This window comes from Gossypium hirsutum, chromosome D07 (assembly GCF_007990345.1).
Source record: "Gossypium hirsutum isolate 1008001.06 chromosome D07, Gossypium_hirsutum_v2.1, whole genome shotgun sequence".
Lineage (NCBI taxonomy): Eukaryota > Viridiplantae > Streptophyta > Magnoliopsida > Malvales > Malvaceae > Gossypium > Gossypium hirsutum.
In genome coordinates this window covers 49,279,176-49,351,264 of record NC_053443.1, presented here as the reverse complement: position 1 = coordinate 49,351,264, position 72,089 = coordinate 49,279,176, and the positions used below count along the sequence as shown (strand labels likewise).

The following is a 72,089-nucleotide window of genomic DNA, read 5'->3' as shown; positions in this document are numbered from 1 at the left end:
GGGTACGAGGCAATACCAGAACACATACCCTTGTAAACATATTTAACCGAGTTAAAATTTTTTATCTAAATTAAAACTCTCAAAATTATTAACATGCTTTTATAACTTTTCACAATATATCCTCAAAATATTATAATCTTAATAAATAGAGTCTACGAGACCCGATACATACTTATGCAATTCAATGCTTTATTTCCATTTCATTCAATTCGTAATTTCTCATGCTCACAATTTAAATCATATCACTAGCAATTTCCATTTAATTCACGTACAATTCAATGTCACTAAGTTTAACACTAATACGTATTTACCATTTAACTCAATGTTTAACGATTATACCATTCATTAACACATTTATGAAATTCTCAATTTTGCAATGAAGATATCACTTTAGCTTAAATAACAACATCATCTTGGTATAAATACACTACCACTTATCCATTTGCTTTAATTCTTTTGGGCCCATTTGTCACTTACCATCTTAATCAAATTAGGGAACGATTACAGAAAATCGAGTAATTCACTTCCACTTTGCCATAGTATAACTATGGTCTTACTTGTGATCACTTATCACTTGTCCCTGATCAGATAAGTGTAGCTAATGCTACCACTTATCACTTTATCACTTGATCAGATAAGTGTAGCTAATGCTACCACTTATCACTTTGTCACTTGATCAGATAAGTGTAGCTAATGCTACCACTTATCACTTTATCACTTGATCAGATAAGTGTAGCTAATGCTACCACTTATCACTTTACCACTTGATCAGATAAGTGTAGCTAATGCTACCACTTATCACTTTACCACTTGATAAGATAAGTGTAGCTAATGCTATCACTTATCACTTTATCACTTGATCAGATAAGTGTAGCTAATGCTACCACTTATCACTTTATCACTTGATCAGATAAGTGTAGCTAAAGCTACCACTTATCACTTTATCACCACTTATCACTTGTTCTTGATCAGATAAGTGTAGCTAAAGCTACCACTTATCACTTTATCACTGATCAGAAGTACTCAAATCCGGCGTTCCGCTCAATTTGATCATTTATTCATATATCAGGCTTACCAACATGTGTTAATTCATAAACCATTCATGACATTATTTCATGCCAAATCATATATTGAATATACTATACACACATACTATGAAACTTTATTTTCACACATGAGTTTAAACCATGACCAATAATGCACAAATATAAGTATAATTCATATTTCATCGTTTATCAGTTTTCGCATTTTTATTTTATTCTCATTCCATCAATAAATATATATATTTCACCATACATTATATAATTCATGAAATTAACATTTAATCATTAAATTTCATGCCATATGAACTTACCAGGCTAATTTGCAGAATTACCAACATACAAGGGCATTTTGGTAATTTTCCATTTTCTCGATTTTCTACCCGATCTTAATCTAAATTAATTTTTCATTTAATAAAACAACTCATTTCATGCAATTCGGTCATTTTGACATTTTTCCAAAATTGCCCCTAAAGTTTTACTTTTATTCAATTTAGTCCTGAAGCCCAAATCATGCAAATTAACCATTTGAAATGCAAATCCATGCTAGCATAATATTCATAAATTTCTTTTCCTCCTCCTCCTCTCCATTCCACATCCTTAATTTACATAACATGCTTATAAGTAACATTATCTATAATTTCACTATTTTCTTGTCAATTTATTCAAAGTTGTCCATTTGAGTTATAGTCACTAAATCATTTATATCTTGAGATACAGAAATCCAAATTAAGATCCGTTAATTTTCCCTGAAACTAGACTCACATATCTTCTTTCCATAAAATTTTCAGAATTTTTGGTTTAGCCAATTAATACAGTTTATTCTTTAAAATTTCCCCTGTTTTTCTGTCTGACAGTTCCGACCACTCTCTACTAAAAATGAATTTTCTAATTGTACAGAATTCGGATGATGTTTCCGTTTATTTCCTTTGTAAATAGACTCATCAAGGATTCTAAAAATATAAATTATAACTCATAATTATTTTTCTTCAATTTTTTATTATTTTCTAAAGTCAGAACAGGGAAACCCGAAATCATTCTGACATTGTCTCACAAAACTTATTATATCTCATGATTTACAATTCCATTGCTCACACCATTACTTCTACGAGAAACTAGACTCAATAAGATTTAATTTCATATTTTATTCATCTTCTAACTCAATTCCCACAATTTTTGGTGATTTTTCAAAGTTAATCTACTGCTGCTGTCTAAACTGTTTTAGTGCAAAATATTGATTACTAAGTTTATAACACTCTTATTTTCTTCCTCTACACTATTTCTCATCACTTTCTCTTATTTTCTCTTCACTAACATACCAAGAACATAAAACCTTATATAATAAAACTCTACATTAACATCAATTTCATACCTTTTCAATAATACCAAACTCAAAAATATATTGAAATCTTGATGTTCTTACCTTGCTCAATTGATTTCAATCTTTAACTTGATTTTTCTCTCTCCTCCAGCTTCTATTTCTTGAATCTAACTTGATATTCTAGCTCCCCATAGTCTCCTTGTCAATTTTCTCTCTTGGTGGCTATGGAAATTTCTTTGATTTCTAATTGAAAATGGTGGATTTTTTGTGAAAGGACTAAATTGTAAAGAAAACAAAGCTTTCTTTCTTCTCCTCTTCTTCTCACGTTAATGCATGCAAAATGGTGGGGAAGGATGCTTTTCATCCTTCTTTCCACATATATATACTAAATAAATTAATAATAATAAAATAATATCATTTAAGAAAAATCAAATTAAAATATTAATAAACTAATATTTATTTATTTATTAATCTAAAATATCTCCAACATCATCATTATCTTATAGATTTGTCTCTCTTCTAATTGACCATTTTGCCCCTCATGATCTTTTAAAATTCTATCATTGAGTCATCACTTAATTTGGTAAAATTGTGATTTAGTCCCTCAAACTTCTTCACCTTTTTCAAATTGGTCCCAATCCATCCATTTTTCTTAGTTTCTAGATTATTCTACCCTTAAAATATTTACACCTTTGGTCCTTCAACTTTTCATATTTACACTTTAACCCCTCAAATTTTAAGTATTTGCTCTTGGGCAACAATACTTTTCTCACTTTTACGATTTAATCCTTCCTTGCATTAATATGTCATAATATACTTCTCAATGTTGACATAACTCAAAAGTTTCCTTTTTGTTACTTTATTTCCTTATTTTACTATACCAAGGATAATATCTTACTGTAGAAATTTTCAAAATATTACATTTGTGGTCCCGAAACCACTGTTTCAACTAGGCCCAAATTCGGGCTATTACAGTGACATAATTATCACTAATTTACATACTAAGAGCATGACATAATTATCACTAAGAATATAGTTTACAATTATGTTGATATACTATTAATATCTATCAATTTCCACAAGGTTAATATTTGCAAATAAATAACTTAAGAAATTTGTTTATTTAAATTTTCAAAAATATTCACTAATTAATTTCTATAATCGATGTTTTAATTCTTTGGTAATAGTATTTTATTTTAATAATTTTACCCAATAAAAACTCAAGTATTATAAACAAATAAATACTTAACAATAAAATGTGGCATGCCCTTATTTGTCATTTACACATATCAGCTTTAAGCTAAGTTTTAACAAATACTTTTAAAATAAACAGTTAATAGAATCAGTTGGTCAAATTAGCCACTGCAATCAGCTATTAGCCAATTGCCAAACAGGGCCAATAATAATATTAACTCGTGCAAATTGTTGAACTGGTAATAAGTTATGACCCTGAAATAAGCTATAAGTAAAATATGGTAGCAAACAAGTTATGACCCCGAAAGTAAAATATGAGAGCAAACAAGGAAATTGACGTGAATTCGGTTACAAGTTGATTCACGATTTTATGTGCCTGATCATCCAAATAGGTACTTGCTTGGATATTGGTATAATTATGAAGAAAATAGTGCTAAAGTAAATTTGGATATAAATCTCGAATGTAAACGAACCAGAAAAGAATTGATGTTATAAAACAACACGACTCGAATTCTATAGGGTTGTTTAAAGTCGAAAAGTTTAGGGATGAAAAGAACCTTGACTCGCTATCTATAATGAGATAGGAACCAAATGTATAAGGTTGATTGCCACACTTTAAGATGGTGAACAAAATAATAAGATCGGTTTGGTGAATGCCACAAGAAAGGAATTCTTGATAAGTTCGGTAAGTTCTTAAAGAACAAAGAGATCAACTCAAATGTAGTTTATAACCAGAGAAGTCTATATTGTCTAATCTTTACATGTTTACAAGCCAACTATTTATATTAAAACTAGGACATGAATAGCCAATTTTGGCCATTAATAAGTAACATGAATCAGCCCATGAACCGATTTTAATGATATATGTTTATCCATTGAATGACATTTAAGTCACATTCTTCCCCTTTGCCATCCATACGTGCATCCTTAGTCATGAAACAAATGTTTGTTCATCTTGGGTAATAAATTCGACTTCTAGAATCTGCCCATTCATCCCTTCAATTTGGACAGTGCATTTAAGGCTCCTTTGTGTTGATCGAATGATCGCTTTCTAGCCCACATGAACAACCATCTTTACAAGTGAACATAATTGATGCTTTTGCAAAACTGAATAGCCACATGGTGTGAAAACTCTTGATTCCTTTTGACAAAAACTAGCAGCCCTTTGAAACTTTAAATAGGTCGTCCATTAGACTCTCCTAAGAACATTAACAGCATGTTTAGTTGGGTGTATTGGCTATCGGTGGGCCCCACTTAATCCCCCTTTAATCCTTTGTTTGGTTCAAGATATTGCTATTACGGGTCTAATCCATCACTGACCTAATCCCCAAAATCCACCGGTTCCTAATCCCTTTCTTTTGCTCAGTTTAGATGCTGCTTCAAGTTTTATACCCTGTTTACCCTCCCGATTGGCGCTTCCCCTTTCCGTCTTCTGTTCCTTCCTTGTTTCTGCCGATTTGCTCCCTCTGTCCCTCTGCCCCTCTGCCCATAATACTCTCCAGCAATATACACACCGACGCACAAGGAAAGCACTGTTGGTAAGCCTTTGTTTCTCCTACCCTGAACTTTTCTCCAGAAACAAGCCATGACAGCACAATAATTAGCCATATCATTCATTCACCCAAGTTTCTTCTTCCTTCCTCTTTCTCCTTCTCCTTTTCTGGGAAGTTGAAGCTTTTGACAATGGCCGTACAATCAAGAAAATGGATGATATTAGTAGCAACCATATGGATACAAGCTTTTACAGGGACCAACTTCGATTTCTCATCATATTCTTCCACATTGAAATCAGTTCTTGGGATATCTCAACTGCAGCTTAACTATTTGTTCGTTGCTTCAGATATGGGGAAAGCATTTGGCTAGTGTTCTGGGGTGTTTTTACTGTATTTCCCGTTGTGGGTTGTGATGTTCATGGCTGCTTTCTTTGGGTTTTTTAGCTATTCTCTTCAATGGCTTGTTATCAAACAAATCATTTCCCTGCCTTATTTCCTGGTTAGTTCTCCATCTTTATAGACTCTTTCATGGTATTAGTAATTTTTCCTTGTTTAGATTGCCTGGTTTCTCTTCTTCCTGGGATTTCTAATCTGTTCTATTTTTTTTACTGAATTTTGCAGTTTTTTTTCCTTCCATTTTCTTTAAATTATTTATTCTATTTTCAGAATTTGCTACTTTTGTAAGTTTATTTTTTTTATCTTCGTTTCCATGGGTAGGTTGGGGGTTAGTGGAATAATTATATACTGAACCTCAATCCATACAAAATCAAACATTAGCACAATGTAACATAGTTTACCGAATGAAATGTAAAGCTAACAAGCTTTTAATCCAATTATGCAATTAAAATTAGCATCTAACAGGGCTCTGTTTGTAAAATAATAATAATAATGAAATTTGGTGGCTGGTTGTTGAAGTAGTAATGAATACTTCTCTAACCATTTCAGGACCTTTTCTCACCAAACTTTTTACCATAAATCCTTCATTATTTGCTACTTTCAACTAATTTCTGAATATTTTTTTTTGTTTATAATAAAGGCTATGTTTTCTGAACTTAGGAGTGATTTCGAATGTGTTTGATACGAATTTATTCAATGTTTTCTTTTATGTTTTTCCATAACTTTGTAGGATTATATTATAAGAAAAATGAAGAGTCAGTAAGGGGAATATGGGATTTTCTGTTGAACCACTCTGCTTGTTATCAGATCAACTAATGTTTGGTATCTAAAGATTAGTTAATCCTGATCTGATGTGATTGAAAACCACCTATGACTTTTGTTTGGATTATTTCTTGGCAGAGAAGTAGGCAAACCTTCCATTCCAACTTACTTTTCTTGCATTGGCAGCAAGGGCTCATCTCCTGAACTCCAGGAGTCGCCCTCGACTTGATACAATTTATTCAAACATTCGATAATAGCCCTTTGCTTTTCTGCATCAAATAATATTTTCTGTGCCTTTGTATAGATAGCCATTTGGATCAGTTGCATGCTAGCTTTGCTTTTTGCTGTTTTTATATTCTTTCTCCCTATATGACTATGTTGAGTCATTTGATTATAGTTATTGGAGATTTGAATCTCGGTCGTAAGTCACCATCTATTGAAACAACTATAAACTTGCATCTTACCGAGATCTGACTATCCCTCACCCCTCCCCTCTCTTCTGTAGCATATAGCAACATTTATTCTAGTTTTCCTGTCCATTAAAAAACGTTGAAAGATCAAACAGATTTGTGGTATTGGTCTGATCAATTCTGCTTCTACATCAGTTGCTCTTAACGTAATGTATTTCATGCATCATCTATTTACAATTGTAACATCCATGTTTTGTTATTTAAAGATGTTCTGTGTGGGAATGTGGGGGCTACTTGTTGTTCAGGAATAGGTACCAATTTGATCAAGTTACTGAGGATGCCATGGTTGATAGACTGAGCAGTTTCTCCCTTGACGATAACAACTTTGAAGCGGTGAAGCAGCTTTGTTGCAGCATTGCCAGTAAATTTGATGTTTGATCTAAAAGTTTTTAAATGCATGTTTATATATTTTGGAATTATGTTGCCAATGGAATCTTGTTTTTCTCCTATTGCCTATTGGGAACTGAGGCTTGTAATAAGGGGTTGACTTGTTTGTTTATGAGGATGACTAGATCAAATGCTATATTTGGAAGTTGTTTTGCTGATCAAGATGGCTTTTATTTTGCTCATAAATGGAGAAATCAGTTGAAGTATTTGAAGGATATAAGAAAAGAGCTTTACATTACTACTTGTTCAATATCATTAATATAGCATTTGGAAAAGCTTGCACGAAAACTAATTCGCAACCTTGATTTTAAAGTAATGTTGTATTTTATCACACTAAATTTATCTTTATTCCTTCTAAATATATGAATTATTTATATGTTAATTTATCTTATATATCATTTAATATTATTTTATTTATAATATTTTAATTGTATACTATAAATTATTAGCATTTTAATCGTATACTATAAATTCTTCATTACTATATTTATCTCTATGCTATTAATTAGTCACGAAATATTAATTATACATCATATATTATTAGGTTATAGTTACACGAGAGTTCGTTGATTTTTGTTAGGTAAATACAAATTAAAACTTTAGATTAAATTATATATTTTTATTAAATTATATTTAATAAAAATTATTTTAAATTATATTTTATAGTATTATATATTATGATTTTAGTAAATTCATATAAGAATATATTTAATATTAAGAATTTTATTAAATTATATATTTTTATTAAAGTATATTTAATAATAATTATGTTAAATTATATTTTATAGTATTATATATTATGATTTTAGTAATTTAATATTAAGAATATCTAATATTAAGAATTTTATTAAATTATATATTTTTATTAAATTATATTTAATAATAATTATGTTAAGATATGATTACATTATTTATTATTTATATTAATAATCTTATTTTAAAATTTAATAACAATAACAATAATTATCAACCTAAAAAAAATTCTGCTAAGGGTATTCTAGTCATTTTAACTTTTTTCCTTATGCTATTACATCTCCATTTCATTCAACCAAACACAAGAATATTATTACGTCTCTATTCCATTACATTTAACCAAACAATTGATTTGCTATTACGCCTCTATTCCAATACAGCGAACCAAACGTGCCCTAAATCACACATTAAACATGATATTAGGACACCTTAAAATGCAACAATAAAGTTGTAATGAAATGGACATATTAGATAGCTAGTTTTGAGACACATTTAAAATGCAATAAAACTAACTAATTAAACTATCAACCAATTTAACTAAAAACTACCATATTTAAAAAACATGCTTTTAAGACACATTAAAAACGTACCAACACAAATTTAAACTAAGATTAAAAAGGTTGTGTAATAAAAATAATGTGGACAAAATTTTAGGCCTTAATAGCCCACCTGCACACGTTGCATGGATTTGAACGTTCTCGTCTTACATTTGGCCCTTCAAACTTGGCCCAATCTCGGGTCCGTTTAATCGAATCACATGATATGATCGATATCACGTCAAAAATAAGAGAAAATAATGAACAAATTACCTGGAATAGAAAATAATGAACAAATTACCTGGAATAGGTGATGCAAACTTCTCAACATCCACAACCAACATATTTTGCTGCAAAACTAACAAATATTTAGAGCTAAAGTTTGACATAGAAGCAAATTGCTGGTAACTTAAAACCTGTAAATGAATCTTAAAACTACAATATGCATTTGTAGAATATAAGATGGGGTTTTTGCCATAGTAGAGCAACAGAGTTGGTGTCTACTCAAATGCCACCGGGAGAAGCTTGTCCTACCCAAGCAAAACAGGATGCATGACAAGATTAAGAAGCTAGAGAAGATAAATAGAAGTTGAAGATTTATTCCGAAAAAAAGAGAGTTAGTTCAAATAGTTAATATCATTAATTTTTTTAATTAAAATATTATATGGTTATATATAATTTGATGTCATAAGAATCTTAGAAACAGATACCTAGTTTTTTTATTTCATTTAGGTTTCCCTTGCTTCTTTTTTATATATATATATTATAAGCAATGATCAAACATTTACTTTTTTATATCTATCACTACACCAAAACAGGTTTTTAGCGGCGTTTTTTAGGCCTTTAGTGGCGCTTTTTAGCGCCACTAAGGGCCGCAAAAAATGCCGCTATCGACAGTGTTGCTAATTGTTGCAGCGTTTATAGAAATAAATGCCGCTAAAGGTCATGTTCTTTAGCGGCGCTTAAAAAAACACCGCTAAAGATCATGTTCTTTAGCGGCGCATAAAAAAAACACCGTTAAAGGTCATGTTCTTTAGCAGCGCTTTCTTGGAAACGCCGTTAAAGGTCATGTTCTTTAGCGGCGCTTTTATAAAAACGCCACTAATTTTGGGATTTTTGTAAAATAAAATTTTCCATTTTTTCAGCCCTCCTGTAGCAACAAATCAAAAGCAACCAAATCTAAACCAGCCGAAAGTAATAAATTTATATAATATTTCAAATTAAACGAATAAAATAATATTAATATCAATAAATAAAATATAATTCATATTATTTTCACAAAAATGTTAAAGTTAAAATGATAAAAATATTTATGCAATACACTATGATGGCGGAAGTTGCGACTACTGAAACATCTTCATCATACTCTGAAGCTGCTGTTGGAGTTCGTCATACTTTCTGCTCTGCTCTACTTCTCTCGATGCTGCATCTGCTTTAAGTTGTAGTTAGAGTTCTTCATATTTCTTTTGAACCTCTGCTTCTCTCGCTGCAGCCTCTGCTTCCCTCGTTGCTGCCTCTGCTTTAAGTTGTAGCTAGAGTTCTTCATATTTCCTTTGAACTTCAACTGTGGTCGCTTGCATCTGAGCCATCTGGTCTTTTAACCTCTGAACTTCCGCTTGAGTCTGACTCCCCGAAGGCATGTATTGCTGCGAGCTGGATCCAAAATATTGGGTTGGGCTAACAAAAGATCCTTGAAATCGACCCGACCATACCTTTCAGGACCCAAAACTTCAGTAATAATTCGGTTATCAATGTCTTCAAGATGAACAGAACTATCACTAGAAGCAATCGATTCGTACTCCGCCTTTTTATCCTTTAGTTTTTCCTAATAAATAAATCACGTAGTTAGGAACGCAATGTATATTAAAAAAATAAATGCAACATAACAATAGTCGCATTACAAGCAATGAATTAAACCATTAGAAAATAAACACTATAAATAACTAAAACAAGTCAAATCGTATTAAGTAAACGTACCATAATTTCACCAGCTTCAAGAGTCATAAGAGATCCATCTTTCTTCCTATGTGTAATTTCAAAAAGTTGAAGGCATCCAACTTTTTGACCGGACGACAGTTCCTACAATATAGTAGTAAAAATATTATTTAATGGAAAGTTATACATATTTGACAGTATTAAAAAATTAAAAATACCTCCGCCTCAGCTACACATGCAAAACTTTTCGACCCGGCTGTGTGAGTGAATTTTTGTTTCTGTCTGCTTTTTTTCCAACTCGTTCACGATCCTACGTTATGAAATTTTTAGTACGTAAATAGTAAATACTATAAACCAAAATAATTACAAGAGTTTGTATGCCATACCTCGCCTTTCTTCGAATGCCAAAATCTAACTGCATCTTCCCATTGGTACCTCAGCATACCCGGCGGGACATTTTGCAATTTCTCATCGAGGGTTGTTTTTGTCTTATAATAATATTTCTTCAAAGTACTTTTATGGTCTCTCCATCTTTTTTCCAATGCCTTCTTTACATAAGTATCCGAGACCTCTAAAGCAAACCTCGACTAAAAAAAACACAAGTTAAGAAAGTAAATATAAATGAAACTAATTCCCAAGTATTACAGATGACATTAACATTTGTTACCTTAATATTATCGCGGGCTTGGTTTTTGTTACTATCGGGCATTTGATGCCATGACTCGTAGTTGATAGGCAACATATTCGCATTTCGTGCTAAAATGCCCATGTATCCTGCTAAAAGTCGAGCTTCTGATCCAACAGGCTGACCAAAACTGTTTCTACATACCTTGACATGCTCAACTAGATCTAACTCGTATAAATCTCTAAGTAGCGTACGTCCTCGACCTCTGCGCATCCCACCATTTTCAACTGAAAAATGGTATATTATAATATAAGAATTTGAAAAATAAATCAATTATAAGTCAACATGCATGTAATTAAATGTAAAATTACTTTGAACTTCTGTAGGATCCTCAGGTGTAATCGGAACATTCGAAGATCCAATTACTATCTATTGTTCACTATTTGTTTCTGCCGAGTTTGGAGCATCTTGAACAATGCTTAGAACTCGCATTTTTCTTCTAGGCGTTTTATCTGCAATACACATAAAATAGTTAAAAACTTAATAACTAATTACAACAATAACAGCACATATAAAATAGTTGAAATATATAATAAGACCAAGATTTAAATTATGATATTACATATAATTAAACAATCGTAAAATCTTACTACATCATTAATCGTAAATATCTTCATCCGTATCCTGACGAACCCATTGAAATTGTGTACTAGTACTAGGGATATTATCGTCTAAGTTTTGTTCTGGAAAGGGCAAAGTTTCTGATATGTCGTCCATGTTATCTCTACTTCCACTGCCCATGTCAAACAAGTCTCTAGGGATGTTACGGAGTACAACGTACCAACCCTCATCAGTTGGATCTTTTGAGTAAAAAACTTGTTTAACTTGAGACAAAAATACATAAGGCTCGTCTATCAGTTGTTGTCTTGTGTGAATCAATCGAGCGAAGTTCACCATTGTAAAACCAAACTGATCTTGCTTAATTCCACGAGCAGTATTAACATCGGCCCAATCACCTCGAAATAAGACAACTTTCCATTTGTCGTAGTAATCCAACTCAATTATGTCAGTAAGAAGTCTGAAATATTCCACATTTCCCTCGACAAGATTATTGTCCCTAGCACTAGCATAACTTGTAATTGATGAATTAACAAAAATTCCACAATTTTGTGTTCTCCTCAACCTCTCGCGATATTTTGTATGAAATCTGAATCCATTGATGAGGAACACATTATATCTTTTAACCACTCGATTTAGACCTTGGGAGAGCCATTTAACTTCGTCGCTTACATTCTTCCCACTCCAAACCTATTGAATGGAAAGTAAACCGAGTAATTAAAAATGTTATGAGAAAACATTATTATTTGTCGATGAAAGCTCCAACTGCATACCGTTTGGTTTAACCATTCATGAAAAGATTCTGTGAACAACTTATTGATATCTCGATGTTGTGTTCTTCGTAGCGCGAACGAGATCTCAATATTTGTTTGTACTCACTATGTTAAAAAAATGTTCACTTTGTTAGAAGATAAACAATTTTTAATTTGATAAATATTTATCAAATTTGTAGAACTTACTTCTGTAAAGGTTCCATTGATTCGTGGTGAAACAGAACATATCGATGTGCTTGTACCCACGATAAATGATCTAATTCTGCAATTTCAACTTTGCCGATTGGTTCTCCAAAACTTTGGAACAAATAAGTATCGGCGAAGTTATGGTTCGTGAGTCCAGCATTTCTATTTGGTTTGTTCAACCTTGTTTCAACATCTTCCAAATATCTTGAACAGAAGGTCATACATTCCTCTGCCAAGTAGCATTCAGCAATCGATCATTCTGGATAACGCTTGTTGCAGCAGTAAGACTTTAATTTGGATAGGAACCTAAACACGATATACAACATTATCAAAAGTTGTAACTAAAGGCATAGAGGTGAATGAAGGAAAATTTTAAAAATTTTAATTAACACCTTTCTATGGGATACATCCATCGATAGAAAACGGGTCCTCCAAGAATTGCTTCATGCGGGAGATGGATTATCAAGTGAACCGTAATGGTGAAGAAGGAAGATGGGAAGATTTTCTCCATGTTGTATAAAGTCAAAGCGGCTCAATCCTGTACCTTCTGAAGTTCTTGAACATCCAAAACTTTGCCACAAATGGCTTTCATTATATTGGATAGTTCAATTATACAAGATGTCACCTTCTTGGACATACAACATCGTAGAGCAATTGGCAGTAAATCTTGCATCAAGATGTGATAGTCATGTGATTTTAGCGAATATAATCTTCGATCTTTAACACTAACACATCGAGATATATTTGATGCATACGCATCTGGAACCTTTATGTCCTTCAACATCGTGCAGAACACTTCTTTCTCTGTCTTTGACATTGAAAAAATAGAAGGCGGCAACCGATATTTCTCATTCAGAAGTAGATTGGGATGAAGATCAGGCCTAATTCCCATGTGGACTAAATCAAGTCGACTCTGAAGACTGTCTTTTGATTTTCCGTCGACATTCAAAATTGTACCGACAATGTTCTCACAAACATTTTTCTCAATGTGCATAACATCAAGATTGTGTCGTAAAAGGTGATGCTCCCAATAAGGTGATTTAATCGCCCATAATTTATTCAATTACTCAAATATAAAAGGTGATTTAAGAATTATAATCCGATTTTTAATAATAAAAAGTGTTGTCATTGCATGTGCGTCCAACATAGAGCAAACTTATATATTGCAACGTATACTAGACAAAAGCAGCTTTGATTTAAATGCATTTTGAACAATTGGCTATGAAGTCAAAAGTTTAAAGCAAAGTCAATTTTAAACCCCCAAATCAGTAACTTACCCTTGCAGAAGATCAACAACTCCCCAAGCCTTAATCCTCCAATAGATTAGTTGCTCTCTGACATCCACCAAAATAATTCATAAGATTAATGCCAAAAATAAACATTGCAGGGTTCATTCAGCAGAACTGCTAAATAAACTTCATTCAGAAAATTCATTCGAAAATTCATTCAGAAAATTCATTCAGCAATTTGTATGTTCAAGTATTCACTGTATATTACAAAAATCCCTCATACAGTATGTCGTTTAACATTACAGGGTTAGGACAATACAACTGCTAAATAAACTTAAAATCTCAAAGCTAGCACATAAACTGAAGTTATGTAAAATGCATTGTAGTCATGCTAATTACTGTGTTTAAGTCCTGTCAGTATATTAACTTGTAATCCGGTCAGTTTCATTTTTTCATTATTTGCCCTTAGTAATCGGCAGAGGCAACGTAATCGACAGAGGCAAACCCTAGAAATTATAAAAATTCCCAAATTCCCCAAATTCCTAAACAAAGTGGTTCAAGCTTGGTGATTGAACCCAAATCGTAAACCCCAAAATCCCAAATTTGGTTTTTAAACCCCAAATTCCCAAATTACACTGAAGACAAAAAACCCTAAATTAAGATATAGTGTTTCAAACAAAACATTAAACGTTTACCTTTTAACCACAAATTCCGCAGCTTTGATAGAATCCTGTCAAGATTGACGCAACCCTTGCTTCCTCTGTGATGATTTCTGAGTTCTCCTCTCCCTTTTTTTGTTTGATTTTTTTTTGCATTTTTTCCCTTCTGATTCACGGTACACAAGTTAAATTGGTTCTGTTTCTGTTTTTGACTTTAGATATAGAGTAAATGATAACTTAAAAATTGTCTGGAAAAACGGTGTCGTTCAGCCAAAATTTTAAGACACGTTTGCGGCGTTTTCCGACAAAATGCCACTAAAATTTAAAGTTCTAATGAAAAACGGCGTCGTTTTATTAAGCAAAATTTGCATAGTTCTGGCGTTTTTGTAAAAACGCCATTAAAATTTAATTTACTTAAGCCAAACGGTGACGTTTTAAATAAATTTTGTCTTAAAATTTTTATAAGTTAAAAATCATGTAGATAAACGGCGTCGGTTAGCCATTATTTTAATACCCTTTTGCGGCGTTTGTTCTAAAAACGCCGCTAATGTTTATAATTTCTTTTAAATTAGAGAGAAAATATTAACTAATAAAAACGGAGAGTGATGCATTTTTAAAAGTAATTACACATTTTAAAAAATAAATACATCAATATATTTTTATATTGAGTAAATTTAAATATTAATGTATGCAATATAAATAAAAAATTATTTTAATTATATCGATAATTATGTTACTATTTTACAATATCTGGATCAAACTAATTAAAAGCTAATGTATACAATTGAACAATAAAACATTGTTCATGTGTGATTTTGGGATTTAACCCATTTTGATATATTTTTTTAAATATTAATTTATATTTATATTATTTACATTTATATTCTTTTAAATATCCAAGACTAAACACAAAGCCCCAAACCCCAAAGTGAAAACCCTAAAATCGTCAATCATATAAAATACCAAACCATCAAACCCCAAAATCCAATCCCCACTACATTATAAGCCTTAACCGTAAATCATAAACCCTAAACTATAAACCCTAAACCACAAACCCCAAACCGTAAACCTTAACCCCTGAACCTAAACAATTAACCATAAAACACCAAACCACCAAACCCTAAAATCCAATCCACGCTATATCATAAAAATTAACCGTAAATCTTAAACCCTAAACCATAAACATTAAACCCGTAAACCACAAACAACAACCACCAAATCATAAACTCTAAACTTTAAAACTAGCCAAACCCTAAAGTCTAAACCGTAAATCATAAACCATAATACTAAACCATATCTTTGGGAATTCGGGTGGCCAATGTTAGTTTAGTACAAAACATATATTTTATATTCTTAATTATATTAAATAATATAAGTGTGCTACAAAGTGGCATGAATCCCAATAAAATTTAAATGTTATTCTTTAATTAGTTTTCAAATAGTATCTTTAAACCTTGAACATCAAACCTTCAATCTCTAGCACAAAATAAAAAAAAGTATACCATAAACCCTAAAACTCTATACCATTAACATTAATTCTTAAATTCTAAAGCCTAAAATGGAAAAATAAATTAATTTTATTGCGGCGTTTTTACCTAAAACGCCACTGAAGTACCAAAAACTGCGTCGTTTTGGTTAACAATTTTACGGCGCTTTCTCTAAAGCGCCACTAAAAGTTGCTATATAGCGGCATTTTCAAATAAGCGCCGCTAATGCATCTATAGGTCAAGCCGGAACGATGCGTTTTGGTCAAAATTTTTGCGGCGCTTCAGTAGAAGCGTCTCTAAAAGCTTATATATAGCGGCATTTTCTGGTAAGCGCTGGTAATGGCGCTACAGCTCAAAATGAAAACGTTGCGTTTCGATTTAAAATTTTCTGGCGTTTTTTAGTTAAGCGCCGCTAATTGCGGGAAATAGCGGTGTTTTCTAAAACCGCCGCTATTGGCTCTATACCTAAAGACCAAACGCTGCGTTTCGGTTAAGATATTTTGCGGCGCTTTTTTTATTACGCCGCTAATACTGTGCTTTAGCGGCGATTTTCATAAGTGCCACTAATTTTAATATGCCTGAAGACCAAACACTGCGTTTTAGTTAAGAAATTTTGCGGTGCTTTTTACATAGCGCCGCTAATACTATGCTTTAGCGGCGTTTTCTATAAGCGCCACTAATTCTGATATACCTCAATACCAAAACGCTACGTTTTTTGTTAAGATATTTGGCGGCGCTTCTTATATTGCACCGCAAATACTGTGTCTAGCGGTGTTTTTTCATAAGCGCCACTAATTCTAATACACCTCACGCTGCGTTTTGGTTAAGATAGTTTGCGGCAGTATGTATGATGCGCCGCTAATACTGTGCTTTAGCGGCGTTTTTGCATAAGCGCCACTAATCTTAATATACCTCAAAGCTCGTACGTTGCGTTTTGTTTAACATTTTCTGCGGCGCTTACGGATAAACGCCGCTAATTGTACTCTTTAACGGCGTTTTATGCTAAGCGCCGCTAATGCTGGATTTGTAGCGGCGTTTGTTGTCCAAACGCCACAAATGATGCCGCTAAAAACCTGTTTTGGTGTAGTGTATATATCTAATTTTTGACATACTTTGATTATTTTACTTTTATAATGTCATTACTTAGCCTAAATATTAATATTGTTAACTATTTTAATCAAAATGTTAACGTCATTTTTTCTTAGAAACATTATTTCAACCAAAAAAAAATATTTTATCATGACATATTCAAATGAATGTTTTTTTAAAAAAATCTATATAAACATTTTCAATGTTATTTTTATTTTTAGATGACTACCAAGTGATTTTTTTTTAAATTTTCAGCACAAGTGAATTTAATATAAGAATTTTAATTGTGATAACAATAAAATCTAAATTTTTAAATGTAAAGGATTTGAATTTCTAAAAATAAAAATATAATTAAAATATATTTTAACCTTCAAATTTGTACTTTATAATTTAACATAAATTAATAATTTAATACAAATAAATAATTAATCCGTTTATTAAAAAAATTGCAAAACTAATGATGACTTGGTATAGTGAAGTAGAACGGTGAACAACTAATTACCATTGGAAATATATAACAATTAAGTGCAGAAATGGGAGGGAATAACAGAGTGAAGACAGGGAGGGAAAAACTAATCTGCTAAAGCACAAAAGATACTAATGGATTAAAGTTCCTAGTAAGTGCATGAATTATAGGGATCATATTAAATAAATTAAAATTGTAATAGAGTTAATATTTATTCTATAAAGAATATTTTAAAATATTTTTTTAATTGTAGTTCAATTATAAATAAAAAATTTATTTATAAAATTATAAAAATTTAAATATATTAACCCTATTAAACAGTAAATAATAAATATATTAACCCAATAAATTTACTTAAAAGCTAAATATCAAAATATAATTAAATATGATACCAGTTTAATTAAATATGTATTTTATTTTCACAAAATAAAGTATTATTAATAGTAAAAAATTAAAATCTATATTATTTTGACATAAATAATTTAACAAAATAATATTTGATAAATTCAAATAACCAACGATTAATCTTATTCAAATCTTCAAATAATCGAATAAAAAAAATACTGATTCTGAAAACAGAGATAGTTGAGAAAATAGGAGAAAGAAAAGCAAATCGCTGCCTTCCCCACCCCGATCTCACATCATGCTCTCATAATTCTCCAAACCTCTTAATTTCTCCTCAATTTCACTCTCAAACCATAAAATGGCCAATGTTTCAGTAGCTGCAGAATGGCAGCTCCTCTATAACCGCTACTACCGTAAGCCCGAGCTCTACCCTTTGAGATGGAAAAACATTGACTTATCCCGCAACAAGGTCGCCTGTGCTCCCTTCGGTGGCCCGATCGCCGTCATCCGCGACGATTCCAAGATCGTCCAGCTCTATTCCGAATCAGCTCTCCGGAAGCTTCGCATCTTCACTTCCTCCGGCGTCCTGATCTCCGATACCGTATGGAAAACCCCGGCGGTCGTCTCATCGGCATGTCCTGGACCGAAGACCAAACCCTAATCTGCATCGTCCAAGACGGCACCGTTTACCGCTACAACATCCACGCCGAGCTGATCGAACCCAACGTAACGCTCGGAAAAGAGTGTTTCGAGCAAAACGTCGTGGAATGCATCTTTTGGGGAAACGGCGTTGTGTGCTTGACCGAAGGAGGGTTGTTGTTTTGCATCCCCGATTTTAAGGTGATGCGTCCCTGCCAGCTGGCGGAGACGGGGGCGGAGGATTTGCCCAATTGCATGGCGGTTATCGAGCCAAAATACACGGTTTCGGGGAATGTGGAAGTGTTGGTCGGCGTTGGTGATGGTATTTTGATTGTGGATGAAGATGGAGTACAGAGAGTGGATGGGGAAGCGGTTCAGGGTCCGGTTCAGAAAATGGTTGTTTCTTGGGATGGCAAATATTTGGCCATTTTTACGCATGATGGGCGGATTTTGGTGACGGATATTAATTTCAAGGGAGTTTTGTTGGAGTATAATTGTGAGGTTAGTTCGATATGTTTCTTTCCTCGCTTTTTTGTTTTTTAATTGGGTCATGTAATTACTTATGGTTATATCTTGATTGTAGAGAACAACTTATAAAAACACAATTTTCTAGAAGTTTTTTTGATTTGTTGAAATGATGAAAGTAGAAATGTTCAAGATGGTAGTATTAATGTTGCTTAAAACTTCAATAACATTCATAAAAATGTTTGTGAAATCATTAAAATAAATTCTATAGGGACAATAAATCTGATTGCGTTTGATCAGTTTTATTTGGTTTGGTGCCACTTGCTGTGGCTTTTGCTGATTGCCTTCATACATAGAACAAAATATATGAATAGTTTTGAATTCTTTCAGAGAACAAAATATATGATTATAGTTTTATGTAGAACAATTTTGTTAGAATTTGAAGTTATACTATTCATTTGATCATTTTTAATTAATTGCTAGCTGCTTTTGCTTTAAATGAAGTTTTTAAGAGATAAAAACAAGAACAGAAGTAAGAGATAAATGGAGCTCTAGAAATTCATATTTTAATGCGTGGAAAATGAGTGATGCTATAGATATTATAGATGTTTCATAACTTTGTGAACTTTAGTGCTTTGATGGAAATGTTGTGAATCCATTTCATTTCTGTGGAGGAATCTGAATGCTACTAATTGTTTCCTTCATTCAGAATTTTAACTCTGTTTTTCAGTTTTTACTTTTGCTTGTTATTGATTAATTGTGCATATACAGTCAGCTCTTCCTCCAGAGCAGCTAGCTTGGTGTGGACTGGATAGTGTACTTCTATATTGGGATGATACACCATTGTTGATGGTGGGCCCTCGGGGAGATCCAGTGCATTACTTTTATGATGAGCCACTGCTTTTGATCCCAGAGTGCGATGGAGTGAGGATTTTATCGAACACAAGTTTGGAGTTTCTGCAACGGGTTCCAGATTCTACTGTATCTATATTCAAAATTGGTAGCACATCACCAGCTGCATTGCTTTATGATGCCTTGGATCATTTTGACAGGAGAAGTGCCAAGGTACCAATGCCTTCTTTTACTGAGAGAAATATTTGATTTCGAGTTTAGTTTGGTAAATGTTGTCAAGTTTGCTGATTTCTTTGCTGCAAGATAAAGCTAGCTGTATTGCTACTTGATATATGTTTAAATTTTGCTGATGTATGTTGGTGTATATGCACAGAATATGTTAAGTGCTATTGGCGGGCTTCTTATCCTTACTATCCTAATAATCATGATTTTTTCCCCTTCTCATTCTCCTCTAAAATAACCACAGTTCAGGGAAGAAACGATAAAGAAATGAGTTTGCTGTTGAGACGGAATGATTTTTTTCTTGGTATAATTTCTTAAAGATATTTTTGTTGCCTATTTATTATCAGGCAGATGAAAATTTGAGATTGATTCAGTCATCCTTGCCTGAGGCTGTTGAAGCCTGCATTGATGCTGCTGGTCATGAATTTGATGTTTCACGTCAAAGAACTCTATTACGAGCTGCAAGCTATGGACAAGCCTTCTGCAGGTTAGTTGGAATTCCTGTTTGATTGATATGATGCTAGAACAAGCTGCTTGTTTTGAAAATGAAAGCATCTTGAAATTTGATTTGAGTTGCTTTGATTGCATGTTTAGCACTAAACTAGACACTTGTCATTGTTCTGTGGCTGATAATCTCCAGATGTAAAACCATGGATTCAGTGCATTTAAATAGAATTGTTATGCTTTTGTTGAAGTATTGGGATGCATATAGAACATAAAGTTTTAGGAATCTAACATTTTATGCTGGTGGTGTTACTAAAAAAAAAATGAGAATGGAGGTTAAGATAAGATGATGCTGGAAACTTATTTAGATGTAATTCATATGCATACCTTTTGTAGTTGTATGGAGTTCTGATGAATATCATCAAACTGATTGCAACTTCCGAGTTCAGTTTTCTTTGCTTATATAGATTTAAATATCATAAGCAGACAATGCATTGCAGGTATCCGTTAATTCCTTAACTGAAACCTATGAAAATGCAAAAATTTAATCGTAAGACATCAAATATGTTTCGTGGTTATATGCTGTGTTATAAAAGTGAACTTTTTGTATTTGAAATCAAAATTTGAATTATTACTGTTAGTTTTAAATGCTTTTAAGATTGAAGTCACACAAATGAATCTACATCTTATGTATTTAAAAGTGAAGAACTGAACTTGGTTAATTTGTTTGGGAACTGCAAATATTGAATTTTGGAAACCCATTTATCCAACGCTATCCTTAATAACTTTCAATTTGCACATAAAAAATTGTATAGTGCAGTGACAGGTAATAAAGTAACACGGTAGGGAACATTGGACAGTATCAAGCGCTGTATGGTGTATGAGAAACAAACTTTGAAACATGTTTGGGGTGATGTGTTCTACGTTCAGCAATAATTAGGTTTTCTTTGCTGACTGTTTTAGTTGTTTATATGGTTGTCAAACAAGATTGAAATTTGCTTGGTTTAAGTCTGTAATTTTACCAATTTATGTTGTTATTGAGCAATACCTATCTGAAAATGAGCCTTACTGTTCTTATTTTGATTTGGAATCTTTAGTTGAAAGATCATCAAGCTGTTGCCCACACATTTATTATTCTTTGTCCAGTTTTCATAGTTCTAAAGTTTTCCATGTGCCTCTTTACATTCCCTGCATTTTGGAAGGCATGTGGTAAGCCAACTACGCCTTGTAGGCTGTATTTACAAGAAGTGTAAATGGCTTTAGGAAGCCAGCATAGTTTTCTTCACTTTTAGGTTTTCTTTGGCTACTGCAATCTCCACTTTTCCTATACTAGCTATGGTGCATTTTTTTTATTATCGTGATGATAATTTACTAATTCTGTAGCTACCTTCTACTGTGGATATTTTGTTTCCCTTATGATTTATGCCCCTGATAATGATATCCAGTTGGCTTTGGCAGCACTTTTCAACGTGATCGCATTCAGGAGATGTGTAAAACCTTGCGGGTCTTAAATGCTGTGCGTGATCCTGAGATTGGCATCCCTCTCAGTATTAATCAATATAAGGTCTTAAAGATTTAATGATTTGCATTTTAAATTTGATTCTGAATTTTTATTTTTATTTTTTAACTTTCCCTACTGAATAATGTGCTTCTCTTAGTTGCTTACACCATCTGTGCTGATTGCTCGTTTGATTAATGCCCATCGCCACCTTCTTGCACTACGGATATCAGAGTATGTTGGAATGAATCAAGTAAGTTTGAATCATTGATTTTGCCTATATTAAATTTCCACAAATTTTGCCTTATACATAGAAGTAGAGTTAAACCATAAGACTGCACCCAAACTTCATTTGTTTGACGGGAATTAGGTTAGACCTTCATTAATTATTATGTTTTCATAACTTGAACTAATTGCTGCATTTTATTGGGCAAGTAGAAAGTATAAAATGATATACATAAGATTTCATTTTCCACTGATTGGTTTCATTCAGGAGGTGGTGATAATGCATTGGGCATGCTCGAAGATAACAGCTTCATTAGCAATTCCAGATGCCACTCTCTTAGAAATTCTCCTTGATAAGGTAGCCAAAGAATGTTGGTTTATTTTTTAATTTGATTTCGTGCAAATTCATTACCTGAATTAATGTCCCTTTTGAGTTTCAGCTAAAATTATGCAGAGGCATATCATATGCAGCAGTTGCTGCTCATGCAGATAAGAATGGCCGGCGAAAGTTAGCTGCTATGCTTGTTGAGCATGAACCTCGCTCCTCTAAACAGGTTAAATTACTTATATGATTACATTTTGTTTAGAAGGTACTGTTTGGGACCTTACCATATTATGCATGTTGATTATGATCATTTCACTTCAGGTGCCACTTCTGTTAAGCATAGGAGAAGAAGATACTGCTTTGATGAAGGCAACAGAAAGCGGTGACAGTGACCTTGTCTATCTTGTTCTCTTCCATATCTGGCAAAAGGTACTGCTTTGATAGAACAAGGAACTTTGTTACACAAGCCATAAAATTAAGTTAATATATGTTGAGGTTAGAGACGGTTTCACTTTCCTTGTTGAATGTCTTTTGCTAATTACCTGTCATGAGTAGCCTGGTGATACTTGAAATTTGAAGGGTTTCCACCATCTATGTAAAAGGACTTGGTTTGACTTTCCTCACTGAATACTTTCTAATTAGTCATGAGCCTGGGGATACTAGACATGGAGTTGCCAATAATTTTTTTTTGAACTGGTTACATTTCTGTTCATGCAGAGGCCACCTTTGGAGTTCTTTGGAATGATTCAGGCTAGACCCCTACCACGTGATTTGTTTATATCTTATGCAAGGTAGGTACTCAAGGAATACTATTATTACTATTATTCCTAAATATTTTATTTTTAATAGCACTTGAGTTTGCAAATAAATGTCCAAATTAAAATTATGAAAGGCTACATGTAATCATGATCTAGTTAGTCGTGATACGTTATCGGAGAGGCTGAAGAGATCATACAAGGGGCAAGACATGGTGCATCACTTAGATGTTTGTTATACTTTTATAGTATTAAGTAGTGGAAGTTATTGAATAATGATAAAATTGTATTTATATCATTTTAGGAGGTATGCTTTTATCGTCAATTTTGGATTGTTTCCTTGAGTAGGTGGTTGCTCTGGTTCTGGTGGCCATTGAGCTATTAGTGGTCATTTATTTGATAATGGTGGTCAAAATGAAGCTTTTATCAAGTATTTTGTAATTTTCAGATTTTTTGATTGTATGGGTCAATGTTTATTGTTGATTATTTTTGTGTTTCAGGTGCTATAAGCATGAATTTTTGAAAGATTTCTTTCTTTCGACTGGACAACTTCAAGTAAGTTTTAGCTTTGGGTGCTTTTGTTGCTATACTACTTATCATTCTTAGAATTATTGTTGATGTTATTGGTGTTATTATCATTATTGTTATTTCTATTCTTGCTGATTCTTATTATGGTTTATAAGAAATAGATTCAACTGCCAAAAGGGATATTGTCTGTTGTTGAATGATATCTGGCATTGCAAAGGTATCCAGCTTTGAAGTCATTAGATTGCTTGGGTTTCTGATAATAAGAGTATCGAGTATGCTAATTTTTCAGATGATATAATATACAAGGTTTACTGATTATCAAAGACTTGTGGATTATTTCAATCAGTTATCAGTTTTATGAGTTCTTAATTTTCAGCTATGGCTGAACTTGTTGACCTCTATTACTCTGTCAACTACCCATTTCATGGATCAAAGAAGTTTACTGGTGTAGGCTCTCCTTATGGATCAAAGATTTTAATTCGTATTTGTTATCAAATGCTGCTTGACGTGACCACTAACAACCCTGCAATATTTTAATTTGCCAATCTAATTGATCTATGAGGCACCTTCAGGGAATTTTTCAAGGAGATAAGTAGGTAACTATGCATAAAATTTAGGCATGAAACCAGGTGCCTCCTGTCCTGTGTAAATGATCAAGCGCTATGATAAATCAATGAATAGTTAAATATCTAATATTAAGCAATGAAGATGTCCTAGGTATTGCTTGCCATCAGAACAGTAGATAAGAAATGGGGAAGTTAAAGGTTGAGGGTAAATTCATAAATGGCTAGGAAAACAAAAGGATGAATTTCTTTCTCTTCCTTGCTCATTCAGTCTATCATTCTGTTGTAAGTTGAAATTTTGTTGATCTTTAAGCTTTCGACTGGTCAAAGCTTAAATATGCATCAAAGACCTACCAAGTTACAATTCTATAGTCGGTTGGATATGTGATAAATGATTGTCCATTTTGTTTTGATGTAAAGTTTGTTTGTATTTTAGGAAGTTGCATTTCTTTTGTGGAAGGAGTCATGGGAACTTGGAAAAAATCCAATGGCAAGCAAAGGATCCCCGCTTCATGGTCCCCGCATAAAACTAATCGACAAGGCCCAGCATCTTTTTGCAGAAACCAAGGAACATACCTTTGAGTCCAAGGCTGCTGAGGAGCATGCAAAGTTGTTGAGGTGAGGGATATCAATTTATTGTTTTTTGTTTTTCAAGGCATCAAACTCCAAACTAAATTGCAATTGGAGTGGCCTAAACTAATTAGCAAATAACTAAAAATGCCTAACATAGTTGATGAGATGCATAAACTACATGATAATGTCTATGTAAAAGCCAAAACTTGGGGTAGTGGCAAAGTATTTTTGAAGTTTCCCATCTGTGCTTGATGCTAATTTGGTTTTATGTTGGATGCTTAATATTGTATTATTAAAGAAAAGCTACAAGACTGTCACCTCATTTTTGTAGTCCAGTTGGTGGTTTGTTCTCAGCTCTTCTAAAGATAAGCCCGTGGTCTATGCTTCCCACTTTCAGAGTCGACATTAAAGGTTCATACGTTTCTGTTGGTCTATTATGCTTAATATGTGGGAAGAATGAAGTGATGGTGTATCTATATATCAGTTTAAGTTTGACCTCCAACAAAAAAAAAAAAAAACCTCCAATATGGAAAAAGTGGGATTATAAAGCCAAGGATGGATTCTCCATGCTCATAAGCAAGATGTAGACTATATTAGAAAAAGGAAATGTTATGTCATAATTGAAGATTATAGTTTGTCAATTGTCCGTCCTAGTTTCCAACCATTATAAGCAAATCGATGTACGTTTTTTTTCTTTCAATATTCTTTTTATTTTTATTCTAAAATGAGTTGCCTACTAATATGGTTACCTATTTGTGTACTTTTTCAAATACTTCCAAATGTTACAGAATACAACATGAGTTAGAAGTAAGTACAAAGCAGGCCATATTTGTTGATTCAAGTATCAGTGATACTATACGTACATGTATTGTTCTGGGGAATCATCGTGCTGCAATGAAAGTGAAGACCGAGTTCAAGGTTCATAAAGTGCCCCTACTTTCCATTTAGCCACACATAAAAATCTTCCCCTATATTCTATCTTGCTGAAAGAATTTCCCTTGGTGGCACACAACATATAACATTTATTCTTCAGCATCTTTGACAATTTAGGCATCATCCTTTTAGATTGCTCAAATTACTTATTGAATCATAACTGTTGCTTTATTGCTTTCTTGTCTCAGGTTTCTGAGAAGAGGTGGTATTGGCTTAAAGTTTTTGCTTTGGCTACAATTAGAGATTGGGAGGCTCTTGAGAAGTTCTCAAAAGAGAAGAGACCACCAATTGGTAAGCTATCAACATTCTTGTTCAATTACAGGGTGCAAGATAGGTGACATAAGCAAGCATTATCTGCAAGTGATCTAGGCTACCTGCTATTATGAAAAATATTATAATTGCATTGTCTGCAAGTGATCTTTGTTACTTGATATTACCTGATCTTGGATTCTAAATTAACATCACAAGATGAAGTGATACAGGCTGGATTTTCTTAAGGTTTACGTTCTTCCCAATTTTTGTATCCTTATTGTTGATTTGGCTGGGATAAAAGAATTATACAAAAGGAAGAAACAAAGTAAAATGGGAAAAGTAAAGAAATTTGTTTACATTAAAATTTAACTTGATGATTTATTAGAAAGAAGAGTTCAGTTAGTTGTTTCTTAAGTAGGTTTAGCCTAAATTATTTTTGTGAAGTAAACATATGGTACTTTTGTGTATTAGCTAATTCATATGCGAAATGCTTGTCTCCCTTTGACTTCTTTATTGTTTCAGAAGAGTATGTATGCAGAAATAGTTCATGCTGTAAAATATGTTGAGTTTGTTTGAATACATGAATTAAATTAGCTTTTTCACAACAATGAGTGTTACTTCTCCTATTTTTCTGCAAGGCCTGTTAGTTTTTTACAGTATCTCTTTTTTTTTTTTTTGTACGTGTCTGCATCAAACAGGTTATAGGCCATTTGTTGAGGCATGCGTTGATGCTGATGAGAAAGGTGAAGCTCTAAAATATATACCCAAGCTTGCTGATCTCCGTGAAAGGGCAGAGGTAACAATACATGTCTAATTTGATCTTTTAGTTCTCTCACTTTCATGGGAATTATCATTGGTTTTGACTTTTCTATTTAATCGATCTGCAAGTGATACTGTTTCTGATTAGAGTAGATGTAATAAAATTTTATCATTATATCCTTGCTCAAGATCTGTCTATGGTTATGACTGACAGGCATATGCTCGGATTGGCATGGCCAAAGAAGCTGCTGATGCAGCTTCTCAAGCAAAAGATGGTGAATTGCTGGGTAGATTGAAATTAACATTTGCACAAAATGCAGCAGCTTCCTCACTTTTTGACACTCTTCGGGATCGATTGTCATTCCAAGGTGTTTCATAGTTTATATATATATAGATGATCACATTTACGTTCTCATCATTATAAATGCAAATGATTTTGCAGTTTCAGGTATTGTTGTGTGTATATTCTTTTGCTTATTTTATGGGAGAAAAGCTAGTGTTGTGGGAACATTTATGAAGAGAAATAGAGATTGCAGATCGAGTGTAACAGACAATAAATTTGTGAGTGTTGCATTGGTGCAAGTAGTCTAAAATCTTTTCCAGTGAGATTGCTTCAATGTTATAGAAATATTGGATGGGATGCTATGATGCGAGGCTCGCTGGTCTTGAGTTTATCTTTTGCCTATAGGTGATATTGTGTTGCAGTTAATCGTCTAGGGAAAATATCATGTCACCCTCGACAACGGAGTAGCGGTCAGTTGTGGCACCGTTCATAGTTTGCTGTCAAAAAGGACCTCATTTCAGCTCCAATGACACCTCAGGTACCAGTCTTTCCTTGGACTACAACCCCTGTCCAAGCTCATAAAAGAACTTGTGAATTTGGTCATCTTCTAAACCCGAATCAGTGATTGAACTGATGGTTTACAAGGTGTGAATTAGGATTCAGCCCTACTCTTATGGTTTAAGGTGTTGAAAGGCTCGGTCTATCATGAGAAAATTGAAATATTAAAATTGATTCTTTTAATTTGTTTATTATATTTAGCAGAACACTCTCGATATATGGAGAAGATAAATTTATTTGGAAACTCGATTTCAACGTCGCTTCTCCGTTAAAAATGTTTATGCCCTCCTTTTATTAATTAGTTCAACCACTCACGTCGTTATGCTTATCATTTTTATTTGGAAAAACTCGCACAATTTGTCTCCCAACTAAGGATCTGCTCTCCAATGCTGATAATCTCTGCCCTTTTTGCAAGCTTAATAGAGAATCTACGAAACACCTGTTCCTTGAATGATGTTTTGCTTGGTCTCCTTTTGTCCTCTGATCTGATGCCCTCCAAATTCCTCCTTTTATATTCATAGTTTGGTCAATGGCTTGACTCAAACAACATTGACTCCGATTCTCTTTAACTCGAGGCAACTTTACACTTAGGGTGCGTTTGGTTCGCTGTATTGGATTAGAGGTGTAATAGCTAATCCACTGTTTGGTTGAATGTAATGGAATAGAGGCGTAATAGTAATCTTGTGTTTGGTTTAATAGAATAGAGGTGTAATAGCATAATGGAAAAAACTAAAATGACTAGAATACCTTTAGCATAAATTTGTTTTGGTAAATGATTATTGTTATTGTTATTTAAATTTTAATAAGATTATTATTATCAGTAATAAATATTTTAATCATATTTAAACATAATTATTATTAAATATATTTTAATTAAAATATATGATACTGTAAAATTCTTAATAATTAATATTCTTATATTAAATTACTGAAATCATAATATATGATACTGTAAAATATAAATTAACATAATTATTATTAAATATATTTTAATTAAAATATTTGATTTAATAAAATTATTAATAATTAATATTCTTATATTAATTTACTCAAATCATAATATATGATACTGTAAAATATAAATTAACATAATTATTATTAAATATATTTTAATTAAACTATATAATTTAATAAAATTCTTAATAATTAATATTCTTATATTAATTTACTCAAATCATAATATATGATACTGTAAAATATAAATTAACATAATTATTATTAAAAATATTTTAATTAAACTATATAATTTAATAAAATTCTTAATAATTAATATTCTTATATTAATTTACTCAAATCATAATACATGATACTGCAAAATATAAATTAACATAATTATTATTAAATATATAACTTGAAAATTATATTCTGCATAAACATAATTAACTTATACTAAGAAAAAGTTAGATGAAAATGAAATTGTACATCATAATCCATATGTTCAAAAGCTTTACAATATCAAAAAGTTTGAACATTGATATTTAATGGTGAGAAAGAAATCTTCTGACCCATTCCAATCGGGCAACAAAAGGTAAACTGAAGAAAACGATCATTTGAGTTGGATGATCGGGAATTTTACTCAAAGCATCATACCGCTGATCGTCGCTTAAACCTTCAATTGACCATAAGGCTGAATATAAATTTGAAGCTTTCTCTTCCATCTTTTCTTCAGACTTCTGCTGAACTACCACCTCGGAGGCAATACTCATACTGATTCTATCGCCAACGGCCTGGATTTTTTCCCCCAACAAGGTGGCAGCCTCCTCAAATGAAGCATACACATTATCACGAGCATCAGATTTCTTCTTTCTCTTGTTTGAAGATGAGGAACCCCCTTGGTCTCTATCTCCTCGCAGATCTGTACCAGAGACATCCATGTCGTCTAAAGAGACGTCAGCTTCGCAGTCATAGAATGTGTTTCTCTCTTCATTCATTTCTGTAGTACGTTCATCCTCAACGTGTATTTCTTCAAGAACATCAGCAGCTGTTTGAGCGTCTTTCCCAGTCGCCCGATCTCTTGCGTATATCGCAATAAGCTGGTTGTAGTAAGGGAAAGAACGATGTCTGAACTGAGAGGCTTCTTTGTGACTCTAAAAAAAATGAGGAAATCATAGTAGTTATAAGTTTTGTAAAAAAATAAATTAATACTTGAAATACATTTTACCTTTACATATGAATCCCAAACTGCATCTTCAGTAACAACGAGCTGCCTATGCTCGTCCCAACCAAAATCGCTGTTGTTTTGGCCATTAAGCATGTCGTAGATGACTGACCATTCCCTTTTTAGGCACCTAATCTGAGATTCAATATTTGGTTTCGCCTTCAACATTGCTCTTGGTAAAGCCTTTTCTAGCATTTTCTCTAGCTCATTCAAATAACTGGCTTTGAACCCGGTATCAGCATTAAATGTTCCTACATTGTGCAAATCCACCATGCAAGAAACCAATGCTGCATCCTCCTCTGGAACCCATTTTCTTTTGCTTCCTCGAGAAGCTTGAGAAGAAGCACCTGTTGGTGGAACAGCTGACATATTGTTCTTAAGAAAAAAAAACAAATTAAGAAATCAATACTAAATTATAATTTAATTGTTGGGTGAACAGTTTATAATATTATATCGGTAGTTCAATACTAAATTTAAATTTATAACACATGCTGAATGAAAAGATAGTTAAATTATAATTCAACAAAGTTCAGTACAAAACAGAATTTTAATCAAAGACCACCAAAGTTTCATAAACTAGATACATAAAATAACATCAACAAGCTCATTCAAACTGAATTTGTCCCTAAACCTAACTAATCTTTAGATGCTTGCCATTCATCGAACATTTGGTTGGCTAGTTCCATCCTCCAAGTTGCCAAAGCATCCGATGGATGAATATTTGTGATATTCGGTTCACCGTCATCCACCACATTAGTAGGTAATCCTTCTCCCACCTCCGCTTCAATGGGATCAATACTCATATGGGTTCGAATAAAATTATGGAGCAAACAACATGCAATAATAATTCTATTGTGCACCCGTACAGGATAAAACGATGGACTCCTAAGTATTCCCCATCTAAGTTTTAATAAGCCAAAGCATCTTTCAATGACATTACGTGCTGATGCATGTTTCATATTAAAAAACTCTTGCGGAGAACTTGGCTGATAACCCTGACGCCACTCGTTCAGATGATATCGCTGTCCTCTAAATGGTGCAAGAAATCCCTCACAATTTGTGTATCCAGCATCAACTAGATAATAACAACCTATAAAATAAATTGGCTAAAAAATGATTAATTCAGCAAACAAAGTTCGATCTTAATGAATAATTCAAATTCCTCTAAGTATACACTATACCATGAGGAACTTTTAGTCCATGTCTTCTAGTAATGGCATCTCGGAGCACCCGTCCATCGGCAACTGAACCTTCCCAACCAGGAAGAACATAAACAAATTGCATCTCAGGTGTACAAACACCTAGCATATTTGTTGCTATGTCACCTTTTCGGGTTCGATATCTAGGTTTATCAACTGTTGGCACCCTAATCTTTATGTGGGTTCCATCAAGAGCACCTAAGCAATTCTATATCACATGATATAAAACCTTGTGTTAGAATACTAATTTAAATCTAAGTCAACTAAATGTTGTACAAGCTATATATAAAACTCAGTCTACTACCTTAAACCATTTCCACCTTGTGTCAGAAGAATCGGCTGTAATTGGCTCCGGCTTTTTAAATAAGACATCTTGTAAGCGTATGACAGCATTTAAAACACTATGAAATGCTCTGCTTACAGTTTCCCCGGACCTTCTAAAGTGATGCTTGATAACTCGATTTTTCAGGTGATGGGAGATGATATGTAAAAACATTGCTACTTGCTCATCAACAAGCATGAACCTGGACGACTTCAATCCCCCTATCGATTCTAACATCTCACATAGTTTAAAAAAGGCAGTTCTATTCATCCTAACTTGTTCAATACAAGTCTCGTCACTAGCATATACAAGCCTCTTCACATAATCCCGTTTTGCATAAAAATCTAAGGTATATGACCTAATCCTTGGTCTATAAGTCTGTAGGCTAAGGCTGGCACCCATTCTAAACAAGAACCAAATCGCAATTCTACAGATTTCCAACCATAATGTCAATGCAAGACCAATTCTTTTACGCCTCACACTTTGTGCAATTAAAGGCAGACGAGCCATTACTGCAATATATTAAAATTAGAACACACTATCAATGAATTGAAGTTGCAATTACACATTATCAAATAAAAATAAACAATACAAATTTAGAACACACGAAGCATGTATAATTGACCTAAAATTAATTATTGGTGTATGTATAATTGACCTAAAATTTATGTTATTTACCCTAAAAAACATTGTTGGTGTATGTATAATTGTTGGTTTAATGTTATTTGCCCTAAAAAACATTGTTGGTGTATGTATAATCTTTTAATTTTACGTATATTTTAGATATATATGATAATTTTTATTAATTAATATAAAAATATAATTCTCTCCACATAAAATTATATCAACATTAATACTTAACAAACAAGTTTCATGTTTATTATTAATTTCAAATTATTAATATTAAAGATAAAAATTATAATAATTACAATTATATTTATGTTATTAATAATGTTCTCATTATTAGTATCATAATATTTATAATTTAATTAAACATCGAATTTATAATAAATTACCTGTACTATTTTAAATAATAACAACCTTTGCCGCATGAAGAATTTTTTTTTGATAGATTAGGTCACAAGCCCCATTTTTGGTTTAATTATTCTTTCGTCTCTGTATTTTTTACACATTTAAAATTTAATTTATTTATTTATAATTTTAAAAATTTAATCCTTTTACTTTGTTAAATTGGATTAAGTGACAATTTTAACTTAAAATTGCTCTCATGACAAATATTATACAAGTAATAAACTAGATAAGCAAATAAGATTGTTAAATATGAATAAAAATAATAATCGGATGGAGTATTTTTTTTTTAACTCGTTAAATTATTTGACTAAAAATAGTAATCAATAAATAATTTAAATACCAATGTAAAAAAATTAGAGACAAAAGTAAACGAAATTAATATGGTTTGAGAGATAGTGACGTAAACCATAATAAAAAAAGATCAATTAATCACATTAAATTAGCTTACTTTGGTCGGTGAAATGTCATATAAAGAAAGATATAATTATAATTTAGCTTTGGTAAATAGATTACAAACTTTCACCCTAAAACATCATGAAGGGCATGAAAAGTGATGCTTGAAAGGTAAGGTATTTTAATGAAATTAATTACTTGCTTTTACAAGTTTTTTCAAGAACATCAGCATTTTTTTGAAAGCAAATGAGGAAAGCTTATTTTGAATGCTATCTGAAACTGAAAGGAATTACTTGCTTATTTTAATGGCTGACTTTTTCCTTTGTATTATCATGGCCTATGTTCAAAACGCATGCTCTTCAAATCCTATACTCGTCCCAATCAAGAACAAATCAAAATTTTCCAGCAGACAAGGTCCAAAAGAACTAAAATAACAAATTCTATTGACTAACAAATCAAGAACAAGGTCCAGCAGACTAAAATAACATTTCATCTTCCACAACAGTTTCATCTTATACTCACTAACAAACTAAAATAACATTTTCCAGCAGACTATCAAAACAATGTCCAGAACAAACCAACAAAATCTTGTGATATTACTAGCAGAAAATACATAATTATGTTTAATAAATGATCCAAACACAATGTACTTTGATAAGTTCAAAAACCAACAATAGAACTTAATGACTGTAACAAGTTGATAAAAGGTAGTTGTAGGGAATTTTGCAAAAATATTATTGCTTTTTAAAAAGTTCCGATGAAACATTAGAAGTTTGACTATAGAATTCAGAACTTTGGACCTACAATTAAACATAAACATATAGATAGCTTGGTTAGAAGAAAAAAATCATATTACACTGATTGGAAAATCCAACTCATCATTGCTTTTCTGTTTATCAAAGGCTGAAAATATCAAATTTTATTCTTAATTTACAACAAAGTAGTTATATACATATGACTCAAATTCATATCTTGCCCAAATTCATAGATTAAAACACAAAAAGAAAATAGAAATTCTTACTCATATCAAACATCCTATTCAATCAATAACAAGCTGTCAAATTCCAAAATGTTTAATATCTTAAAAAAATCATATTTCTGTTCATCCTAATTAACTATTTAGAAAAAATGGAATACATGAAAGACCTCTAAGTACCAGTATCAGTATCTTCACCCCTAAACCCCAAAGCCAGACTACACAAATTGCATCTAACAGCTTCTAGTTTCACTAATCTGCACTCAGCATGAAATTCAATATTCTTAACATTATAAATTGTTTTGAACATTCGTTATCATCTAACATTTTCATCTTACCTATTTTTGCTACTTTCAGAGGACCAAATTACAACAGAACAAACAAACAAAAGAACTCGAACTGCAGAAATATTACCTATTTTTGCTACTTTCAGAGGACCAAAAGAACTCAATGATCTTACCTATTTTTGCTACTCAATTCAGGCACTTAAACAAACAAACATTGGAAGAAATCTCATTCGCGGTTTTGGAGATCAGAAAAGGACTCGAAAATTACAACAGAACAAACAGAAATCGAAGATTAGCAGAGAAGAGAGAACAACTTCGAACGGCATGCATTTCTTAAGCCTAACCAACAACTGAAAACACATTTCAATTCAACATGCAATACAAACAGAATAAAATTGGCTAAAACTAACCTATTAGCAAATCGGGGCACAATGAAGAAGAACCTGAAAAAAGCAAATGGGGAAACCGATTAGATAAAAACAATAGATCATATTTACCTCGAACGTATTGGTTTTCATCTACAATAGCAAAGGATATTAATCTATCGGGAAACATAGACTAACCGATGACGCAAATCGGCAGAAACTGTGAGCAAATCGGCCGAAATAGAAAAGAAAATAATCGGGGGAGCAAATCGGCAGAAAAGGGAAGAAAATAATACTGGGAAAAAGCAATGAAACAAGGAAGCAATTCGGATGAAGGTGGGAAACGGAAGAGAAACAGAGGGGATCGATTAGGGGTAAAAGAGGGAAGGTTTAGGGTAGGGTCATCTAATCTGGGAAGAAGGGGGGAATAGAAATCAGTGCTTTTCACCAATTAGGGAAGTAAGGGGATACACGCGTATTAGCAATACGCTCAACCAAACGGTGTCTTAGATTGGTATTAGGTGGGCCCCACCGATTAGGGGTGTATTGGCTTAGCCAATACACCAAACCAAACAAGCTCTTAGTGTTTTGTACCCTTTGGATAATTTGGAATCAAGGAATGAATTCATCTTTTGGATGGCTGAACCCTCACCAATAGGGCAATTCCCAAGATTCAAAGCCTGCACGATTCTCTCGACATTTTGCAAAATCATCGGTCAAGGAATCAAGCTCGTGAGACGGGTGCAAATTCCCTCTCCACATTGCAATATCAATTGCAGGCGAAATAACATGACTGGTGGAGCTACTATCGTTCAGGATTACAGAGGTTTTCAGATTTTGTCCATTGGAAGCTTCAATTTTGTCAACAAAATTCAGGCCAAGCTTCTCACTCTCCATTCTATTCTTACTCTAAAAATCATAATATTTCTTCACGTAAGTTTCTGGAAGTGACAAAAATGGTTGAATATCATTCGTGAACGCACTAAAGTAGGATGAAATCTCCAACCAACACTTGATAATATCAAGCACCTCCTCCACTCTATCCACATTCATAACGAGCTAATGGGTAATAGGTGTCTATGCTAGGAAACGATGAGCTACATATGCTTCCAAAGCATATATTAGTTTTTCGTGGTGTTAACCAGATTTGTACCCAAAAAAAAAATTTGTTTATTATATTAAAAAAAAGAAAAAAAAAACTGAAGCCTAGAACATCCTCGTTTACGTTCATTGGTTCTTTTTTCTCGTCCAATACAACCACAATTTTCGAGTATCTATCATTCTCCATTTTTGTTCACCCTTCACTGGTTCTCGTGAGGTCAAGAAGCACTACCGGTTGCAGATCCACCATACGTAGAGATGAACCAACTGGATGCTTTTTGGCCGAACTGAGCCAAAAGTTTAAACACATCAGTTTTTTCAAGCTTTTCCGCATAAACCAGTTCTCGATTTTAGACTAATTATTGGTTCTCTCAAATTCCCACATTTTCTGGTTTTGATGCAATAGTTCTCTTAAATCCTTCAAATGCTAGGATCCACACTAATGCAGATATTTAAAGAAAATAAAAAATTGGAAGAAAATAAAAAAGATAAATATCAAAATTATACATTAATTTTAATTTAATATGTAACTACATACAGAAATTTTAACTCGTACAATTTTATACATTAATTAAATTTGATACAGTTATTAGTATTGCATCATTTTATATTTGTATATTGCACACAAAAATATTTGTATTTATTCCATTTAAAAATAAATTGATGTATTTCTTTGTTTAAATGTACTTGATTAAATCAAAATTAAAATTTTATGTACATATTTAAATTACAATCAAAATTTTATATAAGTTCATCAAATTAAAATTCATATATTAAATTGCACATTGAATCAAAGTTTAATGTATAATTGTGATATTTATCCCAAAATAAAATGTAACCGCACCATGCATTGCAGATGCATCATACAGATCATTCACCAACTAGAAATTAGCAAATTCACCATGTTCATTAAATTAAAAAGTAAAGTCATCAAAACACAATCTTCGAAACATAAAAGAACTATAAAAGTAAACATAGAGTGTTCAAAATTTGATAACCCCTCTCAATCTAACAAGTGAAGTAATCAAACTATTAGGCATTAGACCTACCACCACCAGCCATGAAAAATAACTACATAAACAAGTTGGGTTTGGTTGCCTTGTATGTCGTCTTGAGCTTCCTAGTTGGTGGCCTGACCTTCTTGAATACCAGTGGGAATTTGATTTTGGAGTTGTGGAACTGCTTGGTGCTGTCCCTCTTGCAAAGTTTTGCTGGGATGGTAGCTGTCTTGATGATTTGAATACAAGGAAACCTCACCCTATGACGAGACGCCATCTCGGTGTACATCTGTTCTACAGCACCATTGAGGGTTGTGTCTCGGTATTCCTTGTACATATTGTGATAACCAGTTCGACTTTGATATCGCAGCCAAATGCCATAGTTCTTGATCTTGGTAGGGCTTTTCTCAAAGATCTGCAATCAAAAACATTTATTGCGAGAAAAATATTGGTTTCATGGTAATTTAGGAACAATGCATCATTCTCTTTAAAATAACAAAGGAACACAAGTGAGCCAGCATCAAAGCACAAATGCATTGCTACAAGGTTTGACACTAATGTAAGGTATAAAGCACAGGTAAATATGTAAGCATGTTGTCTACTCTACTCAACTGCCCTGTTATCCGGACTCGGCAGTAAGGGGTGTTGTACCAGTGTCGACACGATCCAACATGGATTCCAACACTGGAAACAGATCAGATCCAGCAAAAATCAACGGACACAATGCAGGGAGAACTGAGGAAAAAAAAACAGGAAGAAAGGAAAAGAAAGGTGTATACACAGCATAGGCGATGAGGCTATGACGTCGACCATCGACGACTTCTGACAAAGAAATTGCCGGTGGAGGAAAAGGAAAAAAAAATCTGCTAATTAAAGCCCCAACAGCAGGCGGCATAGAGAAGAAGTGTAATGTTGTGACTTTTCACTTTTAGTTTCTAGGGGTTTTTTATAAAATTTTTAACGCTGGTCCAGACTCCAGACCAGCCCATTATTTTATAATTCACAATGGGCCAAAAGTTAAAGCTTAAAAAAAACACCTTTCAAAAGAAGAGCAAAGGCTGGAAATAAATTAGGTTATGAGAGGCAGAAAAAAAAATTATATTTTTTAAATGGGAGACTCCGTGTCCAACTGTTGGATAGCGTCCCCGAGTCCCCTGTCTGAGATTTCAAGAATTACCATGTCCGAAACTTGGATCCTTACCCGTGTCCCTAGTCTCATTCACATAGCTCAACTGTCCCAACTCCGAAACATCCAAACTCCCAATACAAAAGAGTTTAAGAAAGTATTTTCTTTTCTCACAATCTAAGGTTTTATCTTCACTCACAGTGGTACTTCATTCTGGTGCATCAAATGACCAGATATACCAGGCTCAGAAGAATAACTAAATACCATCCAGATTAGATCTAAGGCTAATCATTTAGCATGATGCTTCTTTTAAATCCAATCAAACCGATTGATCAAAACATGTTTCTAGATGAAGACCATTTCAAGCTCAGTATGAGAAGATCATTTTTCAAAAAAAAAATAGAACATTTCTTATCCAATATGCAACACTTAAACACACAAAAATTAACTCGGGTGGCTTAAAATGTCTAATTCCATATACATGGAAATGGTGAAACATCATTCCCTCTTGAGAAACGAGATCTGGCTAAACTAAACAGTAAGGATAGAACATAAGCCTACCATGTTTAGCAGTGACAACTCTACATCTAGTATATGGTAAACAAAGCAATCAAATTAAGAAAGATATTAATGCTTAAAAGACTTTCTCTTCTAAAATAAACAATGAACACAAAACCAATGTGTTTTATTTACAACACCTTTTCTCTTAAAATATAGGCATAAGAGAACCTCCAAGTTAAAATTATGTGATTAGGCCAACTTTTTTTGTTTTTCCCCCTCTTTTCTTAAACACCTTATATGTCACTCATAATGCAGTAACTCCCAATTATGAATGAACAGAGTAACTGTAATCTTTCATCATAAATCGACACAACTAAATAGTAGAAGTTAATGAACAATATAATATAAGGTTCCTATATGATAAAATGCAATGCTATTAGCTTGCTTAAGCCATACACTAATGGGGGGTTCAAAATTGAAGAACAAGTAAGGTTGAATACCTCATTGATAGCCAAAACTTGTCCATTGCTTTTCTTCACCTTCTTCAGCTTCCTCAAAAAATACCTAAACATGGAAAACAAAACACATCCAGAAAACCAAAATTAAAAATCCCAATCCCCTATCTCATCAAGGAAATCAAAACAAACGAAATCAGGAATTATCAGCAAATTGCAAATTTACAGACCAAAACTTGGATTTGGCACGGACTTCGTTAGTGGCCCAAAGCTTCATACGGTAAATCTTGGGATGCTCATCTGCTTCTGTAGGAAGGCCTCTGCCCACCACTTGGTATTGATGAAACTGTTTTTTTTTTTTTCAAAGAAAAATCAAAACCCAAAATCCCATCACCATTGTCTCAACAACAAAAAAATGGAAAAAGAAAAGAAAATAGAAATCTGAACTTACCCTAAAAGCAACCATTTTGGGATACAGAAGAAGAGAAGCAGCGGCTCACTAGTTTGGTTTGGTTTCCTTTCTCCCTTTGCTTCTCTCTCTGAAAAAAAAACCCTAATAAAACTTTCATTTTAAGTTGTTGGGGCTTAACTGGGCCTTAGTACCTCAGATCCACCCAAATTCTAACTTTTTATAGAAAGCCCATCTTCCAATATTTTTCCTGTGCTCCGGATCGGCTCCCGCCTTCTTTAAAATACTGAACCAATGGTTATTACCGAACCATACTAAATTGGTATAGATTTCAAGTTTTCGTATTGTTTTTGGACTTTATTTAAATAAGATTATCTTTATTTTATGTTTCTTAAACACTATTTAACAATTTTTTTAATTATACATAAAATCTTAATTAATATATTTATCTGAAAAATAAATTGTAAAATTTATAATTATAAATGTTTGTTAAAAATCTAATTAAACCTTGATTTAATTATTCTCAATCTTCATTGAACATAATCAAATATTAAATCATTTATATTTTAGAACTCTCAACGCGTAATGATAGCAAAAAAGCACTCAACTTGGAAATGTTAATAACGATGACCAAAATTTTAAAAGTTTTAACAATAATAATAATTGAAAAAAGAATACAGTACACATAATAAGTATAAATGAGATAAACACTTGAATTCTTATAAGTTTTAATAAAAATAATAAATAAACAATGAAGTTGTGAGAGATTGACCCTCAAATTAGATTTAGGGTTTATTTTTTTATTTAATTATAGGATATGTGAAAGCATAATAAAAGTTATATTTAATGTATTTTTTTTTAGGTTCTAAATGGGTTGTTTATTGGGCTTATGTGTTCAAAAAATATTGGCTCTTTTTTTTAAAATTTTTAAAATTTTTTCTTTTGGACTTTTCAGTGTCCAATAAAATAAACTGAAACAGAATCAAATTGATGTGGTTCAATGGCATTATCTAACCGAAACCGAACTATAAAAAAATTTGAATTGTCAATTCAACTCGATTTGGTTGATTTTTTGCTCAACCCTCCTAGGTAGTGGAAAATTTTAACTTGAGATTTTGTAATGTGTCATTAAGTTGTATTTTAAAAAAATTTAAAAAAATATGTGACAAAATCTCAACCTCGCTTGTGGAATAAGAATTTTTCATTGCCTGTATACCACATAGTTACCCTTATTTTTATATAAAATAATAACGATAATTTTATTTGAAAAATGTTACTATTACAAATATAATACGATGTATAAATAAATATTTGAACAATTAGTATGTAAAATCAAATTAGTACAAAGTCAACAGACGAGAAATTGAGAAGAAATGTACAAAATTTATCCATGGCATATGGACGTGTTTGGTGCAATTATAAAAACAAATATATTGTATTAATTTTAAAAATACATATTACATTAAAGTTCATACTAATTTACCAATAAGTGTTGTGTACAATGATAAGACATATTGTTATCTTAGTGAGAGGACTCGAGTTCAAACACTAAAGATAACATTGTTGGAAAACCAATCACAAATCCCCAAAAGATTAGTTTTCATAAACCATAAAACAAACATGAATGATACTTTGATCAAATCCAAAAAAAAAAATCAAACTAACTAAAATTTAGTTCATGTTTTGGCTTAAATACTTGTTTGGTATTTGAACTTGACACTAATTTTAACTTGATACTTATTGTTTTTTTTTCTTTTATTCCAACTTAGTATTTGAATTTTTTTAGCCAATGATTATAATGTGATAACAAAAAATGACGTGATAGTTTAAGATTATTACATGTGACAAGGTCACATCATTTACCTTGAAAAAATAAAAAACTTAAAAATTATTAATTTATAAATAATTGTAATAATTGTAATAGACCCAATTTGTCCGGGCCCAAAAGCATAAATAAATAAGCCAAATCAAAAATTAAAAGTCCAAATGTCCAGATTACAAACCAAAATAAACACAGCCCAGTAAACTAAACCCTATTAGCTTAAGCCCAATACCCCTAGCCCAACCATAATGCAGCCCAAAATAAAAAATCAAAAACAGAAAACCCTAGGCATGCGGTTCTAGCACGAGCGCCGTAACAGCAACCTCCAACGTCGTTCTCCCCAGCCACGCGCACCTCCGTACGACCACATCCGTACCGCCATGTCTGTCTCTGCACACTGTACCTGCAGGAAGGACAAGCAAACAAAAAAGAAGCAGAAATCGACAGCAAAAAAAGAAAAATAACAAAAAGAGCAAAATACATTTTTTCTTTTGTAATTTTCATTTTAGTTTCGGCTATATAAAGCCATCATTTTAACGTTTGTAAGGGTTACACACACACACAAAAATCAATACAAAAAAATACAACAACAGAAAATCAAAGAGTTTTGAAGGTGATCTTTTCTTTTCTTTCTTATTCAATTTTTCATTACCGTTTTCTTTTTTTTTAATCGTGTATAAAAAAAGGGTAAAAAGGAAGTCTTACCTGGTAACGCCTTCGGATCCGCGTGAGGAGGAGCTAAAAAGCCCCTAGGGGTGCAGCTCCGACCACCGTTGACGGTGTAATCGCAGTGAGAATCGACGGAGTCCCTGACGGCGCTGAAGGCTAGGGTCGAAACCCTAGCAGAGGAAACAAGAAGAATTTTTTTTAAAAAAAAAAAAACAAGGCTGCTAATGTTTTTCTTAGAAAATTTTGTTTAAATAATAATACCATACGACGCCGTTCTGGGCTAGGGTTCCTAGCATCCAAACGACGCCGTTTAGGCAACAACCCGAGGACCCGACCTAGATGCGGCTAGATCCACGCGTCCTGGCATGGAAAGGGATATTTGCGCGATCGATCCATATATTTTTGATGTTTTTTAAATCGTTTTTATTCTTTTCAATTGAGCGCCATATTTTGCTTTTGTTTCATTTTGGTCCAATGTTGCGTCCTGTTTCATTTAATTATTTAATATTCCATTATTTTTAATCTAATGTTATTTTACAATTAAATTTTTATCTAATATTGTTTCATGTTTTATATATATTAATGTTTTAAGTTTTTTAAATTTTAGGTATTATTACTTTGTTTAAAAATTCTATAATATATCATTATTAATAGTATAAATTTATCACATATCTTTTTTTTTAATTTATCATGTATCCTTATTTTGAAACTCAATATATATTGGTATTATTTAAATTTATCACTTTTTATATATTTTAGGTTTTGTATATTTTTTGATGTTTCTATTTCGGAAGATAGTTTCGAAATTCACTTTATTTATATTTATTTGATTTAAAGATTCATGCAAAAAAAAAAAGCTTTTATACAATATTATTATTATTTTATATATACATATATAATTTATATTAAATTATCTTAATCCTATTTATATCATTGATTTTATATTACTCTAGTTATTTACCTTTAAATTCCCTTTAAATATACTTATATTTTTTTAATCCTACTTTATTATATATTTTATTTGTTTCAACTTATTATTATTATATATATGTACTATTTATATCAAGTTGTTCGCTCTATAGTTATTACTTATTTAAGTTAATATGTGTACTAGTATGATTATAAATTTTGATTTTCTTCTAAAAATGTATTTAAAAATATTACTTATATAGTGTCTGTTTTATTAACTTTATTTTGAATCTGTTATGAATTCATACGAATTTATTTTAAAATTTTGTGCTTGTAATTTGTTGATTATCATTCCTTCTCTTGTCTTTTAATATGTATTTTAGGGTTGATTGTTAATGTTTATGACTTTTGAATGTTGATATTTGTGTTTGCATGATGTGTGTTGGATAATATGGCCCACATATGTATTATATTATTTATTTGTATTTATTGGTTATTGATGATTATTAGTACATACTTTAGCTTATTGCTTCGTATTGAACTTTATTATTCCATCGCACTCCATTCGTTCAAAAGATTGTGTTTGATATGGCTTAAGTTTAGAAATCAAATTTTCAAAATAATATAATACTCGAAATTTGGAATCCTCGAGAGAATGGAGCCCTAATGTATTGGGTTCGACTTTTCCTCGTTGAATCTAAATAATCGAAAATTTTCTTCAATCAAAACACATAAACCAAAAACTCATTCTCAGGAATTCGATACGTTGTGTCCTAATGTATTGGATGTGGCATGTCGTTTTCTCAAAATGAAGATTTTAAAAAAATAATAATAAGGGCAATATTCAATGCTCGGAATTTTGAGAAATTGTGCCCTAACATATTGAGTTTCAATTTTTCATCTGACTTAAAGCAATTGAATATCCTTTTTAAACTTCACCACACAAGTTTTGAAAATCAAAAGACAAACTTATTCTCGAGGACTAAAAATGTCGTGCCCTAATGTATTGGGTGTGTCATTTTATTACTCTGAGACAAGGAGGTCTTTGGTATCGCATCGATTTATCCACACATCTTGTATAAAATTAACATTAATAAAAAGGGAAGGATCGTATTTTAAAATCTTTTCAAATGCTCGACACTAAGACATTAAGCAATCAACTTGGTACCAATTTTGGGCATCACGAGGGTGCTAACCCTTCCTTGTGCGTAACTGACTCCCGAACCTATTTTCTCAAAACTCGTAGACCTAAAATTATTTTCAAGGTGATCCGATCACACCTCAATAAAAGATCGGTGGCGACTCCGAATTTTCGTTTTTTTAGTCGACAACTAAATTTTTTTGTTTTCAAAAAAATGAGGTTTCGACAATAATAAAATAATATATAGTCTCTAAGATTATTTTTCTCTTTTAACCTTTTCTTTTTTTTCTCTCCATTGAAAAAAAAAACAAGAACAAAAAAAATCAAAAACATGGTGAAAGAAGTCAAACCTGAGACCTTAAGTGAGATTAAGACAACTCGAGGAAAATATAGGGCAAGAAGTTTATTGAGAAATTCAAGTGTCGGCAAAAAGTTGATATTTGTGATTATTCCTAGTGCGCTAAGTTGATATTAGCTCTGGAATCGTGTTTATTTTACTTAAAAAAAATTTTTTGGTAAAAAAAACATAGTACAGAGCAGTTACATCAAGCAATTTATATTAAACTGATCTAGAACCATTATGATTAACAATCAACAAATTTTTGATTGAACTCGATGGAACTTCAAACAACCAGAGCAAAGAATTTCTTGTTGCAACATATTTAATCATATGATCCGCAACTCTATTTTGAACCTTCAGAATATGGTGAACTCGTACTTCCCATCTCTTACGCAACAATTGATATAGTAACCTTAATTTCACCTAACTACTTATAATACTTTTTGAGGTTGAGGTTGACATCAACCTAATATTCTAAAACATAACTTATTTTTCGGGTAGAATTAGGATATTTTTTAGGTAAGTTTTAAAGTTTTATGTCTTAGAAATTTATTGTACATATTTTATATTTATTTATTCATTTAATTAGAGTTCCTGTAATATAAGACATGTAAAGTAAAATATTTAATTAGTTTTAAGATTTTTTAATTTATTATTTATTTATTAGATAGAATTCAACTATAAATTAAATTATTAGTGCCAATTTTTTTTAGCGTTTATATTTATTTTAAACGTTATCATGTAAATATCTATGAAAGGAGGCTAGCTAGTTAAATTGGACAAAATTGAATAAATTTGAAGTTTTCGTTCTATTTTTGTGGGAAGAAAGTTTTTTTGAGAGTTGAGTAATTTTTCTTTTATTTCTTAGTTATCGATGTTTCTAGAAATCTTTCTAGGAGTTTCGTAGATAGTTTAATTATTGATATTTTTAATCACAATTTTATTAAGATTTCACAAGATAAATTTATCTCTTATTGTTGAATTTTTTTACTATCAGTTTTAAGTCATTACCTTAAAATTTCTAAAAAAATACACATTTTCTTTCTTTTTTTCTTTCTTTCATCTACCGCACCGTCAAAAGGAGGGGAGGTGTAACACCCCCAACCCGACCTAAGAGTTTCGGTTAAGTCGAAAGCGTTACATTGATCACCGAAGTGATCCTGTAAAGTTTTTCTTTTGCTTTGAGTTGGATTGTATGAAAATCGCTCTTTTATTTAAAGGGGAAATATTCTTTAATTAAACCGGCTTTACTTAGCAATTCAATTACAATATTATCAATGTGAGGTTTTGAAAAAAACGGTTAAAGTTGAAAAAGACTTTTCAAAACTTAAGGTATTTGTGAGGCAATGGAAAACATTATTAAGAGTAATAGTTTTCTAAACCAAATAACATGCAATTATCATAGTATTGACTAAGTATCACGCTTAGAATTAATAAGCTAAACAATCCCAAACCTAAGATATAAAAGCAAGAAATAATTAATAATTACAACCCTAAAAGCAAATAAGGAAAAATTTTAATGGAAACTTTAAAATAAGAATAAAAAACAAGTTGCTAGTCTGAGGTTCCTCCGATGTCATTCCGAGTCATAGTTTCTTGCATTACCTGAAAGGTAACAAAAAGGGAAAGTGAGGTTATGACAGCTCAATGTGAGTCTAATTTTTAAACCACTACATATGGTCATACAAACAATAAAGCATTCAATTTATAGCAACATAGCAATTAAGCATAATGTAAGGAACATTCAGTAAATCAATGCATGTACATGTTATGTTCATGATGCAATGCAATTTTAGTTTTAAGTTCACACCCATCCATCTTATCCGCCCTCGAGCATCGCTCGACACACCGAAACACATTTCAAAAATTGACCATCCCAGATTTCCCGGTGATGATGACGATAACTTTTACTACAATAACTTACCATCTCGGTTGCCCGATTTTGATGGCTTTTTAAACTATCATCCTGATTTACATAGTTTTGGTGACATCGTCGTCTACTTCGTGCAGTACTGACTTTCGGTGTGGACTTAAATTGCCACTTTCACCTGCAGAACTCCTCTGTCCTCCACACCCGATTTCATGTAATCATGCACATAAATTTAGCATGTCATGCTATTTATCAATCAATAATCTATTCCTATGCTTATCAAACACATTTACCTTTCAATACGGTGTATGAATTTTCAAACTAATAATCATTGGCATGCAATTAATTCATATAAATTTCACATATGCAATTATTTTATGTGAACAATTTCATATATACAGTTTTTTCATACGAATTAACATTGGGATATTAGCATGTTTAGTTCGGCTAACACATACATAACAGGTTCACATGTAGGGTTCACGCATATAGGGTTTGCATATTTAGGGTTTGCACGTATAAGATTTGCACACATAGGGTTCACATGTATAGGGTTCGCACATATAGGATCTACACATATAGGGTTCACGTATATAGGGTTCGCATATAAAGGGTTCACACATATAGGGTTCGCATCTATGGGTTTACACATATAGGGTTTGTGTATCTAGGGTTTGTGTATCTAGGGTTCGCATATATAGGGTTCACACATCTAGGGTTTTGGATGAAGGAAACGAAAATCTACTGGGAGGAGAGGGACGAATTTGAAAACCTTTAAATCTTTGGTTGAAAATTGTTTCGGCAATGGAGGAGAAAAGAAAGATTTTGGGAGTTTTTCTTAAAAATTTTTCTAAATAAAAATTCTTGTAACACCCCGAAATCTGGCCTAGAAGTTTAGATTGAACCTTGGAGGTTACATTGGCCACCAAAAGTGGCGGAGACAAAAACTTTAATTCAAACCAAGAAAACCTTTTTGGTCATTATGTTTGAAACAATATTAAACCGACGTTAAACGTTTGAAAATAAAATCCACAATTTCTAAAGTTCAGCCCAAATAACACCTTAAGAAAGTCCAACATAAAAACTTGTACCACAATTTATATAATCGTTTTACAAACTGACTTAAAATTAACCGTATAAAACTTATGAGATTTTACTTAAACCAAATCAAACCATATCTTTCTGAGACCTCCGGTATACTGAGTCCAGCTCCAAAACATGGGATGTACCTAAAAGGAAAAACAGTATAGAGATGAGCTACGCGAGCTCAGTGTAAGTCCGAAACATGAATAGATGGCAAAAGACAAAATGACACAATAAATACTTCAGACAAGCATATGTATAAAAATATCACTTACGAAAGACTCAATCGGTATGTCAAATACAATATCAAACCACAGAAATGATGTTCCAATCATACGTAAGAATCAGAACATATTACATGACGTTAAATATATTGTCAATAACCAAAAGTTCACATAAACAGAACAAATGTTCTGACAAATAGACGTATATTCAAATGCGAATGGATGCACAAGTCAAAATCCCACCCCACCAACCAAACACCACTTCATCCATCCAGTACACCACATAACGGCTATGGTAGGCCTGTCCACCATGCACACCATATAGAATCATAATAGGTTCATCTACCCTACACACCATAACGTGGAACTATGCCACTTGAGTAACTGTATACAGCTGAGCTGATATACGTATATGATAGTGCGGTAAACAGCTATACAAAAGTATCGTAGTTAAAACTGCTAAGCCTATCTTCCTTCTTTTCATAGCCAGATCCCAAAATTCTCATGCTATGTAACAATGCACACATTATGCAGACTTCATACAGAAACGGACATTAACATTTCCAATTGAACAGATTCAGATTTGATTACACTTGTATTCTAATATTCAGTTACGACAACAATAATAAATTCATACTTATTTATCACATAAACGAACAATAAAATTAAAGCCCATAAACGCATATATATACACAAACAAAACTAAATCGAGTACTAAACACACTTACCGAGGCTTTAACGAGGGTCAGATTACACAAAAAACATAAAACAGATAGTTTATGACTTAAAACAAAAATTCTGCAAAATAGGGCCACAAGGCCGTAAGCCCCAGCTGTGTGGAAGTGTCTAATTCGTGTGAAGGCCTACACGCCCATGTGGAGGAGACACACACCCATGTGACCAAGTTACACGGCTGTGTGAGTAGCCTGTGGAACTCATTGTCCAAAAATGCCAAAAATAAAAACCAGAGGAGACACAACCGTGTGGAGATTTCACACGCCCGTGTGGGTACACATGCCCGTATGACCAGGCCATAGGGTACCAAAAATCATCGAAAACCCTAAATTCCCAAGTGCACACGGCCGTGTGGACCTCTTGTGTGCAACAGACGCCCGTGTGGCCATCCGTGTGGTCATGAAACCACACCGAAACAGCCTAAAATTTGTGTTTTTGATGTCGAAACGATCCCCAACACTTGGTAACCCAGAATTATTCCAAAACATACAGAATTTCATGCAATTCAGTAACAATATGATACTTCAAACAATCAATTTCATAAACACACAAGAAATTATCAAATTCCGCTGCAATTCGATACCGAAGTTAAACCATTTAAAACACACACCCTAGAACACAATATCAAGCAGCAAGGATCAATCGATTTTCTCTCATCAAACTGTTCGAAAACCTCAATTTCACACAAAAACTTAAACTATAAGAACTTCAATTAACAAATAATAGAGACATAAGCAATTCTATCATAAACCCTCATGAACAATACTCACCCGCTTCACCTCCGATAAAACGAAACACGCACGGACGATCAATTTTGATAGACGACACGTAACGTGTGTTAATGGAAGAAATAAGAAATCAAAAGAACTGAAATTTGGGGAAAGAATCAACAAATAAAAGAGGGACCAAAAAGAAAAAATATGAAAAAGGAAATGGGAAAAGAATGATAAACTAAAAAAAACTCCTCTTTCAAATTTTAAAAGTAATTCTTTAAAAAACAAAAAGCAAAACCAAAATAAATTAATTCCTTAAAACACACATGAGGACTCAAACCTGAAACCCAAAGGTAAACTAACACACTCACCACCACCGAACCAGCAGGCTCATTTTGACATTAAAACGCAAAAACCCACTCAATTGCTCGACCTATTTAATGACCCTAACCATAACCTCAAAACGTCTAACCCTAAATTTTAGGGTATTACAATTCTAGGGTTTGAAAAGATAGGCTATTTATAAACTTTCTTTCCCTAATTGTAATATGTTTAGGAATTCGTTTAGAATTATGTTTGATTTAAGTTAATGATTAAATTTAAAAAAAATAGTTTTTGGTTTAGGCTAGTTTGAATTTTTGGTACTTTATGGGTAAAAATAAGAAAATAAAATGTTTTGGTAGAAAGATGCATAATGGTTTTGAACTTAGGACTTAAGTATAAGTTAAAGCTTTAGCACTAAACTAACAAGCTTATTCTTGTTAATTTCTTAACAAAATTAATTTTTCAGGCATTCTAAATTCCCTCACCTTATGCTTAAAAAAATAAAATATAAATTTTATCCCTATTTCTTCTAGCTCTACTTTTGGGATGTGACAGGAGAACCTAGGTTCGAATATTAGAGACAACATTGTTGGGAGGGGCAGCCACGAACCTCGAACATGGATCCTAAAATACGAACATGAAGTATATCAAAAAAAAGAAGGAAAAAACTTTTGGCCAAATTCCCACCTAAGGCCATAAATTCTATTTCCGTCTCAATTTCATCTTTTTCCCATTTTCTTTAATCTCTTTAATTATTTTTACAAGTTATTCAATTTGAACTCTTTAATTCTATTTCCATTTCAATTGATCTTGGATTTTCATATCATGTAGTATCAAATTCAAGGGTTTCGTTTTGAAACATTAAACTCAAAGCGATTTGCAGATTTTTTTACGATGTTTATTAGTGTGATGGCAAAAAATTTTCTTAAGAAGATTTGTGAAAATTATTGCAGAATGGAGATAAGACATGAAGAACAAAACCCAAACTTTGAAATATGGTTTGATATTGATGAGACCAATGATAAAACGAATAACAAGGTGGAAGCTATCACTTTTTTGCCAACCAATTGGATCACAAATTATGAATGTTGATATTACGGTGAAAAAGCCCATTTAGGATATGATTGTCTAAAGAAGGATTATCATGAAGAGAAATTTTTGAGGGAGCTTTGGTTTAATTTTCCAGTCATTTCTTGATTTTAAGTTTGTTTAACAGAAATACCTTGTGAGAAGGAGAATCGTAATAATAATGATAGTGAATTGTAAATTGCGATGAATCCAAAAGTTATATACTAGTGTCATGGCCCAAGCCCGTAACTATGGCACAAGATGCACCTCATGGAGGTCTATCGATAAGATAGGGATCATTTAGCCCACGAGAACTGACCCGATTCAAAGAACTATTGGAAAATCCTGTCAGATTGAAACCTGGTTGGTCCAATAATGAAGATATGGCAACATAGGCTATTTTTAGTAAATATGAGAATCATATCTTTAGATTTAATTTGATATGGTGTATCTTGTAAATCTCATAATTTGACGGATAAGGCTAATCTTATCCGTCAATGTAACTTAATCCGACCGTAGGTTTTGGGGGAGCTTAGCTATAAATAGAGAGCCTCCTCCTCACTTGTACTTCAATCCATTGTAACTTGAATTCTTAAGAGTAATAGAATTCTTGGAGAGCATTTACTCAAACACCTCTCGTGCATTCTTTTTTGTGACTTTCTGTTGTTCCTTTGTGGCTTCTTTTGGCATAAATTGCTTTCGCTATAAAAATTGGTGCCTTGGAGAAATTCTAAAGGAATCCTCACTTGTGGTGTTAAGGCTGACTTAGGCAAGTTTGGAATAAACGGATCGCCTAAGGCCACATGGATTGCGAGACAAAAGATCAAGCCCCTTGACGTTAGAGTCTAGTTTTGAAGAGTTAGATGTACCATTATTTCCCTTAGAATTTTACTTTGATTTGATGAAAATTCAAATTTATGAGGGGTTTTAGGTGGAGAGATTACCTCTTGTAAAGAGGCCGAGAGTAATCGAAGTCATATTCTCAACCCACAATAGTAAGAGAAGATACATATGAAGCTTTTGTAGATCTAATGGGAGTAGCACAATTAGACCATTCCTCATATAATGTTTGGATTCCAGGGTGAATCCTTTTTGAAGAGGGGAGACTGATACGAACTTAGGAAGGGATGAAACATCCACCAACCTGTGGCCTAATTTTGGATGGGATATGAGTATTTTTTAGGCTTAAGTTTTAGAGATTTATATTACTTAGAAATTTATTTAATATATTTTATTTATTCGTATAATTAAAGTTTCAATTACATATGACTTGTAAAATTGAATATTTAATTAGTTTTAAAAGTTTTTAATTTATTGATTATTGATTAGATATAGTTTGCCTATAGATTAAATTATTAGTGTGAAACTCTTTTATATTTTTTTTAGAGTTTATATTTATTTTAAACATGATTATGTAAGTACCTATATAAAAAAAAGATTTGGCTAGTTAAATTGGGAAAAATTGAATAAAGTTGAGTGATTCTTCTCTTCTTTTTTGACTATTGATGTAACACCCCTAACTCGTATCCGTCGCCGGAATGGGTTACGGAGCATTACAGAAGTTTACAATTCAAAGCTATGAAAAAAATTCAAAACATTTAATTCATAACATCATTCATAGAAAAATCAATCCATGACATACATATTGTCCCTTATACGAGCCCTCGAGACCCTAAAAACACATTAGAAACGAGTCGAGACTAAATCGGAAACATATAGGATTTTTAAGGAAAAATTAAAAATTTTCATACTACAGGGGTCATACGACTGAGACACACACCCGTGTCTCAGGCCGTGTGGGCATTCGAAGTAGGGACATACGGCCGTGTCCCAGCCCATGTTTGTACCCGTGTAACACTTTGACTTGGGTCACACGGCCAAACAACACGCCCGTGTGCCAGGTCGTGTACCCTTCGAAATGGCCTCACACGCCCGTGTGCCAAACCGTGTTGCACGGCCGTGTGTCACACACGGCTGAGACACACACCCATATCTTTGGCCGTGTGGATGAAAAATAGGCCATTTCCAAGCCATTTTTCTCACCCAAAGCATGCACACACCTACAACTCTTTTTCACATATAACCAAGCATTCAAGGTATACATAAACCACACATAAACAAGCTAAAACAATATGATATATGTTCATATGACTAATATGCCCAAAAGTCACCTCAATCACAACAACCAACATGTATTATACAATTTCATAATTTAGACATAAATCAACCAACTTGTAACCAACTTCATGCCAAAACTTACCGCTAATTTCACATATCAAAGTCACACTCAGAATACCAAATTGGTCATTTAACATCTATCATCACTAAACACTAACACCATTAGCCATACATGTCAACTACATCCCATATACCAAAATGACCATATCCAAACATATCAAATAACAACTCATATTATGCATTTTAATTACCATTCCAAACTCTCATCATTTAAGTACCATAAAAACTATAATAACAACCATTACAAGGCCAAATATATACATGCCAACATAACACCATTCCATCACCCAAAAGACCATAATTACAAGCCAACACAAATGGCTATATCATCAAACAAAAACACCTATACATGCCATTATCACCATGACTTAGAAACATCAAAATCTACCGATTTAGCCGATGGATAGTGTGATAGATCTCCGACAGCTACCAACCTGAAAGAGCTTTCGGTTCACTATAAAACATGAAAAATAACACAAAGTGAGCATGAATGGTTAGTAAGTTCGTATAATGTAAAAGTTAACTTACCATTTCATTACATAACATTTAAATTTAGCATGGCATAATCCAACCAAAGCTTGGCCAAAGCCTAAGCATCCACACCAAACATGTTAGCATACATAATATAAGTCATAGGCACAATAACATGGATAGCCATTAATCTCAACATGCATCATTTGAGTTTTTCACCCAGTTTAACTTACATAATTTCCATGTATCACTATATGAAAGAAATTCATATATGTACATGTCTTAATTCATATCATTCTCTTACCATTTCCTTTCTGAATAATGCCCGTTGAACCGTTTAGAATACAGTTGGATACCCGAGATAGCTCACATGAAGTGTGCTAATACATATAACCGTAACCTGTCAATTCTTGTACATATATGCTCACACGAGCTGTGAATCAGTATGCTCACACGAGTTGTGAAAATGGGCCTGCTCACACGAGTTCTAGGTCGGAACATAGCTACACGATGCTCACATGAGTTGTGGAATATTCGCAACACATGCCGGACCTTAGCAATCGGTAGGACATTCAAGACCAGCACCTGAAACATGTAAACCCTAGTGACATTTCATTTGTATCCTACGAATTCCTAAGGTTCAAACGAGGCTAGGTAGTCGACGCAACATCATTGGATATGTGACAATTAATTTCATGGCAGTCCACAACACATATAATTTTTCAAATAAAATCATATAAACCCTATTTAATTACAAAAACTTACCTCGACGATAAAACGTAGATACGGAGTCGGTTAATCCGAAACTTTATCTTTGCCCCGATCTAAAGTCGTACGAGGTTTATCTTGATCTAAATGAATAAATTCAATTAAATTCAATAATTATTCTATTCATTTCAATCCAAATTCATATTTTAGAAAAATTACATTTTTGCCCCTATAATTTTGATTTCATTACAATTTAGTCCCTAACTCATAAAATGAAAATTCATGCAATTTCTCATTAATCCACTATACCCAAATTTCATATAGGTCCCTAGCAAGCCATAAATTTCATTTTTTTCACAATTTCACCATGAATATTTTCTATTTTCAATTTAATCCCTGATTGAAAATTTCATCAAAAATCACTTAACAAAAGTTGTTTACCTAACAACAACTATCCATTTTCTTCCATCAAACATCAAAACCACATGAATTCATTCATGGAAACATCTTATAATTTTAAAATTTTTGCAAATTAGTTCCTGGGCTAGCTAGATTAAGCTACAACGACTCCAAAAACATAGAAATCAATAAAAACGAGATGAAAAATCTTACCATGCAAGCTAGGAAAGATGAACAAATGTTAAAGCTTCTCTCATGGCTATCTTAGGCTTAAATTTCGGTTGAAGATGAAGAAAGAAAGATGGTAGCTTTGTTTTATTATTTTTATCATTATTTACCAAATTATCTTTATAACCTTTTAAAACATTAAAAATTTCACTAATACCAAGCCATATAATTCCAATAACTTCATTAATGGTCTAATTACCACATAAGAACTCTTACATTAAATTTCTATAGCCATTTGATACCTTTAGCTACTAGAACTCTACTTTTGCACCTTTTACAATTTAGTCCTATTTATCGAATTAAGCATGCAAATGGTAAAATTGCTTAACAAAAATTTTATACGATAATAATAACATGCTGTAGACATTAAAATAATAATAAAATAAATATTTTCACATCAAATTTTTGGTCTCAAAACCACTATTCTGATTTCATTAAAAATGGGCTGTAACAATTGAAGTTTCTAGAAGTCATTTTTCTAGGAATTTCATAAAAAATTAATCTAATTATTGACGGTTTTATTCACAAGTTAATCAGGAGTTTCATAAGGTAAATCTCTCTTTTTATATATATTATAGATTATTATTTAATTCATTACCTTAGAATTTCTTTATAGAAAACCAAAAAATTAATTCTTTCTTTCTATCTCCCCAAAATTTTTCAACATGATACTTAGAAGTACCTATAGCCCCTCCCTAACTTATAATTAAGAGGAGAATGTGCTTTAATGCACTCAAACTCACATCTTCCTGCATTGACAATAAAACTCATGCCAATTAAGCTAAGACTCAACCGATTGGTCTCCCCTCAACTTAAATGCACCAAAAGGAGAAAATACAAGAACTTTTGGCCAAATTGCAATCTAAGGCCATAAATTCTCTTTCTCAATTTAATCTTTTTTTTCAATTCTTTTTATCTCTTTAATTCTTTTTAGGGTTAATGCACTATTTGCCCCCAAAATTGTACCAAATTATCACTTTAGTACTTAAAAAAGCATGGGTAAACTATCAAAATAGTCACTTTTATTTACCTTAGATTACATTTTAGTCACTTATGTTTGAAATGTTACGTTTTAGTCACTTACGTTAACGTGTTGCAACATTTTAGTTACTGAGCCGTTAATTGTTGTTAACAGTGTAACGGTAAGCTGACGTGGCAGGTTAAATAATCATTTCAAACAAAAATTTTAGGTTAAATTATACAATTGGTCTCCATATTTTTTTTTGTTTTGAGCAATTTCATTTTTTTCTTTTATGTTCTTTTAACTTTTTCCCCTTTATTTTCTATTCTCTTCTACTTCTACCTTTGTTTTCCTCCATTATCCGTCTGTTTTAACGTAGTTTTTCTATGTTTTTCATTTGTTAAAACTAGTCCCTATACTTTTAATTTTTTTTTGCACAATTTAATTCTTTTTCCTATTATTTCTTTATTTTCCTTTTCTTCTTTCCCTTCAGATTTAACAAATGGAAAATATAGAAAAATTACATTAAAAGAGATGGAGAAAGGAGGAAAACAAAGGGAGAAGCAGAAGAGAATGAAAAATAAAGGAAAAAAGAAAGAAAGTTAAAGAACATAAAAGAAAAAATTAAATTGCTCAAAAAGAAAGATATGAGAACCAATTGTATAATTTAACCTAAATTTTTTGTTTGAAATGATGATTTAACATGTCACGTCAGCTTACTATTACATTGTTAACGACAATTAACGACTCAATGACTAAAATGTTACAACGCATTAACGTAAGTGACTAAAACGTAACATTTCAAACATAAGTGACTAAAATGTAACTTGAGATAAACAAAAGTGACTGGTAGTTTACCCTTATAATATTTATAAGTTTATATCAATTTTAATATTTTTATAATTTTTAGTTTTTATAAAAAATAATTAGATTAAATTTGAAACAACTATGTGTCACCATTTAATTGATTCGTTAATTTATTTTAATGGTTACAGTGATGGGGACAGGATTATATGAAACAATGACTCCACGTCATTTGTATCATTTTCTAATAGTTTAATGCCATTGCAGCATTTTCATCCTGAAAAAAATAAAATTCAAATGAGGAAAACTGAGGGAGAAACATAAGAGAATGAAAAAAAAAAGAAAAAAAGAAAGAAAAGTTAAAAGAACATAAAAGAAAAAATTAAATTACTCAAAAAGAAAAAAAATATGGGGACCAATTGTATAATTTAACCTAAAATTTTTGTTTGAAATGATTGTTTAACGTGCCACGTCAGCTTATCATTACATCGTTAATGACAATTAACGGCTTAGTGACTAAAATGTTACAACACGTTAACGTAAGTGACTAAAACGTAACATTTCAAACATAAATAACTAAAATGTAACCTAAGGTAAACAAAAGTGACTATATTGATAGTTTACCCAAAAAATAGTTTTTATTAGTTTAATACCTAACATTTCCAACCGTATATCATTTTACTTGAGCCGTTAACGGCATTAAAAAAGATATAAAAGAAGAGTTACGTGAATGAAAAGAAAGTAACCAGTTTTTACTCTCTTTTTTTAATAAATTTTAAAAAATTAGAAGAAAAAAAAGCTCGAAAAATATAGAAAATTATATAAAATTCTTAATTTATTTCTTTAAAATACATAAAATACAGAAAAAAATGAAAATACCAAAAATTTCAAAAAAAATTCAAAATATGTCAAAAAATTATAGAAAATTAGAAAAAAAAATGGAAAGTTATATAAAATCTCCAAAAATTAAAAAATTATACTTTTATTTTTCAAAAATACATAAATACAAAAAAAGTGAGAATACAAAAGAATGTAAAAGAATTAGAAAAAATCTCAGAAAAAATAAAAAATAAGGAAAAAAAATATGGAGAACTTCATAAAATTTTTAATGGGCTATAAAACGCAGATGATTAGTCACTGAGCTCGATCCTGTGGATACTTTGAGAAACCCATATATATATATATACTTTTCTTTTTTAAAAAATACATAAAATTCAAAAAAGAGAAACTACAAAAATTCAAAAAATATCAAAAAAAATTAAAAATAAGAAAATTATAATGGAAAATTATATAAAATTTCCAAAAACTTAAAAAAAAAAGGTACTTTTTTGAATATATATATATACTGTAAAGAAAGAGAGAAAATACAAAAAAAAATGTAAGAAGAAATCTAAAAGAAATTTAGTAAAAGAGAATTAAGATATTTGTATAAAACAATGCAACCTTCTATATATATCATAAAATTGTCAATGAACTTCCACCATCAAAGAAAGCAGCCTTTGCCCTTTCGCATGAAGTTATTCTTATAGCATCTCATAATGTTACACACACACACACACACACATATATATATATATATATATTCATTCACCATAAAAAATTTGTTTTATACGAAGGTACGAATTTTTCTTCTCAATTTACATGATCGAGCATATTACCTACTCAAAAAAGTAAATTATCTTTTTAAAAAGAAAAAGTATATTTTATAATTTCTGGAAATTTTTATAATTATTAAAATTTTCTGATTTTTAAACAAAAATATGAACTTTTTTCTTCTTCTTTTTATTTACTTACAATTTTTTAAAAATTTTCTTGAATTTTATTTCGCCAAAAGAAAAATTTTAAGGTTATTAAAAAGTGATATAGATATTTATATATCTATATTGTTTTTTTTCTATATTTTTCTGGAATTTCTCTTTATTTTATATTTTACTTTTTTTTGGTATTTATGCATTTTTAAAAAATAAAATTAAATATTTTTAATTCCTAGGAATTTTATATATTTTTTTTTAAAAAAATGAGTTTGTTCTGAAATTTTTGCGATTTTCTATTTTTCTTATTTTTTAATTTATTAAAAAATAGAAATTAAGCGACGTGGCCACATCATCTGTTCCTTAATACTATTAAGAATTAGGGTAAAATAATACACAATTGAAAAATAATAGGATAGATTATTAGAGGTGGACTTGTTTTTAGAAATTGTCAAAAATCCTAAAGTTTTTGCATCAACTGAAGTTGGATTTTGATATTAAAGGCGTGAGAGGACCGCAAGTTATTTTAGAAAACTAAATGTGTTTTGTTCTTAGTGGTAGTTTCGTTGTGTGCTTAAGCTAGCGGTGTTATAGTTCTGTTGTCCATCCATATCAATAAAATAAAATGAAAAAAAGTATAATCTACATCCTAATTTTCATTAATCTTACTAAACACATGAACCGTATTACTTCATCTCTACTTTTAATATTATGTAACCTAAAATCAAATTTATAATGCCTTTAATCAAAATACATTAATTAAAGACCTTGAATGTTTTTTTCTGCCCGCCACATTTATAAAAATAAAAAATAAAACCTTTCATTTTTCTTTGGCCTAAATGGTTTCTTAAATTGTAGGTTATCAACAACCCTCGAGTGCAATTTTCTCAATTCGGTCTAGACGTTAGATCTGAATTCGGGAGATTATATTAGTCACCGAAATAGCCTAGCAAGTTGTTAGAGTTTTTCAAAACGGCCATTTTAAAACATTTAATTAACTTAGTAGAAAACTTAGTTAAAATGTAGTTTTATTATTCCTTTACGTTTTAATTATTAACTTAGCAGTAGAAAAGATGGTAAGTTCTTAGGTTTTTAATAAAAATAAGGGTTCATGCATAAACTATTAAGAATATTAACTTAATATCCAAATTAAAAACTATAACTAAATGGCATGCAAAAATAAGCAAACATAAGCCCTAAATCCCATGTCGTAGTTTGAAATAAATTATTATGGTTGACAAATAAATTTAAAACAAAAGATTAAGTTTTAACGTGTTGGAATTAAAAATGATAATGCCAAGACCCTTCAAATGCCGTGCCCACGTTTTAACGTGATAGGTTATCTGAAAGAATGAAAATAAAAGTGGAGTGATCTATGAAACTCAGTGTGAGTTCCATCACAAGATAACCAAAGCAACCGATAAACATATTAAATCAACTTACATAGCTTACATCACATTTAGTAAATTCAATATATCAAAATAACATAACAATTTTCGCAATGTATAAGCAAAAACACATATACCATATCATATTGGAAATTTCAAAATTTCAAGCTCATACTTTACTGATGCAAATGGAATCGGTTTAACAGGTAAGATCATACCCCATTTCTACACAACATACGAGTTCCTCGGAACTCGCCCATCCGTACACACTGAATTGTGGATGAACCACCAAAAGTTATAGGTTAATACGTTGCCAGATGGTTGTGAATACACATTTTTGTAGATAAAAGCTGCCAAATAATATGTGGATGAACCACCAGATTAGCAAATTTGATTAAAAATAAGACATGCTTAAAAAAGATTACAACAGAACAAGTACTAAAAATAATCAAATATTGCAACAATAAATATGCTTTCATTCAATTAATTCAGTGGCAAATCATATATTCTTCAAAGGTTCAATTTGGCGGTGTCATAAGGCATGTTATACGAAAAATCGTAAGTATAGATACAATAAACATGATTACTCACAATTCATGCAATTAGGTATATAATTAATATTAATAAAGTCAATTAAATCAGGGATTCAAGCATTATTCATAATATAAAAGACTTAATTGCATAAATTAAACTCTAAAACTAGTTTGGGAAACTTCAAGGACTAACCTGCACAAAATATAAAATTTTGGACAAAACTGAAAAATTTAAGAAACAATGGCACATGGCCGTGCGGCCAAGATGTGTGGGATGGCTCAGGCTGTGTGGAAGGGTTACATGGTCGTGTGCCCAATGTTGGGAAATGTGTCCATATTGTAGTAAACATGTAACTGTTTTTTATCTATTTGAACGATGAATAAATAAATAAAGTTAATTTCACATTTCACTATTATGTCTTTTATATTTTGCATGCATAACGAAATTGTGACAAGCAAATATTAGCTCATTAATTGTCTAAAGTTCAAACTGAAGATAAGTGACATTGTAAAGAACGTTTACATTGTGAGAAAAATAACTTACTTCAGTAGATCATCTAAATGAGTCTGTAATCCTATAAAAGAATCAAAGTGAGCATTTGATTCAAATAATGAGAAGAATTATTATATCGCTTAGAATTCCAATTGGAGAGATGACTAGTCTTGGCTATCGGAGTAGTTGACTCCACGAATAGAGACATAGATGTATTCATTGGTAGAATGATACATGGACTGGACCCAAAATAAATTAATTTTGAATCCATTTGTGAATTAATTCACTTGTAACGTTCATGGTGTGATTTACCTAAATCATGAGTTAGTCACTGACCATGCGTACGCAACTCACGTGCTTTGATATAAGTGGAGGCTTATGCTCTAAAGATAATCGAGCCCATAATCAGTATGTTGGGTACATGACTTGTGTATGGCATGGCTTTACTAGCAACAGTGGAATTTATAGCTCAATTAAAGAGTTAATGATATCTTCTCATTGGCATTGTGTGGACTGATAAATATGGAACGTGATCACGGGTTGCTTGTTCTCGAACGATTAATTTATCACAGTCATTTGTTAACACTGATCATATTAATTATTAAGAAGACACAATGGTGACTATGAGATAAAATAGGATTGTATTGAGTGAACGAATTTAACTCAAAGGAACCAAGGATATCATATTAAGGTAACACACACATGACGAGATCATTGGACAAAGCAGTTGGATGAATTGCTTTCGTAAAGAGTATACAATAAGGAGTTTTCAATCATGGTACTTTTTGTGGACTGACTCCATGATTAATTAATTGTGGATTATTGGAACGATGCTTCTGGACATAATTGCAATCACTAAAGCGTAATTGTAAATGTCTGATTGGTCCCTCCGCTAGCTCAACAAAAGCTCGATCGGGCTACATTTGAATCAGAAGAAAATTCTACAACTTTAGGAATAATTTAATTGAGTTGATTTATTCGATGTGGAATTAAATTATGTGGTCGTAAGAATTGTTCAACTAGAGAATTTGATTAAAGAATTTTCTTGAAAAATTAATTTGGAAAATCTAAGTGATTTTTGGAAAAATTAATTTTGATCAAGTAAAATTAAATTAAATTAATCAAATCAATTAAAATTAATATGATATTTTTGGAGTTAATTTTCAAGTCAGACAATTGACTCAATGGGTAATTGAATTTGAAAATTGGACCTGAGATCGTAAATTGGGCTTGGGAGCCCAAAACTGAAACCAATACCCAAAAACTAGTCGAACCGAGCCGAAGGTCCAGCCGATGGCTAGATCGAATCGGTTGGGTCGTCATTGACTTGGACCGAACCAACAACAGCCGAACCGACTTAGGGTGCCGTAAAGGTGTCACACCTGTATCACTAGACACGACAATGCCAATGGTTGCGATAGCGACGCCCCAGTGGCCAGTAGCGATTGGTCGTCGGTGGTTCAGCAGTGGAAGAATTACACTCCTACTGGGACTCTACTAGAGAATTTAATTTCAGATTAATTATTTCAAAAAAATATTATTTTAATAGTTTAATATTAAATTATATTTAATACTTATCTTAATAGTATTTTATTAATTTAATAATGATTATCTGGATATTAAATTTAATTTAATATTTATCTACAAGATAAATATTTTATTATTTTAATAAGATTTAATATTAAATATAATCTAATATTTATCTTGATAAATATTATATTAATTTAATATTAAAGTGATTAAGTTTAATTATAGTTGAACTCTCTAAACTCTCCCTATATAAAGAGAGCTTTGGGTCATTATTTACACACACTTGAATTCAAAATAAAGTTGTAGAGAGAATATTCTCTAAAGAGATTATTCTAGAAAATTTCTAGAGAAATTTTTCTAATTTATAACTTGACCTAAAAGTTTAGAGAAATTATGAAATTACTCCACTGGTAATTTTTGTAAAAAATTTTCTGATTCGAAACGAGCCCGCACTAGGCAGATGTAAGCTTAAGGATAGCAAAGAAGATTACTCGGTCGAAGTGCTCATCCTAGACTAATAAAAAATGTACAATTTATATTAAGTGTTTATTACTTTAGATATTTACAACCAAGATCTTGTTTTAGAAAAAAAAATTAAAACTCTGGTTTTTTCCCTAAATGTATTTTCCACTGCGTTTTCTGAACCCATTTTCCCAACACCCAGGTCATGTAACAAACTGAAGTTGTGTTAAAAAATACAAAAATTAAGCTACAGAGGAGACACGGCTGTGTGGGAGGGTCCAAGCCTTGTGAGAAGTGAAAATCCTAGGGTTTCAATGACACATGACCGTGTCGTCCACACGCCCCTGTGGCAGGCCGTGTGGTCTTGGTTGGGTTTGATTTTACCTCGATTTTCTTGTAAAAGAACACACACCTAACATTCGGGGTCTCAAGCGACGATTCTCACATCCAAATTTGATTCGGGATACCTACAACAGGTTTTTCGATCGAAAAGACGCTTGAATTAATATCCATTTCCAAGATTTACCAAATTTGTCAAGGTTTTCGGGAAAGTTTGCAAAAGATTCGAAATCGATTGAAAGATTGACAAGAACATTATTTATTTTAGAATGATAGGGTTCTAAAAAAATTAAAAATAAGAATTTTTATCGATCTTGGTACGTTAGAAACTAATTTTGACGGTGTTACGCTAAAACGATACGAAGAACAGATTGAACGGGGTGGAATTTGGGTTCGGGATTTCGACAATAAATTTCCAGTAAAAGAATATAAAAATTTATGAAAATGGAAAGTGATAAATAAAAGAAAAAAGATGTATTTAAAGAAGAGAGAAAACAAATTCTAAATAGGGTTGAAAAAGATAACGAGAATCCTATTATGGTTAGGAAAGGGACCAAATGGCAACTAGAGAGCAAATTTTAAAGGGTTGATTTAGTAAATTACCCATTCTGCCGAAATTTAATAAAAATACAAGGGTATTCAACATGATTTGAACCTTGGGTTAAGCGGAAATATGCTACAGCCTTACCACTAAACCAAACTCGTTCGTAATTATTTTTTACCACATTTAATACTTATACTAACTTAGTTTTGTTCATTAATTGCTGAAAATAAAATAGGTAAAATGAAATAAGCAAGACTTAAACCTTGGCTCACTAAAGAATTACTAAGCTCTCTTCCACTTAGACTAAGGCTCATTTTCTAATAATTTTATTAATTCTAACCCTATAATTTTTGGGTGTTACATAGAGGGTTCTTTGATATTTTTCCCTTTTGCCCTTGTCTTATATCCCAATCTCAAATTTATTCATGAATTTTAATTTAATGTACAATTTGATATATGAACTTTAATTTGGTGTATTTGTACACGTGAAACTTTGATTATGGTTCAAAAGTATAAATAAAATTTTAATTTTAATTCAATCATACACATTTAAAAAAAATAAATACATCAATTTATTTTTATATTGGATAAAAATGATTATATGTGTATGCAATATATAAACATAAAATGATACTATATCAATAATTGTGTTAATAATTTATGAGAATTAAATCAAACTATAATTTTATGTATAAAATTACACAAAATTAAAATTCATGTATAATTTTAATATTTAATCATTCTTAAACTAATCTTTCACTTTATTGTACTTGATTGAATGTCATATTATGAGATTATGCATCATAAAATGAATACGAAAAATATTAAAAAAAAGTTATTTTTTTAGTGAAGTTTTGAATTTGAAATATATATACATTATTTGAAAAATCGAACCAAGACTCAATCTACAATTTAATATATATATATATATAAAGAATTCCAATCTAAAAATAGATAAATTCCACAACTTTAGAATTTTGAAACATAAAATAATAAAAAGGTATGAATGTTATATAATTAGAATTCAAAGTAACTCAATCTGTACCCAAAAAGGAAATTGCTGCTACGTCAATAAATTAAGGTGGCATGTGATGGGTGAAAGGGACCTTAAACTCCAGAACCTGCCACTAAGATACTAAATTCATCATCTTCGTTTAGAAAAATGTACTCTCTTTTTGGTTTAAGAGAATCTGATGTTTTTGTTTTCTTAAAAATGGAAACAATTAAAGGAAACATATTTTGAAAATATTCTTTTGAAATGAAAATGAAAATATGTAAAATAAGAGTTTTTTTTACCTAAATAATATAGAATAATTAAATAAATATTGAAAAAGGATAAGGACCCTAATATTTATTAATCTAGGCAAATATTATAGTGTAAAATCAGTGCCGCCTGACCAATCAGCGACACCCTTCTCCCCTGCCATTGATGACCTCACTTTTAAAAAATATATTTTGAGTGTCGCCTAATCAATCGGTGGCACTAGTATTGGACACCCAAATATATACTGTATTTATATGTTTGAAACGGAAAAAAAATATTTTTTTATTGGGGCCGCCGATGTGTCAAGCGGCACCCTAATATTTTATAAAATATTTTTTAAAGTTGATGTGTCAGGTGGAGCATCCACCGATGTGACTCGTCAATCACGATTCGGGTTCCAATACCTGATAAAATTAATTATATCAGTTTTTTTATCTTTCGATTTAAAAAATTTGTATAAATATTATTTTTATTATTATAAAAGGGGGTTGGTTTGGTCCCCTAACCCCCCACACATCTAAAGGTAAAATAAAAATTTAAGCACACAGAGTTGAAGCTTCCCGATCACTGGAAATAAGAAGAAAGAAAATGTTAGTTTATTTAGTTAGTTTTAAGACTGTTTTTATTAGTAAAATTAGTTAATTTTTTGAGTAGTAGTTTATGTGTTAAAAGTGTATTTACTGTTAAGATTAGTACTAAGATGTTTGGTTGTATTTTTGCAGTTTCAGAAAAAATGGAGAATCAATTTTTTGCGATCATTCATTCCGATGATGTTATTTTAGAAACAACTATTGGTTGTATTTTTGAAACTCGCTAGAAAATAGGAATAAGATTCGATATGAACTTGCCTGTCGGTGATATGAAAGAGAAGGTCAGTGAAAAAAAGTCTTGGCATTGTGGAAGGAGAATGACGAAACTATTCTACAATCAAATTTACCAAGATGGAACTTTTAGATGATAGCGACGTCGAGACAATGGTCGTATTGTATTGCCTGCCAAAAAGGGTGAACACTGAACCGATTCAGTTATTTGTTGGGTTAGCAAATGTGGAATCCGTTGATAGGAGGCCGTCTGTGCGCGATTTTGACATCAATCTCAACATTGGATATTCATATCAATACGATGATGGATTACAAATACACATAGTTGTTATTGAAACCGATGCGCTTGGTGAAGATGAATCTGATAATAATGATTATTCTAATCACGAATGTGAAAATTTTAGTGTGAAAATTTTAGTGACCCCAATATAGACAATGTCCCAGACAATACTGACGGTGAAGGACTAGATGATGGAAATGATCACGCCCCTTCGATCCGAAACCTGAGTCATGGCAATGTCATAGCAATGATCCCGAAGCCCATATGTTGATCGTCGATCCCGATGCGATGCATGCTTCTGAGTTCCCCGAGTTGTGACACCCTAAACTCGACTAAGATGGCCCGAATTCGAAACATTATATTAGCCACCTAAGTAACTCTCCGGCTAACGACCACCCAAGACACACCCCGACCTTATAACACGTCAATCTTATCTAATTATTAGTTATTTATTAGTGCAGAAGCAAATTACAAGCTAAATTTGAACTTTTCCTAGGTAATTTAACCTAAGGGCATTTTTGTCATTTTACCACCTATAGTAAAACTAACCTGATTTTAGATCTAAGTGTTTACCGACCTTCTTTTAGTCAAATTATACAAGCCTTAAATTTTCCGGCTTAACTTGAGTTTGTTTACTATGTCTAATTCAAGTATTTATTATTAAGAAATAAATTGTAACAAATGCACACTAGCAGTACCTATTCCGAATTATAAATTAAGTGCGTTCCTATCGAATTTTATCCATTACAAGACTAATCCTAAAATTTTACCAAGTTTTCTTATTGTCTAAGGCTCTAATTAGACTAGTCAATTTCCAAGACTAAATTGTAACTTAAACAAATTAGAATACCAATTAAAAGAGACAAAAATTCAAACCCCCCAAAATCGACATACCGTGTGTCATTAAACACCTGTGTTCGTGTCATGAAAAACTTTTAGACCGATTGCACACGCTAGTGTGGAAATCCCACACGCCCGTGTGTAATAGCTCCAGTCTCCACACGCCTGTATGCAACCCCTCACATGCCCGTGTGGACAGGCACACGCCCGTGTGAAAACCACTGCACCTATTTCTGCGAAAAACTCATTTTGAAACAAGAATTTGCATATTTTAACGGCCAATTAAACCTGATTTAACTACGATTAATTAGCATACATATACATACACCTTCAATTGAATTTATTGTCATCAATTAAGTCTCAATTAAATAGAATTAGGCAATCAATTTCATGCATATCAAACACCGAATAAATCAAACAAGTGGCGTATCTTAGTCGCTAGTAAACCACTCTATGGAAGCTTCAATTAAACAATTGCTAGTGTAAATTTCATGCCTTACACACCGTGTTATCAGTCACCGTGTTATCAAGAAACAATACACCGTAAATCATTCAATAATTAAACTCAAACATGCCTTAAAATTATTATAAAACCATCCAAAATAAAATGTCCAATGTCTAAACTCCAATTACAACAAAAATTAAACTAATTCCCAGGAGTTCCACAATGCCCAATTACAGTCTCTAAAATGTGTAATAAAGTCTCTACCAAGCCTAAGTCTCTTAGAACTATCTTTCTCGGCTCCTCAGCTTCTCAAGCCCGACAATTATCTACAAGAATTGTGAGGATGTGAGCTTTAAAAGGCTCAGTGAATGTTAATAAAAACGACATATAAATCAACATCCAAATCATACTTAAATGACAACCGATCAATCACTAATTATCAGCCTTAATTAAGAAACATGTCAATTTAATTTCCATATGCTTAATCATTATCAAGAATCAATCAATCATGGCTTACAAACATTGAATGATATAACAATAATCACATAATATATTGACATACACTTCTCATAGCTTAATTGGGTGATCATACATTGGATAAACAGATCTCTAACCTCCCACAAATATTAAATATAGTCCACTGAGTTGAGTAGACTGAAGCACACGCTCCCTTATAACACCTCAAATAACCCAATGAGTGGATACTCATGCTCAACACTCCCTTATCTACTCCAAACAAATCAGTCCACCTAGAGCCTTATGCTCACAATATCACGAATAAATGTGAGTACTCACAAATCCTATGGCATTCCAACTATATCCAATGGATCCACCATGCATGTTGCCAATATATTCAATCAAGCATAGCATTTAAATCAGTCATTATTGTACTCAATTTAATGTGACAAGATGCTTATGTGTAACATGTAACATAGCCATTTAACACCCCAATTTAATCAAGTATTTCATTTTCCATTTTCCAATATTCAATTACCAATTGTAACACTATTATATCATGACCAAAAACTCCAATAGATATGATTTAATTATCCACATAATTAACCTAATTAAATAATACAACACCACCCAAAAGCTCACTTACCATTATTCTTTAAAAATTCAATTCTTGCACATTTAATATCAATATTATGAAAATCAGCCAATCAACCATAATTAGTCAATTGAAATAATCAATTAAGCTACTAATTAAACATAATTGAGGGTCAATTTACCAAATTTCCCTTAGAAATACTTACCACTCAATTTTCCCTACCACAATCTAGTGATCAACCAAGCAAATCCAAGCTTCAATTTCGGTTAACTCGATCCTCTTCAAGATTCAGAGCTTCAATAGATATAAAGTAGACATTACCACCTTTCCAATGCTATAATAAACACGAATTTTAATTAATTATACTAATCGAAATACTCTTACAAAGATATCTTACTAGATTTGTAACATCAAGTCGAAAACTCGATTCCTCACAAAATCGATCTGTCCAACCCTCCTAAACACTTCCAATCATCAATACTAGACCAAATACACTTATACTAAGCATCAATTTCATCTTTAAATCAATTTTCACAAAATTCCGGAAAATCAGTTCATGAAGATGATGAAATTCAAATTTCTTTAAATTACCTCACAAATCATGTTTAATCTTGATAAATAAGATAAAAAAACTTTTTAATAGATCCATTTTGAGTTGGAACATCCATTGATTTGTGGATTTCCTCTCAAAATTCAAGATCCACCATTAAAGAACTGTGTTTGTGGAAGAAGATGAAATTGATAAATATCCTTTAGTTGATTCTCAAATCATGTAAAAATGTTTCTAATCATCATAAAAATAGGTTTAGGATTAAAGATTACCTTTGATTCACTCTAATTCATTGATTGAAAATCTTGATTCAAGAAACTTGATAAATTTCAAAATATTTTTTGCTACTTTTAAGAATAATTTCGGGTGAATTGAGAGAGTATTTTGAGGAGAAAATTGGTTGGATCTATTCTTTGATGATAGATCTTTAAAATCATGTAAAGAAAATGAATTTTAAAGCTCTAAAATATGTGAAAAGTGGGCTAGATACATTAGCTTTAAAACTGAAACCACCAACTAGAAATTTAAAAATTGGAAAATTTGCCTAATGGTCACTCCCACATTTCTCTTATTTTATCATTTAATCATTTCCCTCTAAAATTTAGAATTTTAAGGTTTATTTGCCATATAAATACTCTAAATTTTCTATTGTTTTACAATTAAATACTATTTAATTAATATTTAAATTTTACTCAAATTACCCCAAATTAAAATTATTTTAAAAAAATTTTTCAACCCAAATTAATTTTTTTCACTAATAATTATTTAGAATCTTTAAAATTAATTTTTTGAAAATATCATTTATTTATTTTTAATTTTTCGGATTATTATTTAATCGATGTTAGATTAAATTAACCTCCCAAATTAAATTAAGAATTACAAGAAACCCTATAAATTTCTAGTTTCACACTCAAAACCCGAAAAATATACCAAAAACGTAACACCCCTAACCCTTATCCGTCGCTAGAACATGGTTACGAAGCATTACCGGACTTTAGAGATTAAATATGGACATTTCGCAACTCTTATTATACATATCAAGAGTCAATTATAAAACACTCATATTGTCCCTTAGATGGGCCCTCAAGGCCTAACATACACCGTAGAAGTGAATCGGGACTAAACAGGATACTCAGGAAATTTTTCCCAAAATTTCAAAAATTTTCTTAGGGGCAGGGGACACACGCCCATGTGTTAGGCTGTGTGCAAAAACCTTGACATTCTATTTTAAAATCTTAAGGTGCAAGGGACATACGGCCAGGCCACACGCCCATGTGCCAGGCCATGTGTGACACACGGCTGAGACACACGCCTGTGTCTCTGCCCGTGTAGACAAAAATAGTCATTTAAGGCATCTTTTCTCACACATTCTTGACTTCAATCTACACATACCAATTTCATACATATAGACAATAATAAGATCTCCAAAACAACCAATTCCTAACTTTAATATCATTATATTATCACATATATTTCAACAATCTAAGCTAGAACATAAATTAATTCACATATGCAACCCCCTATATTAACATGCTTTACCAATTCATTCAATACCCATACAAACATTTATACCAAACATGACAAACCATACATATATAAGTTAACATGAAACATAAACAAAATGTAATTTTAACATTTACACAACCATTTCAATCCCTATACATGCCATATAAAACATAGTATATTTAGCTAAATCTACCGGCAAGTTGGATAGTGTGATTCGATGTGTTGATTCGACCTCCCAACTTCTCGTAAATCTACAAAGAACATTAAACAATACAAGTAAGCTTAATGAAGCTTAATAAGTTCGTTGGCTTTAAACATAAATCTTACCGAACATACTATAACAATTCATTTAAATAAATCATTCATTACATATTTCCTGCAACCACAACTTTAATTAATGAATTCACTTGTTTCATCTCAAATTCAATAATATCATCGAGTCTATGAATAATAACTCAATATGTCACTTACCGAATTAGCAACCTTTGTCAAATCAGTAAACGTCTTAAGGATATGAGTACATCGTATACAGAAGCCCGAAGGCTGCATAGAAGCACATAAGTGCTAAAGAAAACCCGTAAGAATTGAACGAAAGCTCATAAGAGTTGAATGGAAACCCATAAGGGTTAAACTGAAGCTCAAAAGAGCTGAACTGAAACCCATAAAGGTTAAACTGAAACTCATATGAGATAACTGAAGCTCATGAGAGCCAAAAAAAAGCAAATACGGAAGTTCACAACAAATGCTAAACCCCAAATTACTTGGGTAATTTGTTGTCAATTCCTCTTTCGCACTGAACGACTGTACTCAATCCCGTATTCCATTCTCTCAGAACATTCAATTAAATTTCATAACTTTAACAATAATTTTATTTTCACAATGATATAAATAAATAGACATTACTATACATCAATTTAATTTATAACATTAAAATTTAACCATACCAACTTACCTAGGCTAAATTGTAAGTTTGTAATAGTTGAGACTATTCTATTAATTTCTCTTTTTCTCGTTGATCTACTGGATCTTGATCTAAAATATAAAATTATTCATGCATTAGCATATATTTCAGTTTCAATTCACTTCACAATCAATACCCTTCAATTTTCAAAGTTACATAATTACCCCAACTTTTACAATTTTTGCAATTTAGTCTTTTACTAATTATCCTATCAATTGAGCTAATTTTTCTTAATTAACAACTATCTAATTATTCTAGGATATCTTACAGCCTTTGATACATAGAAATTTAATAGAAAACCCTAATTCTTTAATTCTTCACAATTTAGTCCTAAAATCAATTTCTATTGAAATCACTTGATAAAATCATCATATAACAAAATCAGAACTCTAAATCCATGTTAATTTATCACAAACATCCAACACTCATCAATGGTAACTTTCATAATTACCCATAAAATCAAAAACTTAATGAAATAGATAGTTGGACTAAATTGTAAACGTCTTAAAAACATAAAAAAATTCAAGAAAAGAGCAAGAATTGAACTCACTTGTAGAAAAATATGAAAAACCAACTTCTTAAGGGTTCTTCAATGGTGTTTTTGGCTGAGAATTTTGAAGAAATGTCTAGATATTCAATTAAATCCTATTTCTAACTATTAAGTTTTATTTCATTTCCAATTTTACCCCTTGTTCAGACTAATTTCATGATTTTTCTACACTCATGCCATCCAGCCTCTTGTTTTAGGCTTATTTACCCTTCAAGTCCTTCCTCATTCAACATTTAAGCTATTTTATCACTTTAGCAAGTTTTGCACCTTTTTAATTTAGTCTTTTTTAATTAATTAATTATCAAAATGTTAAAATTTTCTAAAGAAACTTTAATACTAACTTAATGACACTTCATAAATATTTATAAAAATATTTACGGCTTGGTTTATGAACTCAAGGTCTTGATACCTCGTTTTTGAAACCACTTAACTTAATAAATCCGTTTAAAACACACATCATCAATTCAAAGACCTTTTTAAAATCACACTTGACTCGTAAATAAATAAATAATAAAATTTTCAAACTCACTCGTCGAATTTAGTGGTCTCGAACCATTATTTTTGACACTACTAAAAATTGGGTTGTTACACTAAACTACTAGACCCGGTTTAAGAATATTACACTAGTACCCGAACATAATCCCTGCTCACTTGATGTTAGTATATCTTGAATCAGAAGAGTTTCTTGTGGGTCAAAGATTCTTGAGCAAAGACGAGTGTGTGTTGGAAGTTGACAAAAGGGTGCAAGTGGCGGGTATGAGCTACATTTATACAAAGGTCTCAACAGTTGGAGATATGGAAATATGTTGGGCTTCATACATGCACTTCTGCACATATGATGCAAGACCACCGTAAGCTTGATTCAAAAACCCTTTGCAACTGCATATTGGCAATGGTTAAAGACATGCCCATAATTCTTGTATCGATTTTGATTACCGAAATGCAAGAACGATTCTAGTATCAAGTTTCATACCGGAATGCATAGTTGCCTAAACAAATAACTATGGATCAGTTGTATGGAAATTAAGATGCGTCATACAAGAAACTCTAAGGGTGGATTATTACAACGTAAAAGTACGTTTCAGTGACTTTTTTTTATTAACAAATGTTGTCT

The 72,089-nt window shown here is 31.8% G+C and overlaps 2 protein-coding genes and 1 long non-coding RNA gene across 3 annotated transcripts; 1 reads left to right on the top strand and 2 right to left on the bottom strand.

The window, feature by feature from the left end:
* Positions 1–17,966: 17,966 nt before the first annotated feature.
* LOC107954851 (protein VACUOLELESS1-like) lies at positions 17,967–27,403 on the top strand. The gene is given in 16 exon segments (XM_041097786.1): positions 17,967–18,372; positions 18,375–18,904; positions 19,640–19,933; positions 20,290–20,429; positions 21,845–21,950; positions 22,045–22,137; positions 22,378–22,467; positions 22,550–22,663; positions 22,756–22,863; positions 23,152–23,225; positions 23,690–23,744; positions 24,717–24,898; positions 25,642–25,771; positions 25,975–26,077; positions 26,737–26,834; positions 27,012–27,403. Coding segments are annotated over 16 exon segments (2,532 nt in total). The 5' UTR covers positions 17,967–18,122; the 3' UTR covers positions 27,177–27,403.
* An 8,956-nt stretch (positions 27,404–36,359) lies between these two features.
* Positions 36,360–39,152, bottom strand: LOC107954849 (60S ribosomal protein L18a). Its single transcript, XM_016890537.2, has 4 exons — positions 39,003–39,152; positions 38,782–38,897; positions 38,597–38,660; positions 36,360–36,884 (listed from the first exon to the last, which is right to left on the bottom strand). The coding sequence occupies exons 1-4, from the start codon at positions 39,015–39,017 to the stop codon at positions 36,543–36,545; spliced, it is 537 nt and encodes a 178-aa protein (XP_016746026.1). The 5' UTR covers positions 39,018–39,152; the 3' UTR covers positions 36,360–36,542.
* Positions 39,153–40,914: 1,762 nt separating this feature from the next.
* On the bottom strand, positions 40,915–41,745 carry LOC121219516 (uncharacterized). Its single transcript, XR_005916318.1, has 2 exons — positions 41,488–41,745; positions 40,915–41,185 (listed from the first exon to the last, which is right to left on the bottom strand). It is a non-coding gene; the product is annotated as an uncharacterized lncRNA (long non-coding RNA).
* Between the last annotated feature and the right edge of the window lie 30,344 nt (positions 41,746–72,089).

What these genes read in the sequence shown, in the direction of transcription:
- LOC107954849 (XM_016890537.2), bottom strand. An exon ending in CGTGCCAAATCCAAGTTTTG is followed by an intron (nt 38,661 to 38,781) that starts GTCTGTAAATTT and finishes TTCCATGTTTAG; the next exon opens with GTATTTTTTGAGGAAGCTGA. An exon ending in AAGTTTTGGCTATCAATGAG is followed by an intron (nt 36,885 to 38,596) that starts GTATTCAACCTT and finishes TTTTGATTGCAG; the next exon opens with ATCTTTGAGAAAAGCCCTAC.